This window comes from Pyxicephalus adspersus, chromosome 3 (genome assembly GCF_032062135.1).
Source record: "Pyxicephalus adspersus chromosome 3, UCB_Pads_2.0, whole genome shotgun sequence".
NCBI lineage: Eukaryota > Metazoa > Chordata > Amphibia > Anura > Pyxicephalidae > Pyxicephalus > Pyxicephalus adspersus.
Genome location: NC_092860.1, coordinates 103,816,956 through 103,877,903, shown reverse-complemented (window position 1 = coordinate 103,877,903; position 60,948 = coordinate 103,816,956). Strand labels below are relative to the sequence as shown.

At 35.9% G+C, this 60,948-nt stretch overlaps 1 long non-coding RNA gene across 1 annotated transcript; it reads left to right on the top strand.

Annotated features, from left to right (window-relative positions):
* Positions 1–417: 417 nt before the first annotated feature.
* Positions 418–34,177, top strand: LOC140327780 (uncharacterized). The gene is made up of 3 exons (XR_011920120.1): positions 418–524; positions 27,807–27,877; positions 33,782–34,177. It is a non-coding gene; the product is annotated as an uncharacterized lncRNA (long non-coding RNA).
* Positions 34,178–60,948: the final 26,771 nt, after the last annotated feature.

Sequence of the window (60,948 nt, the reverse complement as noted above, 5' to 3'; positions counted from 1 at the left end):
ATGAAAGAACACATCCCAGGCACCACTTTAGATGTGTCTGCTTCGGTGCAATAAAACAAGTGTTTCACAAATTGCAAAGCTGGTATGCACCATCCAGTGAGTTGTTTCAGTGCACAGAAAATGAGAATGAGAATGAAAATGAGAATGCGGGTCTAAAGATTACAGGGGATATGTTCTTTCCTACACAATGAGGAGCACTGTGCTGTTTGGTACATGGACTCTGAAGTTGCTTGTTGATTTTTGGCCATTATAAATGCAGCTAAACAAAATTTTCCTATTTGGATGATGTTCTTCCTAAAAGATAAAAACAGGAAACAACAAAATCACTCACTCTACCTTGTAACCATTTTTTTAATACTCAAATACAGCCGGAAAAAACAGGCATTTCTAATAGTTTATGGTTTTCTCTTGCATGATTCAGTCTTGCCCACCCTAAAGAAGATTACATTGCTGGCTGCTTTGGGGATTTCGATAACCAAGTGCACAACAGAAACTTGCCAAAGAAGAATAACGTCATCTAGCAGGTAGGAAGGTGTCTATTCGGTTTAAACACTTTATCATAACCCTAAGCAATCTAGTTCTTCCTTTACACATCACTGAGCCTGTGAGAGGAGGTTAATGCTGGTCCACAGCTGGCTCTTAGAAGTATTGGAAAGTGTGTTTCTCTGCTTCAGTTCCCATGAAATTCAGCACTATGGTAACCAGATCCACTAACCCATCCTCATTGCTTGTAATGCCACATACAACTGTATACAACAGATGTCCTTCAAACACACAAACAGGGAGTGACACAATCCTAACATAATGTTCATTGCTATTTTTCTGGGAAGTTACACTACATTAATTAATAAAGACATACAAATTATACCTTGAACAGTGACCAAAACATTATCCAAATATAATAAAGGTCCGCTTAGCTAATTTGGCCTCAAGGTCCATTGATACAACATGTACACAATCTTACTAACTATTAGCAGAAGATTGGAAATGCAAATCATTAGTAATTTCTTCCACAGTGGAAACCTTTTGCAGACAATTAAGTGCACTGCCAGTAATATGGAATAATTCCATCAATGGATGTAACTGTTTTTGAACATTATGTTCACTGGTAAAATTCAAAAAATGTTTTTCATCAACAGCCGGAAAACATTCATGGTTTCTCCCATGTGCTGCATAAATTTATTTTCATCATGGAAATTCCTTCTTTTTATTCACAAGTTGTTTTGGAACATTAACACAAATTTAATTATTCATTCTGTAAATGTTAAGCAGAGTTAAATTGTATGTAAACCCTAACACCAAACTTCTCTCATTTGCTGCATGTTGGTCTTTTTTTTGACCATTGAAAACATTTTGGTATATCAGACTGATAAGTGCAAAGGATACCTCTTGATCTTGTAAGAAGTTCTTAACGTGTTCTCACTTCCTGCATTGTCTGATGGGACCATATTCGCCCTCCTAATTCTTAAATTGGGAAAATGAAACAATTAGGCTATAGTTTGTAGAAAATAGGTTAGAGAAAATGCCTAAATAGTTCAGCAAAACACATCTGGGCAAGCTTAACACTCTGGAGTCCACAAAAATTCTGTGTATTTATCAGCCCCAATAGGGCACAGATGATGAAAGCATCTCTGCACTACTTTAAAATATATATAAAAAAATCTTTATTGCAGAACAGGCAATGTCTTTTCTGCAATAAAATAAGACTCCAGTGGCCACTTTTCCCCTAATATACTTTAAACAACAATTATGGCTGTGGAAAGCATCTAGGATCATCACTGTCAGTGCTATATCTGGTGTAGTTCACCCCCCCCCCCCAAGCCATTTCTTCAACATCTTCCCATATTTTCGCATCTTATTTTTTAGCTAATGGATATAGATGACTTTTAATTGTTCTGATTTGTTGGAAAATCTAAAGATTATGGCATTGTTTCAATACAAATGACAAAGGTGGCTTTTTGGTGGTTTGTAATGGTACAAAGGGCTTTAAATGTCTTCAACTATCTTAACCTGTCCTTGCATCCAAAAATGGCCCCTCATTAACTGTAACATTACTTTAACAAATGTATTGAGTAGTAGGTTTGAGTCCCCAGATGTGTTTATACATTTATGTATAGACTCTCATTCTGATATGCTGTTAAAGTTACCTAGTAATTCTCTATACCAAAGCTTTCACCTGCTGGGAAAAAACAATTTTGGATATACGTACACTTTAAAATGTAAAAGTAATGTTTTTTTTGTTTTTGATAAAGTTTTTTTTTTTTGTTCCAATCTTGATTTTATTGCTGTGTTTGGAACCACTGATAAATGTCCTCTCCTACTATAATACAAAAAATGTGGGTAATTTTGGCATGCAGCCTATTTTGTGGGAATAATAGCACCAATCTTATGAAATTGACAGCCAAGGCACAAACTAGGTCACTGGAAATAGTACAGAACTTTCATCTTTGCAAAGTTTTTCTCAAACTAAACCCGTCCATCCTTACTAAATCTCAGCTGAGAAGGGTAACAATTTTATACTCTGTCTATACCTGCTGTTTCCATAGTGTGCACATGAAACCACCAGGCATTTGAAAGTTCGGCTGAGAGCTGATATGGGCAAACTGGCAACATTGATTACCAAAGACCTGTCTTGAATGTCGGATACACTGTACATGCACTAGCTAGGAGATTGTAAATGGAAACACTGAAGAATACAGCATTGGAACATTTCATTTGATCTTTCTTTTGGGAAACAGCTAAATCTGTGGATTAAGTTTTGCTTTGATATCAGCTAAATGCTAGCAGCGCACTGCCTATTTCTGCTTGTTTATTAGTTATTGCCTTTTACAACATTAAAGCGACATTGATCAATTCAATGTACCAAAGATCGGTACAAAGCACCAAAGATATTTATGTACAGTATATTATTTAAACCACATACAGTTCTGTATTTATGACACAGTACATTATGCGTCAGGTTGGAATTCTATTGGAGCCAGATGTTTTTAAACAACCAGAATACTGCGACGGCAAGCTGCATAAATAATAAACATTTTACTCTCAGTTATAAATAGCTGAGTGATGAAAACAGTAGCATACAATGTATAAAAATGTCTATTTTTGCAATATGTTTGTAACTTTATATTATTTATTGTCTTTGTATATTTACTGTACAAGCAATATTTAGTTTAGTAGTTTAGTGTAATGGAAATATAACTTCCTTTTTCTCATTGGAAATTTACAACATCTTCAGATACTCCCAAATTTTGCATATGCCACCCACATTTTGTTATCTAATAAAGAAATATGTTTAACAATCTTGACACATAAAGCAGAAGTCTGGCTTTTAAAAAGATATTTTACTTTATTCACCGGTATGTGATGCTAATGTTGTTACATAAGCATTTTATTCACCCCCTCCCCCCCCCCCCCCAACAACTGCCCTCTAGGGAGCCACTGTATATTCCTAATGACTTAACTCCTTGGCCTATTTTAACATTATAGTAGTCCAGACACTCAACAATCTTTACTAGGCAAATAGGGAGGTGGTATGGTAAATGGGCCAGCCATACTTGAGTGGCTGGAGACCACACTCCCCAAGCAAACCTGGAATGGATCTGGTCAAGGATTAAAAACATTTGCTTGCAAGTAGCAAATGACTTTGAAGAAATCCATTGCAGGTTTGCTCGATCACCTAGCTTCACTGATAAAAGTGTATCCTCTTCAGCCTTGGAGAGCTTTAACAAATCAGGCCCACTATTAGGGACATGTTGTTAAGTAGTCTGGGTTTATAGTACTTCTGGACTGAGTGATCCAGCAAAGCGACATCACTGGACCAGCCTAAATGCTATAGAAAAAAATTATGGGGTCTCTAGGAAAAAAAAAAGTGGTGGAAAATTGGGTGGGGGTTGTTAAAAAACTAAAGCACTGATTTAAACTTTACCTTTATATCTTTGCTTAGTGAAATCTAAAATGTATACCATACCTAGTGAAAAATTCTATGTAGAAACCAATCCAGTCATTCATGGTCTCCTTTATAAAGAAGTTTTTAAAGTTTGGTTTTGCATCTCACTCTACTTTATCTTATTTTGTCACTAAACTTCACCATTTTTTTTCTTTATATTTGACACAAGTTCAATTTACAGGGCTGTGATGTTTAAGTAAAAGTTTGATGTTGAACTCTTTAGTTTGATAAATGCTACCTTTAGTTATCTTTTTTATTTTAGGTAAATGAGCATCACAGTAGGTGAAAAAGGTGAAAAAAATGAAATCCTGCCGAACAATAAATACAATACAATATTTTTTTACCAGAAATTACAAAGATAAAGTAATGATGAGGACTGGAAACAAAAGAAGAACCAGTAGGTTGGGCGGGTCAAGATGTGTAATCAGATATCTTTGATCCAGGTGTGAAGCAGGAAAGCAAAAAGATTCAGGGATAAATTGACATAATGGTAAAAGGTATTAATTAGTCTTTTTTAAACGCAGAAGAAAACTAAGTGGACATTGCCCTGGAAAAATTACCACTAAGTACTGTGAATGTCATGTACAGACAACATGCTGGCAGCAAGTGGAAAAAAATTGACAAGTATTGGTAAAATTAAATGTAGGCTTCCATGAAGCTGAAATTGCTGCTGTCATAGGAACATGGTTTTGATATGAAAATTAATAACATGTTTTGCCCTTTAGTTTTTCTTCCACTACATACAGAGCAGACAAGGAGCTAAAAATGAAAGATACAGTACCAATACCACAACTGTTTCTTCATGTGATTGATTAGTACTTGTGTTTGAATACAGACAGTATTTTTCTCTTCTTATAGGAGTATTTCACAATTCTTCTATTAAACCACGTTGAAATGATTATAAAGATTGAAGCAAAGGTGCCTGAGCGAAAGCTGTGCACTCAGGAGGTCTACGATTGCTGGAATTTCTTGGGTTTACATATTTCACAGGAACGTGTGTTAAGGAACTCTTCCAGGAGATGCACTGTGGCAGAGCTCCGAATGGCACTGTGGTTAAATTCATAATCATTCTCCAGTATATGCAGACCACATTTTCCTACATTTCCCTGATTTGCAAATAAGATTGATTCAAAAGTACAGTCATATACTATGCCCTAAACCACATCAGTGTATACCTATGGTCAGAGGAACACATATGGGTGATCATGAGTGATGAGTGTTCTATTCTGAGCTATGACATGGTGGCATTTTTCTGAGGTTACATGGCTCATGTTTAGCAGTAGATTAGTAAATTAATGGTGATGGGTCAAATGGGTGAATACCTCTAAAAACTTGCTAATTCAACTAAATCCAGACATTGATTAACAAAAAGATTGTAGCTATGCTAAACTGATGGACAGTTGGCAAACTTGGACAGTTGGCAAAGGCATTGCCCTTTTTTCATACCTACTTTACAACAATATTCATACAAAACATGAATTATTGATGAAAAATAATAAAAACTGGTAATAAAAGGAACGAATAGTAGTTTTTATATTTTTTTGTATTAAACATTTTTATTTTGTTGCAGTTTTCAAAGTTATTAAAAAAACATAACAGAGATTAATACCATACAATTCGAGTATAAATAAAAAACAATATTGAACAATCTTGAGCTGTATATAAAACCATCATACATAAAAACAGAAAAAGGGACAGAGGTAGAACTAACAAACATAGGGGAAAAACATGGGGGAAAGTAAGGGAAGGGTGAGGGAAAGGGTTATGGGTTTTGTACATTTATATAATACATTTTAATAGCTTACAAGTACCTAAATAAATCCAATGGTCAAGGGGCATCCCCACAATCAGCAAGCTTCAGTAATTTCTGTACATTTATATAGTTAGGATTCCAGTATTAGGCACTACCTGTTTTCAGGAGACTCCAGGAACTGTAACCAGTAGAATTGTGTTGCGGAACCTCAGCTCTGTGCCGTGCAGGGTCTTCCATGAGCATGACTTTGTTTATCTTGTGGAACCACAATCCGATAGACGGTGAATGTGGTTGTTTCCACAATAGGGGTATCCAGGCTCAAATGTATTTTGATATAGCTGAAGGTGACTGAAAAAAACACTGAAAGAAAAAAGAGGGTAAGAGTTTTTATTGGAGCATTTTTGATAGCTTAACGAGCAATTGTGGTGCTTGTGCTTTTATTGTGTTTTTAATTGTGAGATCTTAACTTACACATTATCATTTCACCTACATATAAGGCATTTTATGAGAAAATTTTCAATGTTTAACGCAAACTGTGAACCGAGACTGAAAAGTATGCATTGTATTATAACAACCTCCAGCCCTCAACATTCTGGAATCAGCAGTGGTTCTTTACACAGACCATGTTCAGCACTGCAATACAGTAACTACAATGTGTGTGGCAGGACAGCAAAGGTTATAGTTACAGCAGGAACCACACTAAGTATGCATTACTTTTGAGACTTGCCACAGTTGAGTGAAACCATTTTATTGATTGATGCAAGATTAAGATTAGGATCATAGACATAAAAGCCTACTGACAAACTCCCAGCAAGTCACACAGCATTTATAAGTATAGTATGGAATGTGGGTTAAATGATATTGTGTAAAAGAAGAAACACAAGTTCAAAGACCACACAGTCAAAACAGCATATGGAGATAAAATACTGTCATTTTCTTTCTTCCTTTTCCATTAGAAATGTATTTTCACACAATGCTCCATTTTAAAAAATATTTTATTGTGCAGAAAAATTATAATCCACCTACAACATAACTAAAATGACACAGTAAAATATTTATTGAATAACATCTTGAATTTATTTTAATGCTTAGTAATAAGTCTATTCTCTCATGATCTCATTCACACAAAATAAATACCTATAGAGCAAAAGAATGGTGGTGCATGCAAATCAAGATACAGATTGATGACTGTTCCTATGTGAATTGTAGTGTAGGTTCAGTTTGAAGACCACCCACAATATCTACATATTATTACAACTTTGTGAACTGACTCATATGAATTAGAATGTTCAGTATTGTAATGTATATTTTAGGTTTGTTAATGGTTTCCAGTGATTCTAGAACCACCACAGTGATTTGTGTTGATAATGGAAGATTATTTTAAGTTTCTTACCTTGTATCTTGCCCCTGCAGAAACCTTTCTATTCATGAATACCATGACAGAAAAGGCATTACTGTATGGATTTCCAATTGTGCATTGGCAGTGCAGACCACAAACTAGACATAGGTTTATCATAGGTTGGAAAGGAATGCAAGGCAAGTTCTTCGGACAACAGCAGCATCACAGATAGCCTTGGTTGCAATAAATTAGCTATCTTTGTAAAGGATAGTTTCCTTTTTTTATATACATATGTACAATTGTGTCTTTGGACTTCATTCTGCTGTCATTGCATTCTGTGGAGTTATCTGTGTTTACAGTTTCTTTATGTTAATAAGGAAATATCAACTTTTGCTGTCATGTACAGTAGATACATTAGTAGCCTTTCTAGTTATATTAGAATATAGTAAAGAAACGAAATCATTGATAGCATTATTATCTCACTGCTTTGCAACATGAATATCAGATATAATAATACTTACAAAGCATAAAAAAAGGTGCTGGTTTTGAAAAGGCCTCTTCGAAAAACTAGAAGTAGTGCAATTACATAATTAGGGGTTTTACCAAAAGATAGTAATATCACAGGAAAAGCTTAAAAACATATTTTATAATGAAAGTACTGAAAACAAACTTAGCAAAAGGTACACGTCAAAAATATTTTAGGCTCTAATAGAATGTTTTGTGCAGGTTTATGTTAGAGGGTCAACATCTAAAATTATTGTTCAGATATCTTCATAAAAGTTTAGAATTGTCTAGTATTCGTATTATTATGGATGTATCAGTGGTCTTAGTGGATAAATCTATTCCATAAGGGGTGAATTACCTTTCTTAAACACAACAGGCCATAAAGCTTTCCAGACTTCAAGTTTGTTGGCAGAACACTTTTTTAGGTGGCCTAAGAGTAATCCTTTTTGGCATTATCATCAATACAAGTACAAAGGCTTGTACAAATTATTAGACATGCACTCAGCATAGTATTTTTTGTGATGTCAGCCCTGACATATGTCTTTAACTTAATTTCTTGATCACCGTCACTCTCACAGCTGTACAACAGAAAAGCTAATGATTTTGATGCCATGATCAACCTTTTTTTCTATTTATTGAATATGGCTAATCTTTCCATTGTTCCAAATGCATTGGTTGGATGTTCATACATTTAAAATGTTTTTATTATATTATAGTTACACAGCATTCAATACAAGCATGAAGGTTGCAAATATTAAATAAGAACCCCTTCTAACTATTCTAACTGCTGATCATCCAGTGACTAAGCTCTGTGCAGTAACTACAATATAACAATCCTCATACAGCAGAATGTCCTAAACCTAAAGGATCTAAGAACATTGTCTATGCTATAAGCTTCATAATCATGCTAGGTAAATTCCTACATTAGAGAATAGTTCAAATATATAATTTACTTTCTCAAATCTGACATAAAAAAACTGTATGAATGTAGAGGGTTTAGTTTACTTTGTACAAGGTAAATTATTTATTTACTAAATTTCATTCTATTTAGATGATTTGACTATCATGGGTGTGTTGTGAAAGTTATATGTTTTCTAGAAAGGCATTGGCTGTTCAGGGCAGGTGTCGTTGATTATTTATTTTAAAGAGAGAATAGAAAGGAATTTTCATTCGGAGGTATCCTCTGACTTTGCTTTATTTAACTATGCAGCTGGCCTTCTAAATAGGTGAATTGATGTAGGTAGTTTGGGATAAAATAAACAATGAATTGAGTTACATGTCAAAACAAACCTATCAGTCTCTTATAAACAGGCACTTTAAGTTTCACTTGGTTTTAAAGCTTTATATAGCTAGGGGTTGGGTAATTATTGAATCATCAAACTGGTTAACTGTTTTGTCAAACAACCAATTACATTTAGTTGACTTTTTAAATACATTTTCTTTAAATTAAACTTTATAGTAAATGTCTAAAATTAGGTTAAACGGTAACTAACATCTATTGTAAATGGTAAGGCAAAAAGGCGTGCTAAAGTTATAAATGTTACCTTTATTTAAATGTATCCTGAGTTTTAAATATAACCCTGCAGCCATCTTTTCTGAGCCCTTTCTTTTGGATCCAGGAAACACTTATAGCTTAAGAGAATCACATATCATCAAAATTAAAGAAACTATATTTCTCAGAAATAATTACTAGAAATTCTCTGAAAAGCCTAAAAAAACAGCAAACTAAACGCAAAGCACATTTAATAAAAAAAAAAAAAAAATCTGAACTCCCTGAGTGATCTTGGGATCAAAACAGGTGGTTTTCATACGTATCAAAACCTTCCATGTATTTGTCTTAATAAATTTTCTTACTGAATACTTGCTACATTTACTGTATAAACAAGTTCATTTCAAGTGTAGTAACCATATTGCACAACACAAATATGTGTTATTTTTATTAAGTATTGCACATAGCACATGTCCAAGCAGGATTTAAATAGAATCTGGCCTAATTAGAAACCTGCTAAATATATATCAAATATAATTTTTTAGCAACAATATCATCACCACTAATAATACCCAAAAGAATTCTTTCTAATTGAAAAACCACCATTTCTGTTCACAGTATGGCGTTTTCAAGTTTGTTTTAGGATGTTTTCTACAAATTTGCTAATAAAACTAGTTATGCTTTTAATTTGGTTTACTGACTTTATAAGTTACAGATGGTTTCTGTCAATTATTCACTGAGAAATAATATTTCTTCTTTTTCCATTTTGTCTGGTCAATTTAGGGTGCCACAATTTTTAATGACTAAAAATACCCTGCTCTGCTTTATGTTGTGGTTATTTGTGTTGCAAAATGTAGTCTTTTCGTGAAGGCATTGATTAGCACAGAGTGGAATACATACACCAGATGATTCCAAGCCTGGTATTTAAAAAGCGAAATGAATGAAACACATTGGCAGATAAATTTGCTATATAGTTCAAATCAATGAACCTGATATTTTAAAACTCTCAAAAACTGGAGAAGATAGACTATCATGGGAGCACATGGTTTATCCAACAAACCTGGAATGAATTTCTTAAAATCACTTGCTGTTAGTAGGCAAATGTTTGCAATCCTGGCGCAGGTCCATTCCAGGTTTGCTGGATCATCTAGGTTCTTCCATGATAGCATATCTTCTTCTTCTGGAGAGCTTTCATAAGTGAGTCCCCATGTGCCTAACAATTTTTACTAGATTTCGTCTACAGTTGGTGCCATTCTGGGGAGAACATTGTCAAGTATAGAAGTTGAATTTCGCAGAGGGTGGTCAGGCCTAATAAAGGAACTACATCAGAATCTCCAAGGGACAAAGGAAGCGCAGTGCCAAGTTTTAAATGGTGGTAATATTAGCAGGCACATATCAAAGATATCAAAGGTAGCTAATCATAAAATCATACTTATGGAGAACTCACATGCCTGCTCATGACCAAGGTGTTCCAACTACATACCCTGTTTCCCCTATTAAAAAGGCACTGTCTTATATTTTTTGAAATGCCAAAATATTCCCTAGGTCCTATTTTCAGGGGGATGTCTTATTTTTCCATGAAGAAGACTACAGTACACATTTATTGTTGAAAATCACTCATGTGCCATTGATTTTCCCCTTCTGATGACTCTGTGCCATTCTTTTTCCCTTTCTGATCACTCATGTGCCATTCATTGTCCCCTTCTGATCACTCATGTGCCATTGATTGTCCCCTTCTGATCACTCATGTGCCATTCATTGTCCCCTTCTGATCACTCATGTGCCATTGATTGTCCCCTTCTGATCACTCTAAGCCATTGATTGTCCCCTTTCTGATCACTATGTGTGTGCCATTGATTGTCCCCTTCTGATCACTGACTCACTTTTTTTTTGGCTTCTACGGCCAGGTAACAGACTCTGTTAGGGCAGGGATCCTTTGAAGTTACTTTCAGTTTCACTCTGCACTGCAGCCAGCATCGAGGAGTCACATAGAGGCACACAGTATCAGGTATCGGAGGATGTCCTTTTTGCGGGGGGTGCTTTATTTTAATTGTTTGAGCAAAAATCGGGGGGTGGCTTATTTGATGAGGATGCCTTATCATCGGGGAAACACGGTAGGTTTACATATACATATATAACCCAACTATCTGAAAGCACCCAACATGCTTAATTACTTCTTCAAGAAACATATTTGGTCAAAGAAGTATTCCTTCACAGAAGAAAACATTTTATTATAACAATTGCTTTACCTATACTGAGATTTGCAACTATTATCCCATTACCTTATATATAAAACCTCCCTGCTTCCCTCACAGTTATAAAATATGGATGTCATAAACATACCCATAGAATACATAAAGGCAGTGATATCAAAACCATGATAGAAGGCATAGCTAGGTGAAGGAGACTTTTTCCAATTTAGGACAATGTGTTTTCTAGAGTAATAAAAATAAGTTTAAAAGAGTTCTGGTAGACACAATCCTTGCAAAGGGTTCAATCATCCCCGACAGACAAAACGACACCTGTGGAGAAATAGTGATGGAAGAGGTTGTAGCTTTTACTCACACTCAGGGAATAATGCTCATTCGCATGTGTTTTGGGAGGTAACACCTTTCTGGTGAATATTGTGGCAGTTTTGTGTATGGTGAGAACCCCGTTGGTTGCTTCCCCTGCCTGGACCATACAAGCCAATAGAAAGGTTTGCTGGATATCAGATCAAATGTTTAAGCAAATATTATGTAGGAGTAATTCAATTTGTATGTTCTATTTTGAAAAAAAAAATATGTATTTGGATCTGATTAATAGGTTATTTTGATCATTAGTTGTGATAATACATTTCAGTTGCAAGTTCTGTAGTTCTGGTATACATATCACAAATAGAGCTAATGTGTGCATTTCATATATTTGGAATAAATTTTGGTTTTATGGAATTTGGGTTGTAAAATTGTGTTGCTGGAGCTAAAGAAAAAATGTCCAGAGTTGAGCTTTAAAGCCTGTATGCAGTTTAGTAAAAAAAAGGGCTCTTGCCTAGCATTAAACGTAAAAAAAAAAAAAAAAAAAAAAAAAAAAAGCAAAATGGTAAATTCATATATTCCCATAAATGATATGGAAATTGGAGATTATATACACACTCAGGGGAGTTTTTACTGATTCGGATTTCCAGTGCTATATGTACATAGTCCTGACACAGATCTCTCATTATATATTTATATATATATAATGTATATATATATATATATATAATGTATATATATATATATATATATAATGTATATATTGCTCAGTGGTTAGCACTCAGACTTTTGCAGTTCTAGGTCCCAGGTTTGAATCTTGGCCAGGACACTATCTGCATGGAGTTTGCAGGTTCTCCTCGTGTTTGCGTGGGTTTCATCTGGGTACTCCGGTTTCCTCCTACATCCCAAAAATTTGCAGTTTTGTTAATTGGCTTCCCCCAAAATTGTCCCTAGACTGTATGAAAGATATATGACTATGGTAAGGACATTAGATCATGAGCCCCTTTGAGGGACAGCTATTGACATGACTATAGACTTTGTACAGCGTTGCATAATTTGTCGGCGCTTTATAAATACTGGGTAATAATAGGAATTATTTTATATATATTTACCATATATATTTTTAGCATATATTTCTAATTAATACAGTTAATCATAATCATTAGTTTGTCCCTTTAATTGCTATTTCTATGCAAGTTTAGTTGTGATGAAGTGGAAATCTTTGTTTCTTAGTCTTGTCCTTCCACGAGCATCATATGACTGTAGGTTGTGCAGCTGTGACCACAATGATCAAGACTGACAGCCTTGAAAAGCAGGTGCCAATATAAGCTCTTAGATGTGCTTCCTTAGCTTTGGCACTTTTCTATGTGTCCTAGCTGTTTAAATTGTGCTGCAGTTGGCAGAATGACTAGTTTGTGGTTAGATTACTGGAATACTAAAAATGCATAAATGCTGTGGTTGCAGTGGCCTTACATAAACAGTGGTATTGTGAGTGGTTTACATACGAATGAGACAACATAAAAATATTCCTTGATTTGCTGCACTTTAACAATTGTCTTTTTAATTAGTTTCGAATATAAAATGGAAAATTATAATTAATTTATATTAGCCTGCTGATGTTTAAAAATAAGGCATATGTTCTTTAGAGAATATAGTCTTTTTAATATATTTGTAAAAAAATGTATAGGAAGTGAAAGATATGAAAAAAAAAATGTATGAACTGATAATGTTTTTCCAATCTTTTTACATATTTGCTACATAGTCATTTACAAAGCAAATGGCTTGCAGTCTTTTGCTGCAGTGCTCCTTCTCACAATTAAACCTCAGCTTCTGTAGTTGATATTATATGTTTAAAAGTGTTTCTGCAAATCTCTCTACTTACCACCCAAACACAAATATATAAGAGCAAGGTTGTTGCCATGTAAAATCCAAAAAAATGTTTCTACAAAATCTGTCTGTATTTGATTCTGGATTCCACATCAATTTGTATTGCTCCCTTCTATGGACAACCCACAAGGAAATACACTGATTGCTGTGACAGATATTGTTATACTCTTAACCAGCTTTTATGCTTCTGAAGTTATTATTGGAAAAACCAACAAAACTCTGTTTACCAATTTAGGTGGAATTGCAGTAAAAGGTTTAGAGTGTGTATGTTTTAGAATGTATGTATTAGGTTTTGTTCATGACTGTTGCATTTACAACTGAAACACAGTACCATTCAAAAATGATTTTGGGTGCGGGGGCTGTGTTTACCCAGTTTTTTTCCAATGGCAAGAAAGGACTAATTATGACTAGCAGAACAAAGGCAACCTCAGAATGTTTATCCCGACTTCACACATGAATAATAGAGGGCAAGCTTGTGATTAAAGTGTGCTTTATATGCAAAAGTCAAGTCAGTTAAAGTCAAATGCAGAAAAAAACTTGTTGATGTGAGTCCCAAATGAGAGACTAAAGCTACAGCAGGTCACCAAAATATTTGCCATAATGCTCCCTAGTGGGCACATTTGATCTTAGTCTGGCCTCCTCCAGCAATGCAAGGAATGCACAACACCTCATTGATCTATTGTCGCCATTGTGATTTTTATGCTGGTCCTCTTCCGTTCTGGTGTCTCCTTCCTACCGCCACTGGATAGCCACTAATGGAGGGAATCCTGTGCATTGTTCATCTGGGTCCTACTCTCTTATTGATGTCAGGATAAACTACATATGTACTAAATAGCTGCTAGCAGTAAGCTAAAGAAGGGTTTTATGGCGTAAGAGTCAAAGATAGCTGCTCTCCCTAAAAATGCTACCTATTTTTTTTAAAGTTTAGTTCTGTTTTAATGTGTTTGTCAGCACAGGTCTGAGCCGCAAGTCAAACCTTAGTACAGCACTCTATGTGCATGTGAGGAAATACCCTCTTTGGCCCTATGCATCTCCACAATCCAATATCCCTAATATTTTGTCATGATTTATGTTATTTGAAGATGCATTGTGTAATTTACAAAAAAACTGGAATAAGTAATTTTTTAATCTGTATTACCCCACCCATATCACCCACCCCTTGTTCATAATATAATAAATGTTTAACTTCAGCTTTGCCACTGAGGAATGAAAAGAAGGCACCTGTAACATGGAGTTTGCAGGTTCCTCCCACATACCAAAAACATGCAGTTAGGTTCATTCGCTTCCCCCTAAAAGTTGACCTTAGATTGCATTAATGACATATGACTATGGTAGGGACATTAGATTGTGAGCTCCTTTAAGAGACAGTTAGTGTCATGACTATGGACTTTGTACAGCGCTGCGTAATATGATGACACTAAATAAATACTGTGTAATAAATAATAATAATAATATTACCAGGAGGGACAGAATCAGATGCCTATTTTTCAAGTCCTGCATAGCAAATGTTAGTAGGACACATCAGTTTTTGTTACAGACTTCACAATCAGTACATTATCTCACTTTTTACCTTTCCCTCAATTCCCCACCATTCCCACAATCCACCTCCCCAGCTTCTGTCCCTTGACACCACAACCAGCACACACATGGACACTGGACCATCCTACAGCACTTTATCAACCCTGGGAACCTGTTAAACCATATAGCCAATCTTCAAAGGAAAAATCTTACACTAGCACATATAAAATACAGATACATTTGCTTGACAGCATCTACCCTGGTAAGTTAAGAAAAGCATAGAGAAATACAAATTTTCAAAATGCAGTAGCTGAATCAAAATGTACGTTCTACTCTCTGACCAATTAAGAAACACTAGAATTCTCACTATCATACTGTTATTCTAAGCAATGTACCTGATTCTTAAAAAGCACCTTAGGCATGCCTAGGTTGTCTTTTAATATTATTATTATTATTATGGAACTTTAGCATGTGTAAGGAGATGTTTAGTATGTCTTTAATGCCACTAGTATTAATAAATATGTAACAATAACATGGTTGAAAATAATGAGTGTTAAAGAAAAATTGTAACTTAATTTTAAGTTTATTACTCTATAGCTGCCTTAGGTTGTTTCACACCACATATCAATATTGTATTTGAACACCTTTTTTTGCCAAGCATGTTAATTTTTGAAAAAATTAGGGATCAGTATTTGGAATTCAGCTAATAAAATGATTGGTAAAAAAAGAAAATGAAAAGAAGCTTAGAAAATGATAAAAAGCTTCTGTTGTTGCTATTGCAATTTCTGCCAGCTTGTCTGCGATTTTTTTCTCACTGAGTGAAGCTTTCTTAACCTCTCACCTTTACGTCTTGTGGGAGCAGAATGGGTCAATGATCCTGACTAGCGTTCCACCTCCTCCCTGCTCTCTAGGGAACATAGAATCATATAGAACGCTGGATCACTTGCACGACCTACAGTGGATGTTCTCATTATATCACACTTGTATTACTTTATGTTTCTTTTTCTTCCTGTCTACTTAATTTCGGCTAAAACAGTGTGAGACAAAATATTGGTTTTATTCCCTTTGTATATTTGAACTGAAATTTGTTGATATGAGATAACATTAGGAAAGTAGTGACATATTAAGTTTCAATAAACTCCATCAGCCAAGTGTTTAGACTGCACAATTAAAGTTACATCCTACTAAAATATATAAACGTTACATAAAACTATTAGAAATAGAGACATCACATTTGAAATTAGTCCTAATTTTAAAACAGGTTGTATGCTTAGTGATAAAAGCATGTAAAATATATACTGAAGAAGCAAACATCTTTATGTTTGGTCAAGAAAAACCATAACAGTTAACAGTAAAAAAATTGGACAGCAGCACTATGGTTCAATCTCATGTGCTGATAAATGATCCATTTAATTTAAATAAGTCAATAAATAAAAAAATACGAAGTACTGTATACAAATACATTATAGATACTATAGAAACAAGGTAAGTTGTGATCTGACTTTGTGAGTATTGTAGTTTATCAGTTAGTCCCCTTTCAACATGTTTCATTGATTTACTCTGCTTTCTCAGAATTCCCATATGTTAGAATTACCGTTTTCACTGGGAAAATTCACTCCTCATTTACCACGTTTAACTTGAAGACGGCCATTGAAAAGGAAAATTAGGAAAAACCAAAAACCAAAAAGTTTCCTGAGAAAAACAGGTATAGGGAAAGGTGGGGATGCCTGTTCCAAGAACAAATGTCTCAGAAAAAAATTCCCTTTACTTTTGGATATATCTTTTAAATTCAGGTGTATCTGTAGGATATGAAGTGAAGGAAAATGTCCCCAAAGGTATACAGCTGGCAAAAAAACCCTGACAACTCTATGGACAGCAAAAAAAAAAAAATTCTGTAGTAAATTGTGCTTTTTTTTATCTGTATGGCTTTTAGCTTCTTTGTTTTACAATATTCAGATATTCTGATCCAGTATATAAAGTACACATAATAATATCAAAAGTTAGCTAAAATACAATGAACATGCTTCAGAATCCAAACACTGCCAGTTTCTAATGACTAAAAGTACTTTGTTTAGACTTAGCCTTATAGCCACAAATGGGCAAACCAACTTACGTATTTCTGGTTTGCCCCAGATTAGATTGATTCACCAAATACATATATACATACATGGTTGTTTTGTGCATTGTGGTTTGCGTCAAACTAGTTTTAAAAATTGTAAGTATAATACCTGTGGAAGTATAGTTGAATTTTCAGTTTGTCTTGAAAGGTATTTTCCACACCAAATCATGTTGGATTGTGTAGGCACCATGTCCATGTAAAAATATAAACACTATTGCAGAACACATCATCATCATCATCATCATTATCACAAAGGTCATCATTTTCACAAGGTTTATAATGGTGCTCACTGGTCTTGAGTACTGTAAGTTCATATTACAGTCACATTGTTGTTGTAACTTGTTCTTAAAGACAAGCAGCAAAGATAGACAAGGTTATTATGGAGCAGATTGACAGCAGTTTAGTGAGAAAACAGTGTGAAATTTGAGGAACAGACTTTAAACGTTAAGGTACAAGACAGGCTAATTGTTACTTGTTCTGTACATTGTACAATTTTGAATATAAAATCAAAATGTTTTTTTTAAGTGTCTGCAGACATTTTTGAGCAATCGTAGCAGTAGTGTGTCCCATTTACTTCCTTGAGAAAGTTGGACTTGTAAGTCAATTTAAAATCATCTGAATATGTATATATTATTTAATAATAATATTATGTGTTCTAAAATTCACTGATAAATACTAAATAATAGGCAGCACACACAATAATATTAATTAAAAAATGTATAATTGAGGAAAATAAAGCATAAAACAAGTCTGTATTTCTATATGCAGTCTTCAATGAACAATAAATACTATTATCAATGGACATCTATAAGAAATTTGAAAAAAAGAAGAGAACACTCAATGATGTAAGTGCATCTAGAACTATTAGATAACCACATGTGCATATGGAGCTTTAGTAGATTAGTAACAGATCACCGTCATGGTCCCAATCTCCAATACCTCATGCAGTATTGGGGTGTATTTATGTGTATTCAAGCCCATTCTGATGTGTTTTGTAATGCAGACTTCATCAGAGGGCACTGATGGCTTCTATTGTTCCTGATGAAGACCTCTGATAAATTCTGATAAATATATACTAATTGCCATAAGGCTGAACACAGAAAAAGCACAATAAAGAACCAACTAGACAGTGAAGGTATTTATAAAACATTGGCTTGATCTGTAACAAAATTATTATTATTATTATTATTATTAATATTAATAAACAGGATTTATATAGCGCCAACATATTACACAGCACTGTTCATTAAATAGTGGTTGCAAATGACAGACAGATACAGACACAGGGGAAGGAGAGGACCCTGCCCCCAGTAGCTTAGAAACAGCCATGCCATAGAAACCCAGGTCACATCTATACTAGCTGGAGAAACTCTCACTAGGCAGCCATTATTGGGAGACAAGACAGCCTGGATGTAATTTCCTGGATTGCAGGCTGGAAAAACAAGCAAAAAGGACACTCCACTTGTCCCTGGGTGGTAAGAATGCTTGGAGACCACTACGTAGTAAAAGCAGAAAGTGCCTTGACATACATGTTGCAGGGTCATGTTTCTTCATTGCAATGTAGGAGGTACTGGGATTTTTTAAACACTCTCACAGAGGTAGACCCTCTAGCTACTGCAGATGTTTGGTTTTTATCACCTGGAATTCAGCAGTGGCCTCTGATGTAGTCCAAGTGATAAAACACATCAGATGGGGCTTGGTGACTTAAGGGTACATGCCTAATACCAAGTGAGACATTGTGGCTGTGGTCTTTTTCAAATTTAATGAGCTCTTGATAGTTCTGGATGCTAATTCAATTATCTGATGGTGCTGAAAACACTTATGTCATGTGAATGTTAAAAATCTCTGCTGTTTTAAAAACATAGATAAACCAGGTACATATACAAATGTGTCATTTATTCTTTGCATTTAATAAAGTTGAAGTCATTTATGGATAGGTGACATATTTGTGTATGTACCTGAAAAATCCCATCATGGTTAATCTATATTGTTGAGTATATATACTGGGCATATGGTATATTTGTACCTGGACATTTGCTTTTTTAATTTTTTTTTATAGTAAACCTATTTTTATAGATATTCATTTATACAGATTTCGAGATCAGAGAAGAAAAAAAGTTTGATTCAAGCACAGGAGATTTTTTTTACTTAATCAAGTGGCCATTCTGAAGCACTGATTTCCAGTGCTGTCGATATTGGGATTGCACCCGGTGTGTACTGAGTTAAACACATCAGTTGATTTTATTGATTATGCAAATCTCTCAGAGATAGAGATGTTGTTTTATGTTTTCTTTTGCTATATTTAAGCACAGGAATACAATGAAGAGACCCTTGCTTTTATTTCCACATCACAGTGGTTGGAAGAATGCACCCATATGAGTGGTAATAAAGAAGTGGGGTTAATGTCTAAAAAACTATATAGTGCATATATATGGCAATGTTTTTTTTAAACCACAATATAGTTTTTGCAATTGTTGCTTTACCACATCAATTTATGGCTTGGCAAGTGATTTGTGTTTTCACTCACCACTAAAATTATCTCAGCAGTTAAACATTTCAAACTTTAATATAATTTACTGGTCAGTACAGACTTGGCTGTAAAGTTTCTACAAGGCCTGAGAAGAGAATCTTGGGGGAATCATGTCATCAGTTTGCTGATACTTCATAATAATATTAATGGATTCTGCCACCCACGTCATATATTGATGGAGAAAAAGGTCCGCCATGTCACATGTTGACGGAGGGCAACTTTCTGCCACATCTCATGGTGATGGAGGGCAACTTTCTGCCACATCACATGGTGATGGAGATAGTGGGGTGCTGATTTTAATAGGACAATATAAAAACACATAGCCAAGAAAAAAAGCAGAACAGTTTAGAATAATGGAGTGATGGGCACATCACTACTTCAATAATCACTGTTTGGTGAAATTCCACGCTTTCTGTTAGGCAAGCAAGCAAAATACCAAGTTTGCACACATCATATTACATGTTTAGGATGTTAGTTTGCGTCAAGCTATATGGGTTTTTAAAACATGAAAAATTAGCATTTTGAAAAATTATTATATACAAACTGCTTTGTCAATAAATACTTTGTGGCTTTAATATTGTCAGGAGAAATGTTCCTGACAAGGCCCATGCTGTTGTAGTATGATTTCATGGTATGTTGGTATAGTTCAGTCTAACATGATCACAGGCAATTTTAGGCTTTCATTTAAGTGTGTTAGTTTTTAACATAATATTGCTAAGTGAAGTTGACCAGAGAAACAGTAGCATCTGGATTTCATGACGGAGCATGGACTGCTTACTCTTACATACAAAGGTATGCAAGCAAAACCTTGGATACATTTGCCCACTAAGATCAATGTGTAGTGACATTTCTCAATACCGGTACATGGGGTGTGACCTTGGTGACATTTTAATCTAGTTTCACACATGTTTTTCATTGTGGTAAGTTGCTTCATAGTTCTTGTATTTCTATCCTTCAAATTGACTACAGCATTTCTTGTTTATAGTTTGAAAGGTATAGAGTATATAGATTAGTACAGGTCACTTTTTACTTTAGATATTCACATGAAAAAAACAAAAATAATGCCAATGAATAGATACAAAATATACATGGACAATATTCGTTCACAATAAAAAAGGCTGAAAGCTGTGGTACATCTAAATCTAATATCTTTTCAAAAACATTTCTTAAACCAAACTTTAACCAAAGCTTATTAATAAATAGGCTTTGGTTAAAGTTGGGCTTTAAATAGATGAATCATGTGCAAAACTTTTAGTGGGAAGATACAAAAAAGGAAGACCCTACAGAGAAGAAAAGCAGAGGTGCATACATATAGAGGTGCCCACTCTGCAGGTTTAGTGCTTTCTACAATTAATATTTTCAAAGGTTTGCTTTAACCTAAAAGACCAGTCATTACTATGTCTAACCCAGTCATTACTACGTCTAACCTTAGGTAATTGCTGCAGGTACAGAGGAAGAAATCCAAGGCTGTTGACAGCAAGGAGCACAGCTTTTTAGAAATTCTCACTGCATGTAAGGGCAGGGGAAATTCCTCTAGTACATCCCCAGGCCCATTATATTATTTTCATATTGTGCTGTAGTGTGAAAACTTTTAACTTATTTAACTTTATTTAGAAAATGCAGCTTAATTACTTAATTACACATCACATTGGTTTTCATGGTATGCCCAGACTGTACTGCTAGCTTGATTATTTCAATAATTAGGTTCATCTTGAAAATGACCCTTAATCCAAATATGTGAAATGTTTTCTGTACTTAGCTTCCTTCCAGCAATCCAATGTCCACAATCTACCTTGCTGTCACTAAATTTTTTGCTTGCTTTTGCACCAGGTTGGGCATCTTGATTTACAAGCCCACGTTGATATAAATCGCATTGACATGCAAGATGTGCCCAGATTGTGCGCTTTGCTGAAAGAGACATACAGAGTCTCTTCTTTTTTTTTAATAAAACGTCTTCTTGCTACCAATATGTTTTACTCAAATGTAAACTGAACTTTTTAAATAATGACATAAGTTACAAAATAGAATTACCAACCTATTGGTTGACTTTGCCTTATTAACTAAAGGTGCATTACTGTATCTCTAAGGAAAAAGTCAGCAAGCATTATGTTTAAAAAGAAAAAAAGTAATGCTTTAACACTGTAGAGGATGTTACTGAAGTGTATTAAGACTGTACTTTAAATTGATTTTTTTGTAAGATTTTACTACACATTTTTCTGTGTCTTTGAGCCAAGGTGGAAATTTGGCACACTGTTGCATGTCAACAAGCATTTCAGAAATGCCTGGGGGCTTTCCTGCTGTTTTTCGGGAAGCAAAGTTATAACAGCATAAAAAGTTAGACTGCATATTCCTAACTTTTTAAGAATTGTGTATTTGTAACTTGGGCACAAACTGTCATTTTCAGAGATAAATGCACTGTAAAAACAAACAACCTTGTGTGTGAAAGTGTTCTTTTGATAAGCATTACAATGAATGGCTAAAAGTACAGGTACAAAAAGTGACCTATGGTACTGCATTTATGTATTCATTGCACAGCCCCTCTCCCAGTACAAAAAAAATATTAGCTTGTGCTGGAAACCAACTGGTTCCATTCCCCTATGGAATCATGGGTGATGTAGAAAGCTGTACCACTTTACAAAGAAAACATGTATAAAATGTACTTTATTTCATGCCAACAAGGAGGAAGAATGATTTGAGCAATGAAATATAGGACTTGACATCATAGTGACACAATATTTATAGAGAAGAATATCTACCAACAACCTTCCTTCATGTGAAACCTATAGAACAGATTTTAAAATTGAATTTTTATTTTTTCCATGTTGCTACTTTTATTAAAGCTGATTTTTGTAAGCATTGCCCAAATACAACTGGCATGCATACTTTGCATACATCACAGCAATTAGTTACAGATATCCACATGCATTTTTTTTCAATTGTGGTGTAAAAATCATCTTGTTTCTCAGAGCAATCCGAGGATGGAACAGAAAATGTGATTAATTTTTTCATTCAGTTTTCCCCATGCCGTCCAAGGTTCCTAAAATGGCCAAGGAAACCATTTCTAGATTTCTTGACTGATTGCAGCATATTTGACCAAGTTTGATCTGACTTGCATTTGCATTTGTTTTAATATGGTCACATTTTAAATACATTAAATTTATCTAGGCTTCTAGCCAGTCATCAAGTGGAGTAGAATTTTCACAATATTAGAATGTTTTTTTTTTTTTTGTCTGCAAAAAATTAGTTGTTATCCATATCTGAATTTTCTAGAAGGACAAATGGATCTGCAAAGAAAGTCAATTCAGTGAATTTTGTGAAACTGTAATTTATTACAAGATATTTTAACAAGCAAAGATTGTACACGGGAAAACAGAGAAGGAACCGTTTGTAAGCCTAATTTTGGAAATTTTAACTAAAATAAAATGAACTCTATCTGCTGAAAGAGTTGAAAAGAGTGAACCATTTCATTATGTATATATTTTTAAAGGTATAAATACATTAAAACAACACTAATAGTATGATAGTATAAGGTCCTTTGCTGTTGTGAATACCTCTGGAGTTGAGCATACAGAGCATATGTATTCATTACAGGGAGGCACTACAAATATAAAATCGCTGCCTCATCTAGCTGTAACTAACCGCATTCAGCAAACATTCTCCTGTACATTTGGAGACCTTAAGGATCTTCTGTTAACAGGTTCCACTGTAAAGTTAGTAAGCCATAGATGTCATTTGACAGCCTACAGTTATCTTGTTCTTTTTAACCCCTGAATTCACAATGACTGGAAAAAAGAGATATTTATTACAAAGAACAGCTTGGATTCATGCAAATGTTCTTTTTTTTCATGTATTTTCATTGATGACTCTCAAACTAAGCAGAAAATGGCGGATATCAAACAGGTAAAAAGTACAAAGTGGATTTATATTTTTTGTACTTGAAGAATATATTTCAATGAAAGTTTTTGTGCCGGGAGTTCAACTTTACGTTGTGTTTTTTTAGACTCGTTTCCTAAACTGATCTTCAGTTGTGTATTAGGAAAATGCAGTGCATTAGTCTGGAAATTCCAAAGACTTTCACATACAAAATATAAATCCTTAAACTTATCATTTAAACAATATCATAAGTGCAAGTTTACTCCCAAGTTGAAAAAAAAGAATGCCTCCAAAAAAATTTCCAAAACCCTTTTGGCCTTTATCAATACTAACTGATTGGGTAGAAAGGATAAAACTTCTCTGAGATAATAACAGAAAGGATTTCAAAGTAGCTCTTTTGAAACTTTCTGAAACAGATTATGTTCTTAAAAACCTTGTTCTTTGCTTTGCATGTTTAGCACCACATCCCATTAAAGCTGTGTTTGAAGTTTGTAGGATTTGCTAAAAATGTGATAATACCTAAGCAGATAAGAGATTATACTCCTTATGTATATACTCCAAAGATTTTTTCCAGCCTGAATGCTGAGTATTAATTGGCCACCTACAAAGAAGACTGTTTAACATTTACAACTTTGTTTAACTGTTATCCCAGCAGAAGAGCATGTAGCTAAATATGCAACATTTTTGGAACACATTAAAACAATCTGTGCTGCTTGGTATATTTTACTTTACATTTATCCCCAAACTTAGGTTGTGTACATTTGCAATATACAAAGGAAAAAACAAAGTTAAAGGGAATCTATATTATTATCTTTATTATTATTATTATTATTAATATTAATAAACAGGATTTATATAGGCCACCATTCTTCGCAGCGCTGATGTATAGTGTTTCAAATAATTCTGTAGATACTGTATACATATAAAAAAAGAATGGGTTTGACGTAAATATTCTTAATAACATATCATTATTTTACATTATTTTACAAAATGATATTTCAGGTATAATTTTCAGACTGTATTGGATTAATTTGTATTTATGTAGTTTAGCTCTTCTTCCTGCTTTGACAATAGCTATGTTCATAAATGAAGTGTATGGATCAGCTTTGGATCAACCTTTTAAAAACAACGTACTCGCTATATGGCTGATCTCTCAACAGTTATTAGGTTATAGGTAGTCATAGCAGTGGATGTGCAGCTCATGGGAGTAGCTAATTTACAATACAGTTTTTATCATTCTAATAATGAAAATCATGGTTTCCAGTTATTACACTTGTGACCTTCTGTAAACAGAGACTTTGTTAGGTAATCATATCATGTACAGTATGAGGTAAAGATACTCTAAATAATAGAGTGAAACATGAATGGTATGGTAATCAAACTCTGTTAAGATTTTACTTACAGCAAAAACCACCTATCATAATTATTAGGATATTCAGAGATATATGCAGAACTTTCAAAAGCCCCATTTTCTCCTGCCCCCTAAGTCATTCCATTGGTCAATACTGATGCCTTAAACAATGGCCTGTACAAGGTCATGGTTGACTATTGCAAGGAAAGATAGTATTTTCTAAATTTCATAGAGTGTTAGCCTACCACATTTTTTCTACACCTGCTCAGTATTGAGTATCTGGCCTTTTACACTATCACAGAGTCAACGTATCCTCAAATATAAATTTTGCTCCTAGTTCAATGACTTGACTATTTTCTAGGTATGGTAGTTACTGATGCCAAATCGGTTATTAAATAAAACATTTTACAAGATCAACAATTCCTGATCGGAATGGCTTTTAGAGTTTTTAAACTATTTTAACATGATTACTGTGACTTTAAACTTAGTTTTGAATCCAGAAATGCCTTATGCCATCACTTTATAAATAATTACAGTTCTGTTGAATCTGTTGTATAAAGTTTACTTGGGAGGTTCAATGCACCCTTGCTCTTGTTTAGAACTTTCATAACCACCAGGGAGATGTTGACATATGGCTGCACTGTTTTAGAGCATCAGATATCTACTACATGGGAACATAATAAACATCAGAATAAAGACAGGATTGTGTAAGCATCTTGGATTGACCTCTTTGGCAGCTGGCATCTATCATGACTCCATGGTGCTGAAGAAGACAGCCATGTAAACCTCTTGTTACCACAATACCCTCTATATATACCTTGATGATGATGATGATGAGCTACATTTTTAAACAGTTCTCAACTTTGAGTAATGAGCTATTGCCAAAGGAAAACCTCACATGGATATTCTTCTTACCATTGTAGTAACAGAGTTTGTGACACCTGTTCTCATCTGTTGAAGAACCAGTAAACCTATGATACAGGACTAATACCTTTTACAAATATATGGTAAACTTCATCCATCTATCTTAACTTCCCTGTAAAGGCTAGCGTTATATTCCTTTTTTATAAAATTGATGGTTATATGTTAGTGTTATGAGGTCTACAGGAAATGGACAGTAATGTCGTACAAAAGGATTCATTTTTCGGTAATCAGCTATATGTGGGAAATATCTGTGCCCCAGAAAAGGAAGTTTACTGATCATAAATAATTACATACATTGGTGCTTAAAAGTTTGTGATCCCTTTTTTATATTTTTATATGAATGTGACCTAAAAGATCATCTGAATTTCAATCAAGTCCTAAACGTAGCTAAAAATGCCTAGGTAAACAAAACACAAATTATTAGGTTTGGTCATATATTTATTGAAAAAATAATGATCCAACAACCATCAATCATAACATATCTGGATGTGACAAAAGTGAATCCTTAGGTTATCATATCCATATATCAATCCATGGGATAACAATCTGATGTGAATCATAGACCCTGTTTTATTTAAAGAAGGTGATCCAGCAAAACTTGATCACACATACAACACATATGTGGGTGTGTATCATGGCTTGAACAAAGGAGGAGTCTGATGACTTAAGTTGAAGAGTTGTTGATGCCCATATAGCAGGAAAATCTTATAAACCATCAAAACTTTTGTTACCCTACCTAAAGTTAACTCCAACTGCAAGGTGTGTAATAGACTGAGAGGTTACAAAGGAACCCAAGGTACATACAAAGCATTTAAAGGCCTGTCCCACATTGACAAATGTCAATGTTTATGGCAGGGTAGCAAAGAAAAGCCACTGCTCTCCCCCAAAATAATGCTGACCATCTACAGTTTGCAAAAGAGCATGTGGACAAACCAGAAGGATACTGGAAAAATGTTATGTGGACGAATGAAGTTAAAATGGAACTTTTTTGTCTTAAATAAGGATTGTTTTGGAAAAAGAAAAACTGCATTCCATCGTGGTGGGAGTGTTCTAGTTTCGGCATGTTTTGCTACATCTCTCTAGTTCTCTAAGACTGGAGAAAATAAACTTTCATCAGCGACCTAGGTGATCCAGAAAACCTGGAATAGATCTGGTCCAGTACATGTTATATAATCGCCACGTTCAAATGTTATGGAAAGACCTAAAGTGAATGGTTCATGTGAGGCAACCCAACAACATCCAAGAGTTAAAGCTGTTTTGTTTGAAGAAATGGGCTAAAATTCCCCGTAGCTAATGTGCAAGACTAATCAACAGTTACTGCAAATGTTTAGTTGCAGTTATTGCTGCACAAGAAAATAACACCAAATACTGAGAGTATGATTCACTTACTTTTGCCACACTATATGTTACTAGATTATTTTTTCAATAATTACATTAACAATGTATTCTTTTTGTTTCATTTGTTATACTTGATATTTATACTTGATATTTTCTTCATCTACTTTTAAGACTTATTTAAAAATCAGATGATGATTTAGGTCACGTTCATAAAAATATTGACAATTTTAAAGGGGTTCACAAACTTTCAAGTAATTTTTTGATGAACTGTATTTTAGCCTTAAACAATAATCTAATGGCAAAATATTTTAAATCATTAATTTTTATTGATATAAGGATTAATTGGTTGATAGTAGATACTCTTTTTGGCATATAATGTTGTCTTTAGTCATAAAGAAGCAATAGCTTTTACATGCAACTTGCAGTGTTGCAAATATAGTGTTTACTATGGGTTTTTATATTGATATGATATGCATAGAGAGTACAATAGCATGTATTGACAATGCAGTGCAACTAACATTATGAGGTTCTGTATTCATCATTTAGCAAACACTAGAAGATTATTCTGTTTGCATGTATGTTAGCCACTACTTTCTCTAAATGGACCAAGCCTTAAGTATCTTTACATAATGGGGGTGATTAAGGGGTTAAGCAAACTATATGAAATAAGATAAATCTGTATGCACATCCCAAAAATAATCATTTTTTCTTTTCTCTTGTAGATTATTAGACATTCAAATTGAACATCATTTTGCCATACTTACAGACCTTGGTATGTCTAGCTAAATCCCAGGTACTCCCTCTGAATTGACTCATTTGTCTCATGTTTTGTCAAATTTGTAGTAGAATGAAAATGCTTGCTAATACTGTATCTATGTAGGAGCAATGTTGTCACTCTTGGGGAACTATTTTCAACATGGATTCCTTGGAACCTCAAAGTTCCTCAGAGGTTGACAGAGGTTCCTCAAACGGTGGCTTAATAATCTCCAATTTAATTATACTTGCATGGTTTTGGGGCCCACACCACTTGGTAATGCCATCTTGATGGCTCTAATGATTTTAATTGCTTATAAAGGTGGTATTCTTGCCCCCACTGTATAGGGGGAATTGTTTCCACTGACCTTCAATAAAAGATGCCTTTTTCTCACTGACCCTCAAAAAATTTAGCAGAGGTTCCCTGAGACCTGGAAATGATTTAAAGGGTTCCTCAAGGATGGAAAAAAGTTGATAAAGGCTGCTCTAGTATTTATACATTTTTCATTTTTTGATTTGCCGTTGTTTCAATACTTTATTCAGTTTTAGACCATATACTCTATAGAAATAGGAACTGATTGGAAACATGTAAAAAAGTACTTGTAGAGGTGTTTGCAAATGCCTGTGCAAATATTATGAGCAGTTTGAGGCATTTTTAATGCAGACAATTTAATGTTTGCCCTCCTTCCTTTTAGGCAAAAAACAAATTGGTGGCAAGATCCATGTTAGGTAGAAGACCTCATCACTACAACACAAGTCCTGGGGGGGATCTATGGGTGGAGAGTTTATTTGGATTTAGGAAGCCCCCTAATAATGGACCTTCAGATCCTCATTTTTTGTCTTTGTTCTCCCTTGCTGCCACTAAGGCCACATATACACACACCAACATATATTAAAATGCCCATTCAAGACCATCAGCGCAACTCACTTGTAAGCAATTCAGCTTCTGATGAAATCATTTCCTGCCTCCAATACACAATCAGTACAGAAAACTAAAATAATGCAACCTAAAACCTAAATTTACAGTCTACTTTCACCCAAACACCCCTACTTGTCACATTAGGCCTGATTTAATAAAGCACTCCAATACTGAAGAATACATTTTTATCAGTGAACCTGGGTGATCTAAAAATAACTGGATTGAATCTGATCCAGGATTGAAAACATTTATTAAAAAATAGCAAATTACTTTAAGAAATCCATTGCAGATTTGCTGGATCACCCAGGTTCACTGGTTAAAGAGTATCCTCCCCAGCCTTGGAAAGCTTTACTAAATCAGGCAAATTACCCCCAGTGTACACTCTGATTATATCAAGGTCATGATGCTGCCCACAACACTAACAAGGTATAAGATGCCCCTTTCAAATAATGAGCATCACAGACAGCTCAAATTTGTCTATGTTTATGTACAGCACTGTGTAATATGTTGGCGCTATAGAAATCCTGTTTATTAATAATAATAATATTAATAATAATAATTATTATTATAATAATGTTTTCATAGACTGTCCATGAGTTTACAGATAGTTGGCAAACTTGTTTAAATTGAAGGGGTTGATGGATTCCGAAGATTTTCATGATTTTGAAATTTCAGTTGAGAGTAGTGAAATATCCTCCAGAAAGCCTAAAAAGCAGGTAATTGATGTTGGCCATTGTAGGATAATTGGTGCTTAGTAGGGATGAGCAGGAATGCCTCTGACTTTCTCTCAAACATTGCTTTGAACTTCCAATGGGTCCTGGGATCGCGCACAGCAGGATTGTCAGTGTGAGTCCCGCGGCTGTGCTCATCAATGAATGTAGCCGTGGGAATCTTCACAGGATGATTACCAGGGCTGCATTCATTCATGATGAGCACAGCCGTGGGACTGCGGTGTTCTTGGATAGAGAATCTCTATTCAAGAACACATACTACAGGGCTGCAAGAGCAATCAGGGGAGTGGAGCTCCGCTACCACAGGCTGTTCTTGCTTCGCTGCGAGATCTAATTTTAAAATTTCGCCCCCTTATCCCTGTTGCTTAGGATTGTACTATAAATGTGTAAAATTAAACCCAGGCAAACACTAGTAGAACATACAAACTCCTTACTGATAAAGTCCTGGGCCATATTTGAACCTGTAACCTAGTGCTGTAAAGTCAGGAGTGCTAGCCAATGAGCCAAGCGTTCGACCCCTAATTTATTTACTTAATTGTTAGAAGAAAAGTAAGAAAATATGAATAAAAACATGTTTCTCATCTGTTATGAACATGGCTGATTCTGCTTCTAAATATACTTTGAGAGTAAAGGATACCTGGTAATCTTTGCAGAATGAGGTAAGTATGCAGGAGCCAGAGTACCCCAACGTAGACCAACCCACACCCTCAACGTAGTGCAATAGCATAGTAGCCAAAGATAAATCAGTGTATGCCAGCTAGCAACTTCTACTAGCTAGCTAGTAGAAGCTAGTCACTTTTCAGTGGTAATTTGATTAAGGTGACTGAGCTACCCATGCTGATACAGTACAAATGGTATAAAATTTGAACTTATGAAACCACTTAGATGAGTGGTGAAACATCTTCAGCATTACATAATAAGTTGAACAGAATGTCAATTACTGTCAATTAATTTAATTTTTCAATTACTAGCTATACAATGACATAGGTAAACAAAAACCTTCACAAAGATCATGTGAGATATGGATAACATCACTTTTTACAGTTAATAAAAAATGCCCGATGTGTTTGAAGTTTTTATCTGGGCTTTTTGTTTTCTAGAGGTAGCAGATAACTCTTATCACGCAAACCCTGCATGTTTTCACTTTGCAGCATACTGTTAATTATTATCTGCTGGCTTCCTAGTTTACTGTACAGGAAAGCCTTGTCTTATAACCTATCCATGTTCTCCCACAGAGTTTTCTATGTAGTTATCTATCTAATCATGGTCTGAAAATTCTTAAGTATAAGTGGTTTCACAATGTACACTTTAACTTTAATACTAACTATTACAAAATCTGTCACTTCAGAAAATATTTCCACAAAAAACAAATACATGCTAAATATTACTAAACATTTTCCATATTTATACAGTTCACCCAATGCATACACATGGAAAATGCAAATAACCAACTATTAGATTCAAAAAGTTTTAATTTCCATTACTGCATTAGATGTATCTCCATAAATACCACCTGTTTAACTAAGAGTGCAAAACATCAAATATTTCTATGTGACTTGCGGTCTGCTTACCTCAACCAAGTGAAGAAAGAAAATAGAAATTGTAGACACCTCACTCAGTTGTATGTGTCAATTTGCCTCCCCCCACTAACTTAAATAAGGGAGTAGTATTAGAACAAAATAAAAAGCAAAGAGAAAAGAGGGGTGTTTGATTGGCAAATGTGGTTTATATGTTCCAAATGTGCAAAAAACAAGTGTCCATGAAACACATTTCAATACATTTAATAAATTCAACAAAGTACACAAAGGAGGTTGTTCCCCGATTGAACATTTACCGTATATATGAGACCAGTATATACTAAACAAGGATACTAATCTCTAACTGTAAGAGAGTAAAATTGTGGTTGCACACCTTGCATGATACTTGGCTAAGCCCAGGCAGCTTTTTCCTGCTCTTTCCTTCTACCTAGCTATAAATGTCCTTCCATCCTAAAGTATTAGGGACAGGAACCAGCTATGTAGAGTGACTTCAGTTCTCAATATTCTTTTAGGATGAGTTAGCTGCCCTTCACGGACTTTCCCCCCTATTTCTCACCTACCACCTGGAGGTAGGCTTCTGCTTGCAATTGTTCTAATAGACGGGGTTGATCCTGCATCAGGAACAGATGTTTAGAGCAGGGACAGATGGGCAACTGTATTAGTTTTTGTGTTGCAACACATATTATGCTTGTTGTATGTGGCTCTTATGACTTGCTTCACTGTTTTCAAGTGTTTATATTATTTCAAGTTTATACCTTGTCAAACATGCAATAAAAATTTTAGAAAAAGTAGTGGACTCCTGGCAAAAGTCTAACACACCTTCAGCTGAGTCAGAGATAGAGCAAAACATGACATTTCAACCCTGGGCCCAATTTAGCAAGGGGCATTTTGGATCCATGTCGAGACTATAGCTTAAACACAGAAAACAAAGGCCCTTTTCTTTGGTATGCTACTAGAGGACAGGCTTTTTTACTCAGGATGTGGCTGCTTTATTTTTACATTTTTTAATAATACACCTGAAATATATATATATTTATATATATGATAGCTCAACTGTAAATAACAGGCTTTCTTTTAATATACTAAACAATTGAAAAGGAACCTAGAGCTCCACCTTTTGGCTGGATAGAAGACTATATATTATTCAAATGCATCTTTTTTTTTACTGGACTAAAGAAAATGTGTTAGTCCTAATCATAAAAAAAGTATTAAATCTAAAAAAAAAGAGGAAGCAACTACTCCTTCCCTTTTTAGTTAATCCTAACACCACCATTTTTTTTTAAATTGCAGTGTGGCCCATGTTTGATTTATTGAGCTAATGCAAACCAAGAATTTCTGCAAAGCATCAAATGGCAATCAGTGAACATCAAGATGTCAGCAAGAAAAAGGGTCGCCCCTCTGTGCATGGCACAGGGGAAGCTAGCACCAGTAGCCATGGCAACAAGCATATCAGTAGCAGCAACACACAGTCACCATTTTCTTTTTTTTTACAAACTTCCAAGAGGCCCATTTCTATATGAGAATTGTAACCTTACATAGAGATTACATAGCGATAATACTAATTAAATTCATTTCAAATAGTGATAATTGATATATTGTAAACAATTGTCTAAATAGATAATTTTAAGACAATTCATCTATGTAAAAGGGGGGAAGGAGTTCCATTAACACCTATGTGGTGTAGTGATGGTAAAATGTATGTTTTACTGCCTGTTACTACCATGTCCATGTCATCGTATAGATATACGTGTGTGTTGCATTGTGGTGCCATTTAGAACATGGCAACCCATTGTCATTAATTCGGGTAAAAGGATGGGCGATCAAAATAAATGAGCAGTAATGCAATTTATACAGTAAATGCAGTACGGTGCAGCACGGTGGCTCGGAGGTTAGCGTTCTGTCCTTTGCAACGCTGGGTCCCAGGTTAAATATTTGGCCAGGACACTATATCTGCATGGAGTTTGCAGGTTCTCCCTGTGTTTGTGTGGTTTTCCTCCACGGAACTCTGGCTTCCTCCCACATTCCAAAAACATGTAGTTAGGTTAATTGGCCTTACCCCAAAATTGACCTTAAACTTTAGGAATGTCAGATTGTGAGCCCCTTTGAGGGACAGCTAGTGACATGACAATGGATTTTGTAAATATGTCAGTGCTATATAAATACTATGTAATAATATTATTAAATGGGCTCCAATACTTTCCACTAAACTGCACATAGGGGAGGATAAATTCTTGTTGGTTGGTGTTTTGTTTGCCAGACTAAAGTTCCTTCTAAAAAATTTCAGAATTCATTGCAAAATATTGTTATGGGTGCCCCCTGATTCAAATGTTAATTTATCAATAGAGATTTGTTTTAAATAATAATAAATAATAAAAACTTTCATCTTGTAAATGTAAAAAAATAAATAAAAAAGCTGATCCAAGACCATAACGGTTTCTCTTCAAAATGTACTTAATGCTTTTGTGGTGTATTTCTCATTACTGTACATTATCCTCTTTTCATTACTTGCTACACAATTATTTTCATGGACTGTTAAACTTCCCCAGAAGTTTTTGTGTGTAACATCATTTTAGATTCCACAAGCGTATTAAAGCCATTTGATTTGTTAAATACTTAATAGGTGGAAAATGTTTGATCCCTTTTACTGCCAGAGGGGCTAGTAACGCAAAGCAGAACTATTTATGGAGGTTGTTAGTGGTAATGACTGCCTGCTTGGTGGTATTATTTAAAATTTGAACTTTTTATCTCTTTTACAGATTGATGAAAATTGATGGCATCCCTTGATGTCTGAGAATACCTTTCACTAAATAGAATCACTGAATACCAGCCATAATGGGTTTTGCTAATATTGCGTGCAACCTAACCACAGCTATTTATCAAGGAGCATTTTAAACTCAGAAGGAAATTATGTGTTAAATGACAAGTTGCATGTTATATGGATGAATGGTTTTACAAGGCAATGGTTTTACAAGGTAGCTAGATATATTCTAAAGTAACAGTAATTAGGTTTAAAAGATACAATTTTCTTTAATTTTCTTTTACCCTCCATTGTTCCATAAAAATGAAGGTAAGGGAAATTTGCAATTTAACTTGATCTTCTGTTCCCATCCTCCAAGTTTGCTTTTTCACCAAGTCTAGTCTAATGCTTCTATAGATTGAGGGCTCCCAACACACTGGCACACTCCCAGTATGATACTTGTCCATATGCCTTTCAGTACAAAGTAACATACTTTGTATGGTACCCATGGACCTCTGTTGGCAATCATTGCACATAACACAGCCTGCACCCCACCAGACAGATGATTTCTTGGGGCCCCAGTTAGCAGCCTTGGTAACTAGTTTTAACTTTTTCATCTCTATGATAAGACTTTATTTATATAAGTGATAACAAAAGCAATAGCTATTGTCTGTTCAATGACATGAGCCAGCATGTGAGAAAGTTTTTTAAACTGTGGAAATGTGTTAATGTACCCCTATATTCATATTCCTGGGGGAGTGGATATCTGGTTTACAGACTCAACCATAAGTACCCTACCAATTTTACCCCATCTTAAGAAGAGGTCCCTCAACATTGGATAAAGGTCCCTTTTCATGATCATTGCCCTCTTTTTCTCAAGATGCCACACAAGATGCATGCCTGGATCTTTTTGATATTAATAGGTGGGACCTCATGTTGATCTTTTCATATAAAAATGTCTCACTATTGAACTAAAACTAAGATTTGAAAATCAAAATATAGTTTAAAATTTGTTATAATTCGAAAAAATAAAAGACACAAAGTTTCACTGAATTTTGGACCATCTCGAATTGCTTCAATCATGAGTAAATTACATCTATTGCAACTATTGGAACATAAAAGGTACATAAGGACTTTATAAATGATTCAAGAAATTGGAAAGAATGTTGTTATACAGATTGTTATCCCTTACTTCCCCCAGCAAATGTCTATTTTTAAAAGGCTGGAACACTAAAACTGCAATGAGGTACAAACCACTTCTCTCTAGAAAGAATAAACATGAAAAAAATGACTTTTGATGTTTGCAAGTGTGTGTTACTACTTGAGATGTACTCCCTAATTACTTCAAAAAATGCATCCTTGCCAACTTTTATGGATCGTGGATGGCAAGTAATAAAATCTATTCCTAATAAATAAAATAAGGATGTATTATAGTGATCTGTAGAATTCTCTCTCCACTTCTCTCTCCAGATTTATTTATCTTATCCCACAGCACTAAGTCATTGATGAGAAAACTATACCTAAGCCGAAGAAATTCTGCAGAAAGGATATGATTGCTTATGGCTAAACTTCAGCCTGCCTTAAATCTTGCACAGTTGTACAGGCTCCACTCCTGAACTGATATTCCTATGATGTCATTGAACCGTGTGAGTTTCCCACAATGTGCTTTGGAAGCAACAGCATATCAGACAAACTCATACCTCAAGGCATTTGAATTTGTGTAAATCCTTGAGAGGCAGCCTACTGCTTGCATTGGGGTTAAGGGTTCCTGAGAGTAGTACAGAATAGGGTGCTGTGATGTTTTCAGTAAGCTATGTACAGCACCTGTAAAAATTGCACAACTTTATTTATGAGGTGGAAAATAAGAAACCAGGGGAAGCAAAGTATAAACAGATTAAACTTCAGCTTCAGATCTGAAAGCCTATTAGTGTGTCAGCTTAATACTTCCCTAAGTTTTTAATTAAAAATAAAAATGTAAGATCACTTCAGAGTGGACCGACCCTTTAATAATAAACAATATTAACATGAAATTATAATGAAATGTGAAGTCTCCTTACGAGTTAAACCTGTCAGATCATAGTGACAGTCTCTCTGGACATGCTGACAGAGAATATTTAAGCCTGTTATTCTTCTGCTCAGACTGCTGGACTCAGTAAGGTGTCGTCCTCTTTGCCACACACACAGTGGTTCAGGGCTGTCACAAATCCTTGAAGGAAACTTTTCCACTCTTGCAAATGAAAACATTTTACAGGAGGTGCAACATTGGTTTATTTATTTATTTTCAAAATATTTTAATTACATTTCCTGGCCTTAGAAAAAGAAGATAGTCTCCACATTACCTCAAGAGATTAAATAAAAACGTCTAAACATTTCCTACAACTTGCTGTTTGCTCTTTTCTTTCTCATTCTGTTTTGCTGTGTATTTTTTTTTTTTTTTTGAAAGTGAATAACATACTCGAGGCATTGCCTGTGGCTTACAAACATTCCTACTTGTGTGGTCTGTGCAGACTTTATGATTTATTCAGGTAATGGGGAAGGATCATGACCCCCAGCAGCCACAGAAAGAGAGCCGCATGTGGGTTTAATGCTTTCACCACAAAAAATTTCTGCTATGACTAAGATGTGCGGCTGAAGTCACTGTCTGAATGGTGCTAAAAGGGAACTTAGGCATTAAGTGTGTGCTATTTACTAGAGTCTCTCTTGGGATTGAGCCAAGGGTTTTTATCCAGTTTCAAAGAACATCATGGTCATGGTTTAAAATAAAAAAAAGTTACAGACTTTCAGGATACCCCCAATGACTCACTTATTAAAATGTTTTCATTTAATATTTTATGTTTGTTATATGGAATATTCTAGTTTATGGGCAATGGATTAGGCAGTCCTTTTTTTACAAGCTTTTTATGACTTACAATGGCATTAATGTAAAATGTATATTATATACAGTGAAGATTTGCTCATACTTGGCACTCACATAGTAACAATTTGGGGATTATTTATAAAAGCCAGAAAAGAGGACAGGACTTCCAGGTTATCACATTCCAGCTCAGGTGTCACATTCCATGTTGGAAAATTGAAAAAAAATTGAAGCAAAAGAAACCTATGTATTTAATTTGTATTATTTGAAAGGACCAACTGTATTCAAAGCAAAATTTGGAAAGAGTGTGACTGCTGAACGAAAAACCAACAAAGGATAAAAGTAGAATACAAACAGAAGAAGAAAAATATGTTAACATATTTGTTATACAGAAAGTACAACTAAAACCTGTGGGTGCTTCAGTTTTTATCCAGATATAGCTGTAATGCAATACCCCAGGGCATCCGGTCTCTACCTTTTAAACATTGGGGAACCTCTCCCATAATTACTATATCCTCAGCTCACAGTACATTACCTTGGTGGTAATTTGGAAGAATGCCCCTTACATTGCTGGTCAGTGGGAAGAATGTTGCCCTTACAGATAACCAAAAAGATCATTGGTGTTACCTAACTGACCTGACAGCCACAATTTACTCATTGCTCAATGAACCCCTAGCAATATCTGGAGGAACCCCTGGGGTTCCATGGAACCTTAGTTATGAGAGGTTTGTGGGTGATCCTGGAACACATCTGCTTGTGATCAAAAAAACTCAGATACACACACCTTAAAAACATCCACCTTTCTGCTTCTAATGTACCAAAATATTGTAAAAGAATCACATGAAAATTTGACTTGGAAGTTTGAATGTGATTTAGATGTAGAGAGACAGATTTACAGTACAGGTTTCATGAAACACACTCCTAAAGCCATTTACTAAGCCTGCAAGAGTCTGGTACAGCAACAAGGAAGCTGACATGTGATTTATGATGTTGTCTTTCCTCCTGTAGGACATGTGCTTGTTCTTCTCTGTCTCCTATCTTCATTCACCGGCCTTAGATATCCACACATTTTTTTCAAGTGAAACCATGTAACTCATTATCATACTATAAAAACGATAAAGACGTGGGACTGTTGCGTGCTGTGGTGCATTAAACATCACATTCAAAATATTTGCATCGAAACATATGACAATGCATGTGAAAATAGGACAGGCTGAAGTTTTCTTTCATTGCTCTGGTTCTTTCATGCCTTAAAAAAATAGAAGATCCACCCAATGGCCAAAAGCAGTGGTATGGGTGTGTTTTTGGAGAACGCTTGTAGTGGAAATTGCATTTTGTTTTTTGAGGGCGTAGTAAATTGACAAGGACTACCCATCCCATATAAATAATAGCATGGTACAGGTAATAGACATCAGAGGACATTAGACATGCATGTCACATGTTTATGCATATGAAATCATTTTCTACTTCAACCAGAGAGGCACAGAATAGACAGGTTTGAATGTGGTAGGGTTCAGAGCTGAGCACTTCTTGGTTCATTATTCACAGCAGCCATGATGGTTCTGGGCATTACAACGGAACAGGTAAGCCATAGACAAGTGGTGAAAGGTCTGTGAAAGTAATCCAGTGATTTTTTTCATCAACTATGATCTCTTCCACTACAAAATTAACAGTACAGGGTGCAAATATAAACCAATTCCAAATGCTTTTGTGACCTAGAGTATGTTTAAATTCCAGTAACACATTATTTTTTGCTAACAGTTCAAAACTTTTTTCTTTCTCTTTACAGTTCTTCCTATGGAATTCCAGTTTAAAAAAATTCAGTCCAAATTTCCTTTCTTAATTTTATACAAAAAGACTTTTTCAAGCAGCAATAAAAAGGGAGATGGAAAGTGTCAGCTCGGAAAATCTTTTAATATAGTAGTGCTTCTTATGATCATGTAATCTGCAGACTCCACAAATATGATAAGTATAGTCTCATTTAACTGCACACTAAATAGGTTTCCAAAAATAATTCCTAACCAACCCTTTAACATCCTATTGTGTCTAAATGAGTAGATTGTGGTTAGTATGGTTAGCATTGACCACCTACATTTGCTGTATCTTCACATGTAATCTAACACAGTGACTGTACGATGCATTCATTATCTTGATGAGTGAGGTTTTACAAGGATATTGTTAGAAAAGATTCAAAACTTTTCAGATTGCCATTTTTTTTCCATTTTTTCTACAAAATAGTTGATGTTATGTGAATAAAACTTCATATGTACTTAAAGTGATTGCTTTGCCCTCCTGTAAACCAATTCACTAAACTGAAGACAACCACTTCACAAGATTAAAAGCAATCAGCTGAGTTTCTTGTACATCTTTTATTGATGTCTGCTTTACAATTTCAAGCACATTCTACTGAAACTAAGCCCACAGGCAAATCCACAATACACTAGAGGGATAACATGTTCCAGTACTGAAACAAGCCTGGAATTTTAGAAAAAAGTTCTCCAATGCAAAATTGTCTAATGATTATTGCACAGCCTTGATGATTTTTGTTGGATCTGAATGTTAAAGAATTACCTTTTGTCAGAATGGTTAAACATTAATATTGTATATAGTTGGTATTTGCTATTTGCAGTTTTGTTAAAACAGCTATTTGGCCCAGCACCTTTTTAACATAGCATAAAGACTCTAGTGGGTCCCAGTGGCATCTAGCACTGGAACAGCAGCTGTTAGTGACAGCCAAAGTCCAACATTAAATCCAGAAGCTGAATCAATCATCTTCTCTGCTTTTAGTCCTACAAATTTACCCATAAGCACTTACAGGCACACTAATAATATAGAGACTTAGGCAAAGCCTAAGTTACCATTCTCTTCAGCCTCTTCTTGCAGCAGCGGATCACTCCAATAGCGATTATGACTGCATTCAGCAGTATTTCATTATTAGAAGTGATCTGTAGCTGCATAGTTGCATGAGGGGGTTTAAATTAGGTCATTGAACAGATTAAGACCCCTATGAAGAAGACAAAATGTGTAAAAAAAATGAAAGTTGGAGATCTCTGGCACAAATGAATAAGTAAAAAAGAAATTCCTCCATAAATTCTAGCATGCCTTAGCAAAGTACAGGCATTGCTTTTTCAGAAGGGGGCATGAGAAAAATCACAGGGTTTAAAAGATGTACCTTATTCTAAGGATATATTGAGACTGATGATTTTTTTGTAGTGTTGATACCACAATTTGGGTGCTCTATTATAACTGCTAGTTATGATAAAGTGCAGCAACAGGCAGTTTTTACAGGCATTTTCTGGGCTTGGCTAAAATTTAAACAACTATGAATAGACAGATGCAGAGTGTTATATGGCCTACTTACTGCCTGACCCTTAAGGCATTGAGATTGAGTAAATTATGGTACACATAAAGATTCTCATGTCATGTGCTTGTGGATGTAGTTATCAAGTTTAAGTGTGTCACCTTTCCCTCTTTGCTCTTATATAGTTCAGACAAAATAGGTCTTGGGGTATATCAAAGAAATTGGAGGCAGTGTTGGTGTCAGTGGCACCAATATTAACCCAATCGTTGGTGTCAGTGGATTCTGGAATACCCCCAGCAAACATTAGGACCAGTAATCAGTAGTAGTCCGACAAAGTCTCATGACTACCAATGACAACCCCAAGCAATAGTTGGGATCAGCAATGGTAAACCCTAGTAAGTTTCGGGTCTAGAAATAATACTCCCACACATAAAATACCCACTCTCCCCCAGCACAGTATGTGCCTCTGTCAATATGGCCTCTTCTCATTTCAACTAACACAAACTTTTTTTTTATTTATGTAAAATCACACACTTGTATATGAAAGAATGTACCGCCATTATCAATTTTATATAACAAAATATTGCATTCGGATTGGCTTGTGTTCAGGCACTTCCATATGTTACCCACATGGATAAAATGGCAACACCAATATATGCACATATTCAATATATGTGCAAATTTACTGGGAACCAAAAGGTCCCTAAATAAAGGTACCTAATATATAATAAATTGCTTATCTGGCCCGACATTTTATCATCCTTAGTCAATGATCAGCTATTCTTCAAAAATCATTTTCAACTCTGGATGATGGTGAAATGATATTATACATTTTTTTGTGTCCTGTCAATCTGCATTTTTTCTTGTCCCATTTTCTTCCTTATAAGCAAATAAAGGAAATATGTCCAATTCAGTCAAAAATGTGAAAGTAGTATTGATCATATTATTATTCAATCATTCACAAAATAGTTCATTGGTTGTTTTCCCAATGATGAGGACATTGTATATATACCAATACCATAGGTGATGATGATACAGGTAATATATAGGTATACAGGTATATAGGGAGTTTTATTTTTACACATGATGGTGTACAAGTGCTGCCAATCAAGCTCCCCTATATTTTAGACAGAAATACCATTAAAAAAAGCATTATGGTGGAGCAAAAAAGTCTAACAGTTTAATAAATTTATTATGCTGAGTCCTGGTTTGATCCAAAAACCTATTTGTGATATTTAAACCTTTTTAATGGGGAATATAAGAATACAAAATATGTTATAAATATAGATCTTTTGTGTCTCATATATATTATGGTAAGGTTACCACATCTGTCAGGAGTATTTTGTTGACCTATATGCTGATATTCCCAGTGATCCCTAGCATAAAATATTATGTCTTCTGGGTGGTGGTTGTGCATAAAAATTGGGCCTTCTATGGTACTGGGTTAAATGAGGCCTCGAAACTGGGTAAACCAAATAGCTCTTTTTTAAGATTTCTGAAATTACCATATCGTTCTCATCAAGAACCACACACTAATAAATGAAAACTAAATCAATTCCTTCTCTTATAGATAATAATGTTTGTTGTAATTTAAGATTCAAGTTGTTAAGACTTCATTCAGTATGTCTTTAGAAAACAAAAACATTTGCATTATTGGACAAAGAATAACATTTATTGGATTTTGTCTTCAAGTTATAATCTTCGTACCCAGGACTGTAATATTGGATATTGAGATTGTGCTCTGCCAATAAAGAATTTTCCCCAATGTCCCCTTCTTGACAGAAATATAAGATCTGAACTAAACTTAAATAAATATTGTAACATTACATATTTCACACTAAGTTAGGTCATTACCTTAAAAGTCAATTACCTTTGTGTCTATTTTTCATGACCATACATGCTTTATTGGTGCAGAGAAGGTACTCATTTCCTTTGTTATGAAGAAAGTAAAAAAGGCCAGCTGAGACCACAGCCTTATGTTTTACTGTCACCATCAATTTTAACACTTTTGTCAGAATTAAAGTACAATAAAATACTACTGTTATAACAATATCTACTGGGCAAATCCACAGTCACTAAAAATAAGTAATATTTTATTTTCATTGTAATGTGCCATCAATAAAATTTAGAGTTCCTGAATATTTTTAAAGCAAAATATTTTGTCTTTGTGCAAGTTATGCTTTTGATAAATGCTTTCACTGCAGCCGGAAGGATTGTTGTGCTAAAAACATGTTGCAATGTGATTTCTTATAGTTTGAAATAATATACAGTATTCATGAACATAGTAAAATGAATTGTAATCTTTCTCAAATATGTCTGAATCTCCACTGTCTAAATAATTTCATAAGTTATGTCCATAGGCCTTTACCTAGTGATCAGCTGATTCCAGCAGATTGCGATTGTGATCCTAGTGGGACAACTTTGGTCCTTCTTATTGTGTTTTTCAGTAAAATTTGAGAAAGGAGCCAATATTTTCTGGATATCAGGTGATTTTTTTTTGGCGGATCTCTATTGATTGGCTAATTGGATCTGTAGTAAGATTTGGTGTAGTAAGGATGTGTGGTGGCAGGACTATTGCGCTGAGCATGTCTTATGTTTTGTTTTTTATGTTTTAGCTTAATAATGCTGTATTTTTTGCTAGTAAAAGGTTTGCAAGTGCTTAGGACCTGTATTTCATTGCAAGCAGATATTGTTGATCATGTACAAAAATGTTTACATTCACTCTTACTACTTTTTTTTGTTTTAAAATTTCCACCATCCACAAAAAAAAGTTTTACCACCATCCACAGCTAAACACCTTTTCTCATAATTAAAAACAAGAATTTAAGGAAAATTAAGGAACACCTAACTCAAAGCACGTGCTTATCATGATCATAGAGCAGGGGAGTCCAAATTTTTTGCAAAGAGGGCCAGATTTGGTGAGGTGAAAATGTGTGGGGGCCGACCACTAATCAGGGTTAGTGTGGGCGTGGTCTGCGTTGGTCCAGCACAGCACACGCCTACTATAATCATGTACGCCATCCCGCCATCCAACTCTAATGAAATATAAAATAGCTTTTTTGTACGTGTGCATTTTATACCATGGTCAACAGTGCTGGCGTGCTGCATATTATTGATTTTATGACAGAAGCTGAGGTGGAAATCTAAATACGGGCCGCAATTGGCCCCCAGGACTTTGGACATGCCTGACTTACACCCATTTCTAGTTTATATCTTTGAAGTACATTCCAATCAGAGAAACAAAGTATAACATGCTGAGCTCCTGTCTGTCTGCTACTTCATTTGGTCCTTGAGGTGCCAGTGGGGTTTGCAGGATATATGAAAACAACTGCGGCAGTGCTGCTGCCAAAAGAAGGAGCAATCAGGACAGGCTGACAACAGTATAGGTCCATCTGCAGCTTTGGACATCACCATGCAAAGAAGCTTGGCAACCTACCTTCATCCTCCACAGGACAAGAACACACCTACCCTGATTCAAAGAACGTTCTCTGCACAGATTCTGGTGTCAATGTGGACGTGCAGAGAACATTCTTTGACTCAGGGTGGGCCTGGTCTGTGGGGGTCCTACACAGCACACGTCCCACTACAAACAAAGGGCCACATATCATTCATTTCAAACCTTCAAACCTGAACATGGGCTGCAATTGGACTTTGGACATACCTGACATAACTTTCAAATGTCATGCAACCTTCAGCTGATCCTTAGATTTATGTCCCTGACACCCACCTACTCCACATATATTTTAAAACCAAAATAAAAAAAAAAAACCTTGCCAAGCCTTGGGTTAAACTTTAAACTAGCTGTTTAAAATTAAGAAAGAAAATTAAGAAAGAAAAAAGTTTTCAAAAGAATCTAACCCATCCCCAAAATAAATTTTTTTCAACTTACCAGTCCTAAATGTGGTGATTAAATTATTATTCTAATTCTAATATAACACCTTTCTGATATAAATGTATCTGATGATGTTAGAAAAGGCAGAGAGTATAGAAATTTTTCTGTGTGTAAAATTGTGTGAGGCAAGATCCACAGGTATTTGTTTTAAAATTAACACCAGTATAATGGAATTTTTAACAGGCCAAAAGGGAACAAATAATGATATGTTACTTGTTATGGTTCACACATACTTTGGGATTTATAAATGTTTTTCACAAACTATAATATCAGTCTTTTACTGAATGTCTTTTGCCCTGAAATGTCATCTGTACAGCAGTGAAACATTTACAGGAAATGTGAAGAATTTTCAATGAAACAAAGAGACAAATTCTACCTCTTTTAATGCAGCAATGTTGTCAGAAGCAGTTTTAATAACGTTAGTATGCTGCACACATTTTAGTGGTCACATAAGTCCTAAATCCAACATCATTTAAATTGTTTGTTTGACAAGACTGACATGACTGCTGACAGGACACCTAGGACCAGCAATGTTTAGGAAGAAAATTTATGCCCCTTGTAGGTGGCCATAAATGGCCAGAAGCACAGTTTTGCACCTTGCAAATGACCCATCAATCATTACTTCCTGCAAAGTTATAAAGTAGTCTGTATGATAAGGAGCAAACCTCACCAGCAGTAAAATGTATGTTATTTCCTTACCTCAACTTTTTAGAAGCTGTATTAGAAAAATGGAATGTACCCATGAGAATATTGTCAATGAATTGTTTGGCAGAATATAAAGGTACAACAAAGGCTAGAATGTTGGACCGATTTATTAGAAATAATAAAACCAGCCCACAGAATGAGTGTGTGGTCAAATGGTAGAAAAACAGATCAAAGTATGTCTGAAAACACCATACTTTAAATACAAGTTACATTATTGGAAACCATAACCTTTTGGGTCATTTTAGCTGATATATTATGCCTATTTTTGAACTTTTTGTATCTTTGTTTTGCAAATAGGCACTTAATATTAGGTGCTTCTTGGCTAAGAGAGGCTGTCAGCTTTATGGTCTTTCTCTCAATGAAACTTTTCTAAACTATCTGTCTACTGCATGAGTAACTAGAAGGAACCACTTCTACAACTCAATCAGTTGTAAGCCCCATTCACTCCTGAATGGTCAATACATGTACAATCATGCATTATTAAAACTATTGAGCATAAATATGTATTTAATAAAGCTTAAAATATATTTAAATATGCAGATACAACAGGTAGTAATGGGAAAACTCCCCAGCGTAAAGGAAAAGCACTTTCAGACATTTGTCACCAGAAAAAATATTTAAACCTGGTAAATTTCTTCTTAAATTCTGTTCTGGTTCCAGCACTATCAACTATAGCCAGCAGGGGTAGAAGGGCCAATGTTGGAACTTTTTGGATAAGCCAGTTCTCTTATTATTATTGGACACCATACTTTTATTCTGATTGTTGGTTCCTTGGGCAATCTTGTTTTTTTGTCAGCATTCACTTTTTGCTGCTATACTGATCATATCAAATCATTTATTTAAATAGATTTACATTGTTTGCAGCATGTTGTTGGATTGTTTGATAAGTTCAGTGCAAGAACATTGGTATATATTCCTCATGGGACTGCTCATATTACTATTTAGATTTGAGTCCCCCAAATGGACTTCAAACAGATTTGCTTCCAATTTTGAGTTTAGGGAACTTTTAACAAGACCCTGAGCAGATTTGTCTTTCATTATTTTTAACCCATCAGGACTCTATCCTAAAAAAAATTGTAAAATGAAAATACAGTTGACAATCGAAAATCCGTCCATCGATAATCTGTTTCCTTCAGTCTTCAGGCATCAATTTCAGATCGCATTTTTATTACAGGGACTGCAGTACACTGTTTGTCCACTGATGTTTAGATCATCATAACAGCAGTTAGGTCTTTCTTACTACACTAAATACACGTTGAGACGTCTCTGCTGCCTGCTCCCTGGAACTGTGCCAGATGTCTGCGGGTGCTGTGAGAGGAAGGCTGGCCTGTGTGTGGAGGTAAGTTTAACTTTCAAATATCCGGCACACCTCGGGTCCCGAGGTTGCCAGATTTTTGAATGTCAATTCTATACTTATTTATATACTAGAATATAAACCAATCGGCATATAAACTGGGGAACCTATATTTACCTGAGAATACAGGTAACCAGCTTTGACATTAATCAGTAGAAATGACAAAAAATTACTGTAAATTATTGGTATATCAGTTTTTTTTTTTTTAAATTGTATCTTTATTGAGAAGTTTTCAACAGGGTACAGAAAGGAAAAAAGGGAAATAACACCAAGGGGGAGGCAACACCATAGGATTAAAATACAACATAGTTTAGTTTCAAACAGTAACAACCAATTCTCAAACAGAGCATATCTTAAAGCTTCTTAGAGTATCGGGTGAATCTAAGAAGATACATGACATAAAACAGTATTTAGTAGGATAGAGACCAGGTGGGGGAGAGGTCAAATGGGTAAGCCAGCATAATAGTGGTCCCAAGCCTCCCAAACCATCTCGAATTTGGCCAATGTGTCCCTGAGGAGTGCCGTGAGGTACTCCATAAGGCGGATCCCTTGGATTCTGGCATATAGATTCTCCATGGAGGGAGGCAATGCTGTTTTCCATCTAGAAGGAATCAGCGTACGCGCTGCTCCAAGCATGTGGGAGACCAATTTGCGAGAGATCCTCGGGAGGGTAAGGCATGGTTGACCCAAGAGATGGGTTAGGAGGTCTAGCGTTATAGGTTGCTGAATCACCTCTGATATCAAAACATTAACACATGACCAATATGGTTTAATGACGGGGCAGAACCAGAATATGTGCTCGATGGTACCTCGGTGAGTACCGCATCTCCAACACATGGGATCCACATTAGAAAAAAGACGGTGAAGAACCGCCGGTGTGTGATACCATGGTATATCAGTTTTAATATATTATTTTAACTAGAAAAATTAAAAATGACATGGACTCAGTTATGGACTGGTTATGATGGGTCTCCTAAATGATCTTTTGCGTATGACTGTTGACCACCAGTAGACGGAACTGTGCCCCCAAGTAAAGGGTGTAACAAACATTTTTCCCTTGACTCTGATGACCGGAGGCCATATACAAGTCAAATGTAAGCCAGATGTAGGTCAAATGCACCTGTCAATGAATTCTGAATGACTGCAGAAGTATTTCAATTGATGTTAACCTGGTGCCAACTCTGTTAGCTGTTACTTTTGTGGACAGTGTTGCCTGTTAAATGAAATGAAAAAAGTAATTGACCAATGGGCCAATAGGTAATAAAACTGGTGCACAATAAACAAAAACTGCTGTTTTATTGATGTAGATTGAATGTATCATACATTTTTTATCTTGCCCGTTGTCCCACTTAAAATCAAATGCTTATTGAGGTATTTTTCCTTGTTTGTTTTTTTCCCATAATTTAGAAAGCTAGAAAGAAAAGGAAAACTAATAAGCTCTGGCCCCCAGGCACTTTGTTTAGGTGTTCACTAACATTGATACACTAACCACTTGTCTCTACCTAAAAAAAAAAAATCTGATGTATTTGTAACTAGGGATGAGAGAGTGATATTTTTCAATTCATTCTCGCTGCAAATTGGGCCGTTCTCGCTTACCAAACATGTGGGCGAAAATGGCCTTTGTAAATTCGGCCGGGAAAATTTTTGGGACCTGCAAGACCAGTCAGGGGAGCAGAGCTCTCAGGAACACAGTGTGTGTCTTGTGGTTGCTCATGAATAAATGCAGCGTGGGAAAAATCAGAGGATTTTTTCCATGGTCGCGTTCATTTATAAATGCAAGTCGCATGACTCGGGACTCTGAGAGGGGGAGTATTGTGGCTGCATTTATGAATGGAGCCGTGAGAATCCTCCTATAGTGATTTCCGATGTTTTCTGTTTTTTTTTCTGAAATTTTGCGAACCCATCGGAAGTTTGAGGAAATTTTCATGAGAATGCCAGAGGCCTGGCTTCATATCAATCTGTCCTTAATTTTCCTGCTCGGCTCATCCAACTATCCACCTGGTTCTCCAATGCTGTCGTTTGGGCAATCTCTGTGCTGGTTGCCTATTACACAAATTATACAATTCCAGATTCTAAATCTCCTGCAAAGCTCTCTACAACCTGGCTACTCTTTACATAACTGCATTATCCACAGATACCATTCTAAACACATTAAAGGAATATTCACATGCTTCTCATCTCCTGTGGAACTCCCTTTGACAATCTGTTCAGCACTCACCCTATCTTGCTATCTACAAAAAAAACTCACCCCTTCGGGCAATCATGTAATCTGACCTAGGTGACCCTATTCAGATACCTTCAACCTTGTATACAGTTTATTGATTCCCTTTATTTTTTTTACCTCTACCTCCTCTTCTCTTAGATTGCAAACTTGAAATGACAGGGCTCTCCTAATTATCCCATAATAGCTATGTGTACTTACATCTCTATTTCACCTCTATGGACAATATACCAGGGAAGCCACTTACTATTTAAGGCTGTAATTCTTTATCCAAAACTGGAAAAAAATTGTCTTGACCTTTATTTAAATTTTTAAAAAATACAATAATAAGGAACAGAACATTAGATTGGCACGTGTGGACTATGCTGCCCTTTCTTCTAACATTAATAAAAGGATTCATAAGCCTTCTAAGTTTCTGTAATCTACGCACAAGTGGATAGATAAATATTTCTTTAATAACTTACTGTTCGTGGATGATGGTTTTGTTTGAAATCATTTAGAATGTCTGTCGTGCACAAAAACAATCTATCAGGTTAGCAAGTGTGCCAAAACACTTGCTTGGTATGTTCTAAAAGCAACCGGTAGAACTAGTGGGTGGCCTAGCTGCGTAGAGATATTTCAAAGTTTACTGCTCCATTTCAAAACAAATGAAATATGCATCAATTTCTACATCTTACTTGTTACTTTACACTCACTGTTTTTAAAGGACTATTTAAATCAAAAGGTTTGAAAAGGAAAAGGGATAAAAGCATGGGCTTTTTTTTTTCTTTTTTCTTTTAAGTCCTATTTTTTTAAAGCATATACATTTTCACAGACTACCACATATAAATCTCTTAACATATGCTCAATATGTTCTAAAGGTAAATATACTTAACTTTCCTCATCTTCCATGATGCATGCCAGGATGTCATGTTCCTTCCAGTGTAATCACAGAAAATGCTGAGTAGGCCAGATATTGTGAGATGATTTTTCGAGATAGAAGTCGGGGGTAAGGTAAATATATTTGACTCTCAACTCTACTGTTTTTGTTTCCTTTATGGCAGCATTTTGGCATGGGGGGCAGTATATAAGTTGGCCTTACATTTTAGTGCAAGATTAGCTTTCGGTTGAGTGGTCTGGCAACAATGTGCTATATTGTATTAAGTATGCGCAGAGTGTTGCAATTTGGCTCAATTTCAATTTCAAATTTTTTTCTATTTACCCCTTTTTCTTGCATTTGTAATATAAATTTTCATTTTTTATTAATGTTTTATACAATGCTACATAATGGACTCCTGCTCTTCTTCCACCTAAACTACAGCCAAATGAGAGTGCACATAACTTGAAAACCTCCTGGATCCCCCTGCTGATTTTGATGCAGATTGTTTCTTCCCCTATATGTAAAGAATGAGTATCATAGTCCTTTAAATGAAGGCCTAAATTATCTGAACAATGGCAGATTAATACTAAAAACTGAAACTGAGAAACTCAAGTTATAGGCCCAGTTATTTATAGGCCATTGACTGTCTTACCCATCTCATCAGTTGGAAGACTGTAGACCCCTCAGTCATGTTGTGGATCAATGATACCCCAAACTTCTCAGTAGCTTATGGCATTTATCAGAATCCCCCAGACCAATACAAAAGAAGCAATTACCCAATTTAAGCCTTGAACCTGTGCCCTTGCCCCAAACTGAAATTATTGGCTCATATTGGCTCATAATTTGTCTATCAGGCATATTCCTGCTATCACTGAATCTCGACTTCTACCCACTCTCAAACCTAACAGTATCAGGATCTGTGACTTAACCCAAGGCTGTCACCTGTTTGAATGATATGGGAAATGCTCTGTGTTAATTCTTCAAGTTGTCTGCGCCGTCAATCAGCCCCTATGGCATCCTTCTGCATCCAGATCCTTTACAGCAAATGATTCAACATGGCCAACATTGATTTGCAGCACGCTAAGTACAAGAGAGAATACTGCACAGAATTTAGCTAACATAGATTTCCTGCTGCAATGAGAAGCGGGGGGGTTAATCTGATAAAGGCTGGGTCTACATGGACAACTATAAAAAACACATGTAAATGTTCCTACTGGGTTTTTCTGCACTTTATTAGCATTTTAAAACTTGACTTTTAAAATGCCAATTACGCATTTCCCCGCATTTTTACTGTGTTTTCCTGCGTTTTTACCGTGATTAAGGTTTAAGTGCTTAAAAACGCGGAAAAACGACCCATTGGAATCAATAGAAGCGTTTACCCACAGTTTTCAGTGTTTTCCAGCTTTAACCCAGTGTTTTAATTTTTTAAACGTTGCAAGCAATGATAACGCTCATAAACGTGCCTCAAGGAAACGTCCTGGTGTAGAGTGCCCATAGAATGCATGGGAATTTCAAACATGGGCTTTAAAAGCCTCAAGTTAAACGCTGGGGAAAACGTCTGTGTAGACTAAGCCAAACTCTCCTCCCAGTTGACTAAACGCTTTCAATTTCACTTTCTGCTTCAACTACTTTACCTGAAATTGTACCTGTTTCCTGCTGAGAGCCTTTACGCCCCTCAGTCCCACCCCATTCCTCAGCTCCTCTGATCCCACCTCACACAAACCCACCCCTTTTCCAGCCTGCCCCAGTCAAATCTCTATTCCCCCTAGGTTGAGCTTGTATAAGGGCGCCCATTATAGCTGGGAGCATTTTGTTTTTCATATATGAATGACCATCAGTATTTTACCTGGCAGAACTGCAGCATTCTAATATTTATCAAGGGCAAATGCAAAACACACTTATTGTCTTTTCATATGCAAATATATTTTGATATTTTAGCACTGAAATATCATGATATTGAAAAAATGTGCCTGGTTACGGAAAAAAATGTGCGTTATAAGTTTTCCACATTTATGGTATATCACTACCACATGCTGCCCAGATGCTCCAGCTTCAGATGGGAGTAAAATGCTGTAGGTGTTGTTAATTCCTATCAACTAGCACTGTATTGGATGGGAATCCTTGTAATCACCTGCTTCAGGCTCTGTGGGGACCAAGAGGACCACTCATTAGATTCTTGCAGACACAACACAGCTGTTGCATTTGCGAAGTCCACAAACACTGCACCTGATGAATATTATGTTATGTAGCAGGCCACCCATGATGTGTGCAGCGCTCAGAGAATTCCTAACATACTGTAAAGTCAGCATACAGCTTTACATGTCTCTGGAAGCTTTATTTTACATATAGAAGTCTTTCTATGATTTTATGAGTTAGAGTAAGTCATTTTAACCAAGTAATTGTATTTTCCTTTTCCCATTTTTTGCTCTGTATAGGTAAACTATTAACAGATGTTACAATCTATTTATTTGCTTTTTTACACAAATCAATGTATTTTTAATTGTTATTTGATATGATCCTCTCTCTGATGTGTAGAATTTATTTTTAGAAGTGTGCACTAATAAAAATAACTGGGAGCAAGAACACAAGTCAGGTGCCCTGAGGAGCTAGTAGTATCTATACAGCCCTAAATGCACCTCATTGTTAGTGCTCAGAACTACCAACACCCAACTTATTTCAAAAGAAAAGTATACCAATACAGGAATGCTGTATGTACTCGAGTAATGAATTTCTTTAGGGAAATTTTTAATATTGGAAAGGTGATCCAGTTTCACTTTGATTTTGGTAGGTAAATGTTGCACAGGAGGTAATTTACTGTAACTCAAAAAGGATCATAAAAAGCACATTTGATACTGAGTCATTTCTTGCCACAGGGTACAAATTTTATGAAACTTCATATCTTCAGACTTCAGGCAAACCATACACAAATAAAAAGAGCTGTACAACATTAACAATGAAGATAAATAAATTTTGTTTTTGTTTTTTTCTTGTTTTGTTTCTATCATATCTTTTTAGAGCTTTTTACCTAAACTCTGAAAAGCCAACTTTTTGTTTTGTGGTCCCTTCATGGTCTCTGCACCTCCCTGATCAGTGACATCATGACTCCAGCACTGTTGAATAAAGTTAAAGTCAGATTTACACCTTCATTCATGTTGGTGGTCAGCAGTTTACAAGGGGGGTGTTTGCTAGAATAAATGTCTCATTATCTAAGTCGATGGGGTTGGTATAGCAAGAACAGCAATCAAAAACACCTCGTTTACAAAGGCAAAGAAAATAAACACATTGCCCAAGTGGATATTAATCCTAAACAAATAGCGTTTCTGTTTTCTGTCATCCAAAAATGAAGGTGTTTAGGAAGAATTAAATTAACACAGTAACTTCATTGACCTGAAATAATATACAGATTTATAACCTCCTTTAACCTCTCAGTTTATACCTGTTGGCATCATTCTAACCCGAGCCATGAAAAACAAATATTCCTAATCTCTGCCTCTCAGATAACGTTCATTTATATGAAGTGAGTTGCTGAGAAATCTCTCAGCTTATTGTTTTTAATTATGCTCCTAATACTTGGAATACTTGATGCTAAGTGACATATTGTTAATTATTCCATTCATTCAGGTCTTCAACTAAGTATAACATAACAGAATTGGACACAATGAATAGTGCGATTGTTTTGCAAAAGAAAATAGTTGTATTACCATAGCTGTCAGTAGGATATGTAATAAGGGGTGTCAGAAAGAGAATATGGCTTTTGTAAAACGTCTTTTAAAAAGTCCTGAGAGCACCTCGCATTGTACACAAATGGACTGGAAAACCATTGAAGTGAAAAAAGAACCTTGAAATGTGTGTGCATAGTATTCCAAACATAATCACTGATGTATAGTGCTCATTTTCTACCAGGATTCAGATTTTGATTAAGGAAATAATTAAGGAAATTCTAGGATGTTTATCAGTGGCAAGCAAAGTCAATAGGAAGATGCTGTAATAATGTTTGCTCAGAGTTATGTACTGAGATAAAAGTGTGTGACCATCATGAGTAAAAAGGTAGCATTAGTGCAGGTGTCCTATTATGTTTTTTATCAATCGGCCATGACAGATCACATCATGTTGGTTCAGTTTAAGTACTACCTGTTACAATGATGGTCAGTGAGGTTACGTATCTTGCCTCTACTCATTTCACTGATGATCACTGATGAAAAATCCCTTTGTTACATTAGTGGTTGGTGTATACACTCCACTGTTACATAATTTATGAGTGGAAATACCCCTCCTTTTGTTAAATATTGCATTTGAATGTTATTTCATACAATCAAAATTTTGTAATCATGCTGCCTTCTTCATTACAACACACTGAAATTTGCTTACGTGGTTATATTGAAAGGTTCATTCTCCTCCTCGGAATCATTCCCAAGAAGGACAATGGTTAAACAAGAAGCAATTTTGAAGACAAAAAGAGAGGTACAAATCTGTATTGAAGAAATAAACCAATTTTTTTTAATGAAACTGGAATTGCCTGGAACAGTAAAACTCAGATCAGTTGAGAAATCTAATCAGATCCTGACTGTGAAATGGTAAGAACTATACTGTAAAGCAGGGCTCAGCCAATACAGCTGCTGAATGATGACAGCTGTCATTGACAAGTGCCCTATTATATTTTGATGCGTAGAATGGCTGAGCCACACTATACCTGTCAACAATTGCTGTCATCTTCTAAAATCCTACTATACCTGTAATATAGTATACTATATAGTGTCCTGCACTAGTGGCTTGTCAATGATTAATTTCCCTATATATTGAAGATGAAGAGTGAAAGACATGCTTATAGTGCAGGCTAGGAGACAACCATGGCTCCCTCCATAGATACAGAGGAATAACTTACAGGGGCACCCTATGACAGAACGTGGGTTTTCCTAAGATTACTAGAATAAAAAAAAAGGTAAGAGCCTAAAAAAGAACCATCTATGGGCTGGTAAGCTGCAATATATTAAATAGTTTTTGTTTAGAAAAATTTTAAAGATTATGAAAGCTTTATATCAGCATACCTGACCAGGTTCAAAAAAGGTAAGAGGATACAGGTAAGCTCCTTCCAAGTGTTCCCTTTGACTCTCCTGTCTACACTCTACGCTAATTTTTCTGGTACCTTTCTATCTCCTTCTGCCAGTTTGTTTCTTGTTAGCATATCATCATTGCAACAGCTCAGTTATTGGCAGAGGGCTCAGGAGCTCTGCAAAAAGTAATCACTACACTTTTAAAATTATATAGATATATAGAAAATTATATAGAAATTAGGTCATTGGTATCAGAGGGTGTGGGAGATCCCATCCAACAAGACCCAGTGACCCTATTTAGCTAAATGCACACTCTTTGGGGCTAATTTATTAAAGCTTTCTAAGACTGGAGAAAATTGACTACCATGGAAGTACCTTGGTGATCCTGCAAACCTGAAATAGATATGGTCAGGGATTGGAAACATTTGCCAAATATTAGGAAATGATTTTAAGAAGCTCATTACATTTGCTGGATCATCATGTCCTCTCATGATTATCTATCTTCTCCAGTCTTAGAGAGTTTCCATATTGAACCAAGCCCCTTTCTCTTTGGGGGTAGGGTATTACTGTGATGATGGATGTGAACTGGTAAGTAATTCTATATACAAATTTTGGTTCTTACTGCTCATTGCAAACCGTGGCTCAGAAAAAAATCATCCAGATTTGCTGTGAATTTTGTCCCATGTAAAGCATTGCATTCATACCTACCTTAGATTAGTTAGTTTATTGTTGTGAGTTAGCGGTTTTCTGCACGATACTGCTGTTTGCTCTGTGCTACTCCATAGACCTGGTAATGTTCTTAGTAAGTTTGTTGCAGCAAATCACAACAGATTTCTTAAATTGCTCTTAGTGCCTATCATTGTCAGTGTTTACACAGATTTTAACTCTGCTTAATTTGTTGTGTGTAGTAAGCATTTAAAAAGCCTCCAGCAGGGCAGCCAGACCATGGCTAATTAGGTAACGCTGCCAGGTGGCCATTCACTGTGACCTTGCACGAGTTTCTTTGCATGTGGAAAAAATGCTGAATTATTTCTTCTCAAAAGAGTTATTTGTTTTGAAACTAATTATTGAATGTGCTGCACAGAGCAAACATCTGCACACATCATGGTGTCAGCATCTAAGCCTTAACAGGACAGGTTTAAAGTCTAAGACCACCGTAGAGTGAAATAATAAATACATCTTCTCCTAAACATGGGTGTTCCAGGGTTTTAAAGTGTCAGTAAACATTTTCTTGAGGTAAACGCTTTGCACCTCTCCATTTGCATGTGGCCTATAGACACATGTTATTCTATAAATGCTGTCAAATGCATTTCATGAGAGCAGCATGCACAAAATAGTACGAAATAAAATGTATCCTGAAGCAAGACCAATAAACAGACAGACTAAATCTATGTTAGCTTTACAAAGGGCTACAAATCTGAAGCTGTTTCTCAATAAGTCAACAACAGCGGTGTCTAGGCTAGAAGCTAGGGTGTATTTTCAAAAGAATTCAACCTTGAACATTTGTTTTTGACCTTCCAGAACTGACCAAGACCACCTTAAAACATGTGAAATTAATGTGCATATCTGTCTTTATATCTGTAGCTCTACATTATGTACAGTTAATGTTCTGCCCCTTCTGCACCTGCAGCATGTGTACATTTGTTTCAAATTATATATGATCCTGAAATGTTTATAATAAAGTTTCTGCAATTCATTTTTGACACAACACAGATTGATTTTACTGTTTCCATGCTGTTAAAATTGAGACACAGATGTGACCTTGGCTATCCTGTATATAAACACAGTGGGAAATGTTAAAGTTTGTTAGTGCCGTGTCTGTGTAAATTCACCACAGCTTCTATTGGCCTTATTTTATAGGGCTAACAGTGATGTCAGACAGAGCATAGAAATGAAAGGATATCACTTGCCCTGACCTACAAGTATGAGGAGTAGTCATGGTCATTTTATCTTTATGCCAAATCAAAGCCCAGCCAAAACCATAATTGAACAAGGCAAATTCTAACAGCAATCAGTTTGACAAGTTAAAGTGGAACTAAATTTCAAAAGTAAAAATTGTGAACAGGCAGCAACTTTATTGCAGAAGGAATATGCCGTGTCCCTTCTGCAATAAAATAAATCTTACCTGTCTGCTTGCAATTTGTAAAGTACAATTACCTCTGCACGCTTTGTTTTAGGCACCGATTAACAGCCGATTCTCTTCCAGGTTCAAAATCTTCCGCCATCTGGAAAATCTTCCAGCCCATGTTAATTCATTCCTGCGAGCTGAGAGTGCCAGGATTGTAGACTGAGCTGCACATGTGTACATGAAAGAAAGATTGTCAACTGACAGGTAAGTTTGTTATATTCCAGAAGAGAGTTCACCTGTCTTTACTGCCTCCTCACAATTTTTTATTTTTAAACTATGATTTCACGATATTCTGTCCACTGTGTTTCATGGGCCAAATGTTCTTCACACTGCACTATGTTTTATTTTCTCCCATCCCTAAATTCCATCGTAGGAAGGTCAATCACATGTGACCATGTGACATCTAAATAATTGATGCCATAATACATTTCTGCAATGTGGAGGCAGGTTTCTGTGTTTAAATATATATATATATATATATATATATATATATAAAACTAAATTTAAAAAACACAGAAATATCTGTTCAAACTTTATTACTACATTTAAAAAACACAGGAATAGCTATTATAGGGGAAAGGCTAGTTATTAATAGTTATTTAGACCTAAATTAAAGACATTCAAAGACAATTATGCTTGTAGGTGGTCTTAATCAGATTACTAATGGACATATAAAATGAATTTCATATGAAAGTGCATAAATTACATTTTTAAGATTGCATATTTGACTAAATCACACCCATGAAACATCTTCCAAGAAGGAATAAATGCAAGACAGGACTGACAAATATACTGCTTTTTCTCTGAACAAAATAACTGCATAACATAGGCTGCTCTCAGCAACAACATATATGTATTATAATATTATCTGTTGCATTTGTTTTCAACTCTGCACCAAGTTGTTTATCAAAGTTACTGAATATGAAGTTAGTTGAGCTTTATCTATACCATTAAATCTTTACAAATTAAGAAAACTGGGAATTTGAAACACATTCAAAATCCCCTGTTCTAAATGGTTTCATTTAAAACAAGTAATTTCAATGTTTTTTCAGCTTTTTCTTCTTTGATTTCTAAAAATAAAACTTTTTGTATAAAACATCTTCAGTTTCTAACACAGGGGTGTCAAACTCAAATACACAGTGGGCCAAAATTAAAAACTTAGACAAAGTCACAGACCAACCTTGAAATTTATTGAAAAAATTGAGGACCTTTTTCCTTCTTATTAGATATAAAAACTTTTTATATGGAAACTGAAAGGTTTTGCTTCACATTCAATCTGGAACAAGCCTATAATACAGAAAGAGGCATACATTTATTTTTTTTGTTTTAAGAAAAAATGCCTCTTTCTCTTTGTAACCTTCTGAGTTAAATTTCAATGGTAACCTTTTTGCACAGGCTAACAATAATAATAACAACAATATTCTTCTATGAAAATCCAACCATTCAAGTCCATGCCTTGGAGTAGCAAGGATTAGTACAGCTGAGGGGGAGTGCTGGAAATGCCAGACACGGCCAATGCAGATCTAAACCTGCATTGACGTCACTACCACCCTACAGCTATACAATCATAAAAAAACATACAAGTCATGGTTCTATTCAATCTATCTGGATACAAAGTTTGTTGATTTACTGAATGTTCTTTTTAAAATGAAACTCAATCTATAAATGAAAAAAATGCAAGCAGCCCTTTGTTGCAGAATGACGTTATACCATACTTACCTGGCTGTTCTCAATTACCTGTGGATTGTACACTGAACTGTTCATGCTTGCATGATCTTGACATATTTCTGTGCTGGGAATGAAAGTACTCCTGTGGCTTGGACAGGTGGGTCAGATCTTGAACCAAGAAAAAAACCAGGTGAAGATGTTAGCACTGACAAAGAATTGATGGGAGGTGGTTTATTTTTGCTTGAGGTATAAGGGCCGTGTTTCCCCCTTGCCTGTGTCTAGGAACGTCTGTTAATAATAAAAATCTTAGCATGGTAACTGCATGTATTTGCTTTTCACAAAAATGGTAGCTACCATCCATGAGACAGAACATATTAAAGCATGAGAAGCAATTACTCTGCTTAAGCTCAAGCTTAACAAAGCTTGTTAAGTGAATAAAAACAAGAAGAATGAAATTATTGTTGCAGTCAAATTTTTGAAACTGGATTTTTGGGACACTCCCCACTGCATGCACCTGCTGGTTGTATCAAAAGTTGTAATATTTATGCCAACAATAATAAATAAATCTAAATTTTCCTCTTTTCAAGTGGCATGTCACTACATTGTATATATATATATATATATATATATATATATAATATATATATATATATATATATATATATATTTCTCAATATTTGATTTTTAAAATTCGAGAAAGGTAATTGCAAAGAAGAAACTTATGGTGATGAAAATATCCCCCCTTGCTGATTTAATAATGGAAGCAATTGCAAATACGAATAAACAAACATCAAAAAATGCCTAATGGGTTGCATCTCTCTAATAAATTTTCTATGTCAGCAAGCATGTTTGTTGTAGTAACATAGTGGTTTAAGTGAGAAGCCCGTACCATAAACCATCTTAGCCACAAGCCTGATATGAAAACATACCCCTGCAGCGTAAAATCTACATTACAGAGACCACACAGAGTCAACAAAACATGGCAGCGATCCACAGGAAAGATTATGAAATCACATAAGAAGAGTATGTTATGAAGGCTTGTAAGATGCAGAACAAAAATACTTGGTTTACCTGGAAAATAAAGAATTTATTTTATATGTTAGTGTTAATAGGCATGCTTTAAAAATTTACAAGCATGGGCAATGTCTATTTTAATAACGGGATTTTCTACAAAACATTTTCATTGATCTAAGGATATTGTATAAGTCAACAAACTGTGGTTTTAAATTAGCCACATTTGAAGTCTATCCTAGCATTAAAAATTTGCAGTTCCACCGTTAGCCACAGCTCCCTGTTCTGGGAAATATGAAATGTGTGTTTTACATTACTAAAGCTGAACTCTAGGTTAATTTAAAAGACCTAAATAAATGCCACTGTGCATTCATTAGCAAATAATTTCATATATTTCCTAAATGCAACTAGTGTAGGTACCTGAATTTGACTTTATACCAGCCTCTTACAGTCCTCTGTACTAGCAGCACCTAGATGCAGAAAGGGGGAGGAAGTACTCTTGCCAATCGGGTGTTCTGTATTTAAATAGCATACCTAGCTCTGCTAACAGCCTTTCAGACTAACTGCACATGGCTGTATCTCCTGGCACACAACAACTTCCTCAACTTCCAAAAAAAAAAAATAAACACAATAAAAGCATGAAGAGGAACCACTCTGATAAACCTTGTTAGATTGGTACAGAAAGGCCCATAGCAAAATAAGAGCAGGGCCTTCATGACAGGAGTGTAAGGGGCTGCCCAGCGAAGGAGGAAAGGGGGGGGGAGTTTAAAAGGAAAGGAGGGAGAAAGAGTTAAATATTTGAAAGATGCTTTGGGAGGAGCAGAAAGGGATAGGGGAAAGTGCAAGGGGGGGGGGGGGTGGAGTAAGGGCACAGATATAGGGGGGGCTGTGACGGAAGTCGTCAGTTTTTACAAGAAGATAATTGGGGAGGGAAGCAGGTAGGATTAATGAGGTCTTGAACGCATTCATGGGTCAGCTTAGGGATGCTGCGGCTTCACATGGTGAAGCCTGGCTGCAGCCTAGGGTTGCTGAAGCAGTAGGGAGCACAGTTGGTGGTCCCTCTACAGTGAGAGATTGAGGGGTTATGGCCTCGGAGGGATAGACCCCCGGTGCGCCTGAGTACAGAACCCTTTACAGAACCGTGGCAGCGCCAAGTCAGGGAGGAATCCCCCGCACAGGCGGAGTTCAGGTGGGGGGGGCTGTGGCTAGCAGGGAGAGTAGCCCCCTGTCAGAGTGTGGTGAGGCCTTGGCTAGGGAGGCCTTGCCGGTGCCTGGGACCTCTGGTGGAGCGAGGTCCTGGCGTGACAAACGCAGCGGGGGGGCTGTGGTCAGCAGGGGACTCAGCCCCCATTTGAGGACTGGTGCGGCCTTGTCAGGGGAGGCCGCACCTGAAGCTGGGGCCTCGTGTACTGCTGGGGCCTGGCGGAAGGTTGCGGTGGCTGGTCTATTAGAGGATCCTGGGAGGACGGAGGAAGACAGAAGATGGCGTAGGAATCAAGGCCTTGTGGTCGGCGAGAAACCAAAAGTGACACGGGGTGGAGCAGGAAGTGACGCAGGCCCGGCTTCGATCCTGGAAGCGCCGAGGTCGGAAGGAGAAGTGTCCTCATCGGACGCAGGCCAGGTGCCGGAGGCAGTGCGGGGCCCGGGACGAGAGGCGGCAGGACCCCTGGCAGCGGGGCTGCAACGTAGAATGGGAGGGGGTCCACTGGGGGGGTGGGGTGCTCTATGGTCAGGGAGGGACAGGGAGGTTATCACAGGGAAGGGGGGTGGGGGGCTTTAGTTAGCAGGGGTCATTGGTGGGGGGGTTCAGGAAATATTGACTTGGTTGAGGGAGGTGGTGCGCAGGTTAGAGGGGGGGCAACAAGCGCTGAGGACACTGCGTTGGGGGGCGGGGGGGTGAGCCAAGTTGGGGGCGCAATAGATGGAACAGGTGGGGGGAAGGGGTCCAGGCCAATACCAGTGTTGGGGAGTCGGTAGTTTGGGTGAAGGGGGGTGTTTTTCAGCAAGAGACAAAGCCAGATTGTGGAGAGAGTTTGCAGACAGGAGTAATATAGATGGTAACTAGTTTTCCTTCCATAGCTGGTAGAGTAGAGGACTGTAGATATAATATTATGGTTACCAGGAGACATATCAGATAGTTGC